The 71,538-nt window shown below is 47.7% G+C and overlaps 1 protein-coding gene across 2 annotated transcripts; it reads left to right on the top strand.

Annotated features, from left to right (window-relative positions):
• The first annotated feature begins 28,646 nt into the window (after window positions 1-28,646).
• On the top strand, window positions 28,647-49,741 carry BOD1 (biorientation of chromosomes in cell division 1). 2 transcript variants are annotated; one of them, XM_004473454.5, is made up of 4 exons: window positions 28,647-29,104; window positions 32,876-33,000; window positions 36,961-37,157; window positions 38,138-38,919. In XM_004473454.5, the coding sequence occupies exons 1-3, from the start codon at window positions 28,871-28,873 to the stop codon at window positions 37,154-37,156; spliced, it is 555 nt and encodes a 184-aa protein (XP_004473511.1). In that variant the 5' UTR covers window positions 28,647-28,870; the 3' UTR covers window position 37,157; window positions 38,138-38,919. The 2 variants fall into 2 exon arrangements, with proteins under 2 accessions (XP_004473511.1, XP_058138326.1); XM_058282343.2 differs by lacking the exons at window positions 36,961-37,157; window positions 38,138-38,919 and adding an exon at window positions 46,389-49,741.
• The last annotated feature ends 21,797 nt before the right edge of the window (window positions 49,742-71,538 follow it).

Below are 71,538 nucleotides of genomic sequence, written 5' to 3'. Positions count from 1 at the left end.
AGTTTGATGCTGAAGCCTTAAGTTAGAGCCCCAGGAAGTAAGCACACAGAGGAAAGAGAAGCAAGCCTCATGAAGAGAGGAATCGTGAACCCAAAAGAAGCAAGCCGTGGAAAGAGAGGAACCCTGAACCCAGAGAGAAGCAAGCCCCAGGAAGGGAGGAACCCAGGAAGCCTGAGCCCTCGCAGATATCAGCAGCCGTCTTGCTCCAACACGTGAAAATAGACTTTGGTGAGGGAAGTCACTTATGCTTTATGGCCTGGTGTCTGTAAGCTCCTACCCCAAATAAATACCCTTTATAAAAACCAACCAATTTCTGGTATTTTGCGTTAGCACCCCTTTGGCTGACTAATACAAGAGCTATCATGATTGGCCACCAACATAAGGATCAAAATAAGTGGTCCTGTGTCTACTTGCAGTTGTAGAACTCACCGTATTTGACGCCACCCACTCAACCAGGGGAGTCCACCGCTCATGTACTGGGTGTCATGGCCAGGTCAAATTGCCATAGAAGCTTCAGAAGTCTTCCTCTCCATTTCTTTGCTTATCTCATCATGTCCCAATAGCAAATTGTTCATAGTACAGCACTGGTCAGTGGTCCATGCTTGGAGGAACACTGGCTTAAACAGCTCAGGACCTCCCCCTGGAGCTGTGGACGGGCTCAGCTTTCCCTGACCCATGTGGAGGTGGGGTGGAGGGATATAATGACAAGGCACAAAGGCAGAATGCAAGTTAGGTATGCAACCCATGGTGTTCATTTCACTACACTTCCCCAGTTGCTGCTGCTGAGTGTGGACAGCTGAAAGCAGATCACATAGCACACCCTGAGCACAGCTTCATATGCTGAGGTGGTGTCCTTGCTGCATGCCTTCTCCTTCTCTGGGAAAGAATCAGATTAGAATTGCCATTTCCAAGGGTATCCAAGACTAGAAGCAATGAGGGTGGCAACAGGTAGATTGGGAGGGAAGAGAAGTTTGCTTGGGGTATCTGACATCTGACCTACATCAGTTAGGACAGGCTAGATTATGCTGCAACAACAAACAACTCCAAATCTCAGTGGCGTACAACAATAATAATTAATTTCTCACTCATGCTGTATTCCCTTTGTGGGTCAGTGATGACTCTCCTCCACATCTGCCTTACTGAGGGACCTAGGATGACAGAGCAGCCTTTCTGGAACATAGCTAATTTTGTGGTAAAGGGGGAAAAAAAGAATATGAGGGAACCACAAGATGTCCCTTAAAGCTTCCCCCCAGAATAGTACGCTTCACTTCTTTCACACTGCATTAGCCATAACAAGCTGAAGTCTGTTGAGGCTCAGACTTGCCCTAATTCTTAAACCTAGTGAAGAAAATGCTAATAATGAAGACTTGTGTTATCAGTATTAGTATAACCACTACCTTTTATCGAGTTACTCCATGACTGTGTTTTGCTTAGATTATCCCACTGATGTTGTTGCATAACAATCCTATGGTATAAATACTATCACCTTACTCAAGAGGAAGCTGAGGCCTACAGAGGTCAAGAAAACTGCCCAACTTGCAGAAAGGAGGTAAATCTGCCCAAGGCCAAAGCCTGTGCATTTACCCCCAGAGTGCATCACCTCTCAAGGATAAAAACCACACCAGGGAATCAGAGACTTCCCCAGCCCGTCTAGGAAGTCTCCCCTGCAAGACACAGAAGAGAGGAAAGGGAATTCCCCGCAGAGGAACTGCAGTGCCAGGAGAGCCAAGGTCCATTCGCACCCCAGCTCGGACCAGAGAAGACAGGCGTCCGCTGAGACACCTCGGTGTCTTCTCTGACGCGTTATTTTTACTTCTAATCTGTTGCCACAGGATTTCCCAGCTGTGTTGAACACATGTTGTTTTCCCTCCCTTTTTTTTGGGAAAGTGCACCCTGAGCTGCCTTTGGGGAACAAGTGCTCCCACTTTGGTCTGTGTGGTCTGTGTGGCCATCTGAGAGCAGGATTCTTTATTCTGTCCGGAGTCACTCGGGGTTTCTCGCAGCTGTGTAAATGTCAGGTGTCACTCGCACACCCGTCGCCCTGATGTGAGGTACTGCGATGATATTCATGCTCTTGAGTCCCCAAAACCCATTGTAAACACACTGGCCGCAAATAGAACGTAAACAGGTGGAGAAAACATATTTTTACAAGAAGCGATCGCCAGACATTTGTGCAAAGAAATGATACAGAGTGGCGCGACGCCTGCCGGGTGGCCGCTTCCAATACCCCAGTGTAGAGGCCGCTCCGTTGAGCGTCAGGTTGAGGCAGATTGAACCGGGTCACTCTCACTCCCTGCTTCAAGGCCTCCACGCTGTGCTGTCAAGAGACTCGCCGCTGCCCTTGCTCCGTGACCAGCGCTTCACTGGCTCCGGCTCTGAATGCATCTGACCTGGCTCCAGAGCCCACTTGCAAAAGGCACCCACCTGCAGGCTCTCAGGCCAATAGACTCTAGAGATTCTGGTGTCCTCCACCTTTATATGTGTTGTGTGCCTCCTGGTTATTGTGCATGGGTCATATGAACAGCTGGCGTTGAAGAAAATAAACTGCATTGAGCATTCAATCTAAAGTCCACATGGGATCAGCTTTCAGGTGCTAAATTTACATTGTGTTTTGATCAGCTTTACAACAACTAGCTACACCTGGGGGAAGGGGAGAGTAGGATTTATTCGGGGACTAATGTCCTCCCTCTTTTGATCCCATGGTATGCAGAGGTCAGACATTACCAGGGAGGAGGGAGGCAAATTTGCCTGGATGCTGTAGTAACCATTGCTGGCCATTTTGGGGAAATTTCCCCACCTCTTGAGTCTGCCTGGTGAGCAGAGGCAACATCCCACTAAAAAAGCTGAAATTGACTTCCAGCCTCCCTTGCAGCTAGGAAGCAGGAACTAGAGCTCCAATCAGACACACCCTGTCAAGACGTTGACTTGGATGCTAGTGACTCAGAGAGGCAGGGGCTGCATGGAATCCACCCTGGCAAGAGGCAGTCCTGAGCTGAATCAGCCTTCTAGAGGCTCCTTCAGCCCCAGGGTCCGGGGTCTAGTCTTGACAGTATTGGTGGATCTGGTGGCAGAGTCCATGCCCAGTGGAGGGACAGCTGTATCTTCATGGGGACAGCTTCGATGGGTGATGGGAATTGTTCCTGCCTACACCGCCATCTCCAAGCCTGGATCTCTGGCCCCCAAAGGCCTTGGGAGCCACCCAGTAAATAACCTTTAAGAACCTCTTTCCTGCTTCAACTAGTCAGGTTTGATTTCCATCACTTATACCTGTGAATCCTGACTTAGGACGGAGAAAGCAGAGCTGGCCATGAGCAAAAGGATCAGAGAACTAAAGAGGTTTTCCAGAGCTTGCTTCACCAGCCTTTGCGTGCAGACCTGACCTGGAGAGACTGATTAAGAACTTGAGTTTCTTTGCACAAGTCTATGGAAGGGAAGCATGGAGCCAGGAGATACGGAACATTCTGCCAACCTTGGCAGCTCGGGGCTTCAGTTAGCACGTTACAAAGACCCGTGACCTCCTTTTCCATAAGACTGGGGAGAAGGTTATACCCGTTACACTCCAATATTTTAATAAATACATCTTCAGAGGTGAAATCCAGGTGCTTGTGAAAAGTGGAAGGATGTGAACATTTGGGACAATGGCACCTCCCCTGACACTAAGAAAATCATAAGCTGATCTCCCTGCATTGGGCCTGGGGCTAAGTGGTTATCTCAACCGGACACGGGCCCTTCAGGAACAGGAGAGCCATGCGATCCCGGGGTTCAAGGACCCCCCAGTGTCCCCGGGCGACAGCTCATTCTCTGCCAGCAGGGACCACAAAGCCAGATTTCCACAAGGCCTGGGGCTTTAAACACACAGGGGCAGATGAATTCCAGACATTCTGAGCAGCCACGTGGGCGAGCACGCCCAGTGTTACAGAGAGCAGAGCCCTCCGAAGGCTCTCCCGGAATTCTACTTATTCGCCCGTAGGTTGTTCTGAGATTTGCAGTGGAGAACTGGGATCTTAATTCAGAGAAACCAGAAACAGACGTTTAAAATGCCAATAAGCAAAAGCTCGAGAGGAAGGCAGCCACGCTGCTCGGAGATCCCCCAATTCCAGAGTCACCAACTGCTGCTGACTTCTGGACGCCAAGCCCTCCTCCAAAGCTGAGGCCTGGGGCCCTGGCTGGAAGCCTTGGGTGGTGTTTTTGTTTTGTCATTAAAATGTTCTAAACTGGATTGTGCAGATGGTGGCTCAACTCCATGAATAAAGTAACAGCCAGTGACTTGTACGCATTCAACGAGTGAGGTGTAGGGGATGTGAATTATTTCTCAACACAGCTATCACCATGCTACCTAAAGCAAGCGTGGAGTTCAGAGAGTAGGGCCTGGGTCCCAGCTCTGCCACACGCCCGCTGTGGGACTTGGAGCTGGTTCCTTAACCCAGCTAAGCCCTGGCTCCTCAAGTTATAAGACGATCAAATGTTGGGGAGTGGATGTAGCCCAGTGGTTGAGCACCTGCTCCCCCTGTATGAGGCCCTTGGGTTCAAGCATTGGTACCTCCTAAAAAAAAAAAGACATCAAATGTGATCAAATCCTATTTATGCCCTGGAATCAAGACATGAGACCCTATCCATGGCCTTGCCTGACCCCTGCCACACACTCAGCAAGCACGTGGGCCTTGCCATACCCACCATGTGCCAGTCATTGGGGACGATGCAGCGGTGACTCGGACTTGACTCCTGCCTTCAAGGCGGCAGCAGCGTAGGGGGGAGTCAGGCAGTGGCGTTATAGTGTCGTGGGTGCTGTGATGTAGGGAAGCAAAGGATGCGGCGGAACCATGGAAAAGAAAGAGAACAGCTGGCCCTGCCAGAATGTGGCCATGAGGAGGGGAGGAGGGCTGTGGGGGACAGATGTCCCTCTGAAGGATCACCCCCGACCGCCCATCACTGTCCACTCGTTCACCCTCCTTTGCCTCCTCTGTGGCACGCTGGCAGTCTCCGCACTTCTTAACTTGGGTGCTTCCCTAACAAATGTGTCCTTCCAGCCTAGACTGGAGGAGGGCCCTTGTCTTGCTTGCCCGCTGCTGGCCCCAGTGGCCAGAATGGGGTCCTGCAGGGAGGAGACACTCAATAGTCTTTGCTGAATGAAAGGAAGCATCCAGATGAGGCTTGGAGGACATGTAGGGGTTCGTCAAGGAAAGAAACCAGAAGGGACTTTCCAGGCTGAGAGAGCTCAGCCACCAAAGGGGCTTGGAGGTAGAAATGGCAGCTGGAGAGGGAGACACAGGTATGGGCAGCCCCAAGACGAGACCCAGCTCTCTGTCTAACCACGACAGAGTTCCGCTCCCTGTTGACTCCAGTCTATAAGCCGCCCCCCCACCTCCATTGCAGTGGGTGCCCTGAGTGCAGCCAGTATGTTTCTATAGTTTCTATAGTAACCATCACCATGGCACCAGAGGACTTGATCCAACTTCCTGCTCTACTGAGGCCCTAAGCTCACGGCCCCCTCCCCCAGCACCCGTTCCCCCACCGTCGAAAGGAGACTTCACTGGTCATTAGCACAAGGGGCCATGGAAAGCTGTAGTCAGGCTTTGGGCGCAGGTCACAGGATTAAAAATCAGATTTGTCACAACAGACGCACCTGCCAAATGTGGACAAAGACTGGGCAAGCAGGTGTCATCAGTGTTAAAGCGATCTCAGTTGCACAGCTTTGACCAGATAAGGGAGGGGCGGTTGGTTTGAATTTGCAGCAGGCACTGGAGCAGACAGGGCCTCCTGTGGAACTGAGAACACTTTGGTTGCAAGAGCCAGAACCCCAACTAGCTAGCTTAAGCTCAAGGGAGTAGGATTAGAGTTGTCAGCTTTAGCAAATAAACATACAGCGTGTCCAATTAAAATTTAACTTCAGATAGACAATTAAGAATTTTTTTTGTATAGGTATGTTCCACATACCACACAGGGCATGCTTACAATATAAAAAGCAGTCCCTGTTTCTCTGAAATTCAATTTTAGCTGAGCATCCTGGATTTTATCTGGCAGCTCTAGCAGGTGGGGTGGATACTTATGCACTCAGGATTCTACAAAGTTCAGGCAAGCTGGATCTGAAGCTTTAGCAACAGCACGAAGTCTCTCTCTCCCCCCTTCACTGTCATCTTTGGGTTTTGCTTTCTGCAGCATCAGGAAGGCTCACTGAAATGGGGGCTCCATCCACTCCCCAGCCCCCATGCTCCCCCAGATCGAATTTAGCTTGAGTTATAGGTTATATAATTGCAGAAGGCTCCTGAAACTGGCAGCCAGGGGGTCCCACAATACTTGGCATCCATTTCCATCTCTCTGGCTACTCTTATCTGGATCAATCCACCTGCATATCATCTGGCCAAGTTTAAGTGAGATTCAGAGTGAGCACTTATTGAGTGCCTACTGACTGCTCTGCACCAATTAGGCTCCAATGACTGGAATTTGGCGTGCACTGCTCTAGTAGAGCAGAAAAGGGTTACAGCCCCCCAGGTGTTATGAGATAGAGTGGCAAGAGGCATGACTTCCACCAGGGTGGATCAGGGAAACTTTGTGAAGGAGGTAGCCCTGGAGCTGGGGCCTGAAGCTGGGTCTGAGCCATGCAGGCCTGAGCCGGAAGTGGCATCCTCTGTGGCATAAACGCTGTGGGCCCAGAAATGGAGGCGGCGGCCAGTCCTGCCAGCTCTGTCTCCCTAACCCTTCCCATCTGTTCCCTTGTGCCCAGCGCTCTCCAAATTCCTGTCCAGTCATTTCACACAAACTCCTGGGGATTTTTGCCCCATCCATGTCCAAACTGCCCTCTTATTTATTTCACGTCTTGCCTGAAATCAATGCACCAATTTTTATTTCAAAAAAACTTATGTTAACGTGACTCTCTCACAACAATAATTGGACAATTCATTTTGCTTGCCAGAAAAGTAAGAGCAATAAAAGCAAAATAATGCTGCTGAAATCTAGCCAGGTCGCGTTGCCCGGGTTGATGCTGAGGCTGCACTGCAGCCTGCTCTCTTCGTGATTAATAAGGAAGCGTGGCTAGTGTGTAGAGATGTGTTCGGGATGCCCCACCACCAGCCTGAGACTGTCTCCTAGGTATGCTCAGAAACAAGAGAAACACTTTCTCTAATGCTTTACCTGGCTCCCCTCTAAGGAAACTGGGGATACTGGCGGCCCCCTCACTTTGGAAAACTCTGCCCCAGCCACCACCTAAGGCCCCAGTTGTGGGTATGCATCCACTGTTAGTTTGTCACTGCGCTTGTTGGAGACCTTCAGCTCCATGGCTGTAGCCAGGGGCCGCCACGCAGGAGAATGCGTCACAGAATTGTCACCACCGCCACCATAATAGCTGACACTTTTATAGCTCTTACTAATGCCAGACCTTGTTCCAAGCATTTACCTATAACGAATTATTCAGTCCTCACACAACATAGCTATGAGGATGACACCATTATCATCCCTATTTTATAGATGCAAAAACAAAAGCACAGAGAGGTTAAGTACTTGCCTGAGAGCAATTCTATCTTTTTATATATCTCATATGTTTATTCGTTCTTTCATCCAAACATCCAGTCCATAGATATTCATTGCGTATCTTCTGTGTTTCCTTTGATTTCTTTTGAAACATTACTCATGCCATTTTAGAATGAAATCCGGAAATGCCTCGCTATGCACAACCACAATCCCAGCTCCCTGCGTGCTTTCGCTTGCTCCTCTCCACTCCCTGCATCCTCAGATAACTTCCAGTTGCCGTCTGTGGTCCTTGCCACGATGTACCGCCCGCATCACCAGGTCGGGACCCAGCACTCATCCCTCCGGCTTCCTGGCACGCTGGCGGCTACTGGCTCTCGCTGTATCCTTCTCTGGGAACTGCATTCAGCTGATGACAACTGCCTCGTCCTAGGTTCTGGCCCCCTCCCCAGCAACTAGAGACTGATGGTTGTGCATTGTGGGAGAACAAAATTGAGATCCCTCGCCTCAATTCAAGACAGCGCTAGGGAGCCATCCCAGCTCCCCATGGGATGGGCGAGGCCCCTGTTGTGCCTGCGTCACAGCCCAACTTCTCCCTCTGCCCAGTCCCACGACCCTCACTTCCTGCTGGGAGTGGTTCTTAAGCCCACTCCACAATGAACCATCTGACTCTGGGTCTGTTTTCTGGGAAACAAAACCTAAGATACCTTTCAAATTCATTGCCACCATCCAGGGTACAACCCTCTCAGTCTCCCCAGCGGCCCCTTCCTAACTGAGACAAAGTATCTAGTGGACCTTCAAGATATGCCTGGTAGAACAAAAACCCAGGGCCACCTCAACCTCCACAAGCTCAGAAAGCTTTGAAGGTTGTTGAGTGTCTTTATTCCTATGTTTTACTACATCAGTTAATTATTTGGGGTTTTTTTCCCCAGGCCCCATTAGTGTTTCCGTGAGTGCACCATGGCTTTGGCTCTAATGACTGGCAGCCACTCAGCCCAGCAGGGGAGATGGAGTTCTCTTTAAGGGGACCAGACCCACCGGGATGGGTGGGGGAAGGAGAGACGAAGGAGAGGAGAGATTGGATTACGGGATGTCAGGGAAGGGTCACTGCTCCCCCCACCTCTTTCTGCCTTTGAGCTGGGAGAGTGAAATCAGCATTTCCTCTCCTTCTGGAGGCATCTTCCCCCAGCCAGGCAGCAGAAAGCCAGAGTGGTAAGTGAGCCACCTTTGCTCTATTCCTAAATGGCACATTTTAAAAAATAACCTTCGCCTGCCCCAGGTTTGACCTCTAACATGCCTTGAATTTAATTGCAGATTACTGTCTCTGCAATTCCCTCTGCTTTCCAATCTGGCCTCAACCCAGCGATAAAGGCAGAAGACAAATGGAAGAAGAACGTGCAGCCTGCGGAAGCAGTTGGGGATGTGGCAGGAAGGACTCCTGGAGCATGAACCAGGCTGCAGAACTCTGCTTCCAGGAAGTCCGAGGTCACCACACCAGCCCCCACTCACTGCCGCAGGAGAGGAGGATCAGACACCAGGCACTGGACTTCAGGGAATGGGGAAACAAGCAACATGGACATCGGGACCGGGCAGCCAAAGGCCCGGATGCTGCACCTATTTTTTGTGAGGACCCACCACAGACCAGGCCCTGAATTGGGCCAGCAGCTCTCAAACATTTTGGCCTCAGGACCTCCTACACTCTTAAAAATTATTGAGGACCCCAAAGAACTTTTGCATTTATGTACCATACTAAAATGGAAGAATTTAGACAAATATTTATTCATTCATTTTAAAATAGCAATACTGAGTCTGTTACATGTGAACACATAATAAATTTTTATGAAACAAACTATATTTTATACAATAAAGACATTTAATGAGAAAAGTGGCACTGTTTTACTTATTTGCAAATCTCTTTAATGTTGGACTTAAAGGAATCTAGCTGGATCCTCAGATCTGCATTCATTCTGTTGTAGTATCTTGTTTTGGTTAAAGCATATAAAGATTATCTGGCTTCACAGTGATATGTTGTTGGAAAAAGGAGAGGTTTTCAGAGAACTATGGAGATTCTTCTTTGATACTGCACCAAAACTTGACAAGAGGTTAAGGCCTGTCTCAGTGCAGGATCTGAAACCATCGTAATGAACTTTTTCTACTCTGTCACATTAAAATCCACCGGAGAGTCTTCCACCTTGAACAAATCTTTACCCAGGCATGATTTAATAGCACCATTCATTGTTCATTTGGAAACTATTGCTTTACTGACTCAAGAAGATCTTCCAAATATTGATACATTCCATTACGCAATATGAAAAAATCATATTCCTCACTATTGACGCTGATCTCATTAGAAAACTTTAAAGGCAAGACACCAAGCTCACGACTTTCACTTAGCTTGAATTTTATCATTGGCAACAAATACTCTAAGTTGTAAGTTGTTTTCTTTGAACTGAGAGCCTCACATTATTCATTCCTGAGAAAGAATCTGACAATATCCAAACCTGAATAAGCAAGTGTATTTGTTTTCTCCAGAGAAACAGAACTGACAGGCTGTAAATACCAAGAGATTTCATATAGGAATTGGTTCATACAACCATAGGAATTGGCAATTCCAAATTCTTTAGGGTATGCCACAAGGTGGAAACTTGATGAAGATGAATTTGAATTTCCCGGGAAAAAAACACAATTTAAAAACTCCAATGAGTGATGGTACGTTTTCCAGGAGGAGCTCCATTGAGCGTGATGTTGAATTCCACAGGAGGAAGTGGTGGGCTGAAGTAGAGAGAAATTCTGACTGCTGGAATCCTTAGTTATCACTCAAATGCCTCCAATTGATTGGATGAGATGTCTCTCATTGCTGAAGGCTTTCTCCTTTGTTGTAATCAGCCATAGGTTCCATCAACTGACTAATGATTTAAATCCATCTATGACGGGAAGCGGACTTGGCCCAGTGGTTAGGGCATCCATCTACCACATTGGAGGTCCACAGTTCAAACCCCGGGCCTCCTTGACCCGTGTGCAGCTGGCCCATGTGCAGTGCTCATGCATGCAAGGAGTGCCATGCAGGGGTGTCCCTGCATAGGGGAGCCCCACGCGCAAGGAGTGCGCCCCGTAAGGAGAGCCGCCCAGCGCGAAAGAAAGTGCAGCCTGCCCAGGAACGGAGCCGCACACATGGGGAGCTGATGCAACAAGATGATGCAACAAAAAGAAACACAGATTCCCATGCTGCTGACAACAACAGAAGTGGACAAAGAAGAACATGCATCAAATAGACACAGAGAACAGACAACTAGGGTGGGGAAGGGGGAAGATAAATAAAATTAAAAATAAATAAATCTTAAAAAATAAAATAAAATAAATCCATCTATGAAATATCCTCACAGCAACAGCCAGGCCAATGCTTGAGTTTCAGTTTCCTCAGGTGCTTAAAGCAAATACCATGAAATGATTTGGCATGAACAATGGGAATTTATTAGCTTACAGTTTTGAGGCCAAGAAAATGCCCAAATCAAGGCATCATCAAGGCAATGTTTTCTTCCTGAAGACTGGCTACTGGCAATCCTGGGCTCCTCTGCCACATGGCCAGGCACATGGCAGTGTCCGCTGGGGTCTACCTTCTCTTCTGGGTTTCTGCTTATTGTTTCCAGGGTGCTCTCTCTCTCTCTCTCGCGCTCTCTCTCTCTCTGTCTCTCTCTCTCTCTCTCTCTCTCTCTCTCTCTCTCTCTTATTTGATTTATAAAGGATTCCAGTAATAGGATTAAGTCCCATCCTGAATGAGGTGGGTCACACTTTAATGCAAGCAGCCTCATCAAAAGTATTTCCTACTAACAATGGGTTCACACTTACAGGAATGGAACAGATTTAAGAACATGTTTTTCTGGGGTACATAGAGTTTCAAACCACCAGAGCTTGTCTGACCAAAGAGCTGGACACCATAACCCAGCCGAGAGTTGACACATGAAATTAACCATCACACCATGGTTTGTCAGGGAAAATGGGTTTCCATGAAAAAAAGCAGCCAATTGGGCTGGCAACTCAAACAACCACGCACGGGCTTTTCCTTGATATTACCTTCCGTCATCATACTTCGGTATATGCAGGAGACGTGCTTTATCCTCACTTACCATCTCTTCACACGGATTATTAAAAGACATGTACTCAAGGGTCAACATTTAATGAAAATAATAATTTTTACTACTTCATCAAGAACATTCTTAAGCGAAATAGTCCTGTGTTATAACGCAAGTACACGGTGCTGACAAATGCAGGGACTTCTGTACCCTTCCATGCCGCTCCCTTGATTTGTACGAAGGTGCCAACGGTTTTACTCACCACCAACGCAACTGTTAACACAAAGAAAAAGGCAAATAACACCCTAGAGTTATTATGGAAGTATTTCGACCTGATGGACCCCGTTACGGATTGAACTGTGTCCCCCACAAAGAAATGTTCAAGTCCTAATCCCCAGTCCTGGGGATATGAACTCATTTGTAAACAGAGTCATCAAAGATCCTATTAGTTAAGCTGAGGCCAGGCTGAACCAGGGGGGCCTCAATCCAGTATGACTGGAGAACTTAGGAGCAGAGGCAATTTGGACAGGGGAGACGGACTGGGAGAGAGACAGCCATGAGACGGAGGCGGAGTTGGATGGCTGGCGAGCCACCACCAGAAGGCTACGGATTTCAGAGCAAGCACCATCCTGCCGGCGACGACTTGGTTTCGGCCTCCTCGCCTCCAAACCTGAGAGGCAATCAAGCTCTGTTGTTTGAGCCAGCCGGTCTGTGGTGCTTTGTTACAGCAGCGCTGGCAAACTAAGACAGACCCCTGGAAAGCATCTGCAGGACCGGAAGGTGTCTATAGACTGTTACCGATGGCTCTGGATTCCAGGCATTCAGGTTCTCGGCTTATGTCACATGAAAGAATTTAAGGACAGGCCATAGGGTAGGCAAGAGAGCAAAGAGTTCATTAAGAAACAAGAAAACTGAAAATGTGCACGGTCTGAGGACCTCCTGCAGGGTGAGTTGTGTGGGTGGGGCCCCAGGTCAGGGTTTTTCAAACTCTGTTGCTGTTCTGATTGGTTGTCCCACCTGTCATTTCTCAAGGGCCCAAGGGTGAGGCCTTTTGAGGATATCCGGGCTTTCCCTCTCATTCCAAATGAGATCCTCATGGCCGGGATCTCGCGGTGTCTTTCAGGCGGGCTTCTTCTCAAGAGGTTTCCAGGTGGAGTCTCACGGCCACGGGGGCTGTCGACCATGTTGTCTGTCAGCCATGTTGTCTGCTGGGCCAGCCGCCTTCCCCCCTTTCACTAGACTAACCTGCCTCGAGGCACACTTTGAAAACTGCCCAGCCAGGGGAGTATAGTAGTTTCTGTGCCTCCAGAAACTCTCAATCTGGCCAAGAAGATAGACTATAAACAGACACAATGACCATATGATGTGATGAGGGCCAGGAAGGAGGGAGGGCACAGAGTGATTCCCTTCTCACTAGGGAAATTGTCAAAGGTTTCAAAGTATAGGAAACTTTTGAAATGGGTTTTGAGGATTGAGTAGGGGTTCATCCAGAAGGAGAAGATGAATCTTCGTTTTCCCAGGTTCAGAAGGACAAGTCCTGAGAAGGAGGGGCTGTTAGAAACAGTTCATATTTTTAATAAATAATAATATTGGCCACTATCATCAAGCATCTACTGTGTGCCACACACTTTACACTCATTAGTCTATTTAATCCTCTCCCAAAACCTATGAAATGGGTGTAATTGTTCTCTTTGTTCAGAGAGGTCAGGTAACCTCCTCAAGGACACAGACCAAATACATAGAAAGTATCAAGATTTGAACTAGAACGACCTGTCTCCAAAGACCACTTCCGTTCTCTCTGTTGCCTTCCTGGAGCCAGGAGGAGAGCAGTGAGCTGGGTCACCCTGGCCGCCTTGCTCCAAACTTCTTGAGCCTACTGTTGACCAGAGTCCACCTGGCATTACGGCTTCCCAGCCCAACTCCGCCTTCCCTTGCCTGACTCCCCAGGCTAGCCACAGTAGAATCTTTCCTTGACTCCCGACTTGCGCCTGTGCCTTTGCTTGTGCAGCGACGCCACCTGGAGTCCCTGACCCCCCTCCGTCCATCCTGATCCCCGGGAATCCCACCAACCTTTGCAGGCTCAGGCACACCCTCCTTTACTGCTCTCCCACCATGACTTCTCTCTTCTCTGTGCCTCTTGATTGTGTTGCTCTCATGTGTCACCCCTGTCTTCTACTCTAGCTGGTGATAAACTCATCCACTCTCCAAACCCAATGACTTTTTCACTAGACCGTGGGCTCTTTGACAACTGGAAACACATTGATCTGCAACTATAACCTCTTGGTCCTTGCTCTCGGAGCCTCAGTTTTCCCCTCTGTCAAATGGGGATATACTAGCAATATCTACCTTACAAGGCAGTGGTAAGGATTAAATGCATTCGGGTGGGCCAAGTACTTAGAAAAGTGCTGGCACATAGTAAGTGCTCAGTCAGTGTGCGTGGCTTTTGCTGTTGTTGTTCTCATGACTATCATTATAGCCAGGAAATAAATATCATGGGGGGGATTTCTGGTGAGCATCTTCCTGCCCCATACAAATCTCACAGCCCCCTTTCTCATACCAAGGACGAGGTCTGTGATCACCATGCATTTTAAGGCTGGAAGCATAAAAATAGGTCCAGATACTGATTTCTCTGCTTTCCCTGCCCTCAGTTCTATTCCTGGGGGCTTATTCCAGTTGGGGTTCCCCTGCTCTGTTCCTCGTGCTGCCAAACTTCCAAGGACCTGAGAAATCTGAAAATTAACTCACCAGACCCTACAGCTGAGTCCCAGGGAAGGCTCAGGGGACTTGGAGCCCTGATTAAAAATGTAGTAGCGTCAGCATTGTATCAGCCCGGCCGCTTTCCTTGTTCAATTCTACACAACCACCCTCTGTGGACTGCTTGAATGAGAAGGCCCATTCAGCCCCACTGGGCACCTGAAAACAGAAAGATAATCCATGCATTAAACTTTTATCTCGGCTGCTGTCATGCTAATAAGCAGGCAAGGAGTGCTCTCCATTCCCTGGGCTCTGACCTGCCTGAAGCAGGCTGACCGGTTGTTGTCAATTTGTGGGGCTTGTTTTTAAGGTTAGTGAATAAAGTGCCCCCAGAATGCCAGCTGTCCTGGGTTCGGTTACTCCGGGTTTGATACATGAGGAGTTCTTGGCATCGTGTGAAATCTGGGGGGGACAGGATGCTGGTGTGAGCTCCTGAGGGCAACCCGGGAAAATCAGACGAGCCAGGACTCCCAGTCTGGCTTTCCAAACACCCTGCCAGCCTGCAGACACCTTTATTAGCCAGCCCTGTGTGAAGAACTTGACAGGGCTCGGTCATTTCCAACTTTTTTCATCCCCTCTCTAAGTTGGTACAAAACTTTTGCCTGATGTCACTGAGTGGCCCAACTTAAGGGCCCTTGGTCAGCCGTGGTCACGCGGGTGGCAATGCTAGATGGGGCGATGCTAGCACCTTCTCCATGAGCGGGGACTCTGAGTATAACCCCTCTGTTTTCTGGATGAGGAAACGGTAGCCCAGAGATGATAAATCACTCATCCAAAGCACCCTTCCCCTGGAACAAGGAGCCAAGTCCAGGGTGCTCAGATTCCATCGTGTGAATGATTTCCCTCTTCTGCCCCCTGCCCCCATCCCCACCCAGCCCGTTTTCTTTGCCATCGAGCTCAGCTGAAATGAACTGGGGAAAAGGTTGGAACTAATATTTCCTGGAGACCTCTGCTCTGTGCCAGACCTTCTCCCCGTGCATGATTTTAGTTCATCCTGAAGATGGCCCGTGAGGCAGGGGTTATCTGCTCCATCTTCTGGAGAGGATGTGGGGGCTCGGGTTGCTGATTGACTTGGCCCAATCCACGAAGGCTTAGGCGGAATTTACTGGGTGAGGAGTGGGAGCAAGGGGAGGGGAGGTGCAGAGGAGGGGGAGATGAGGAGGAGGAGGAGTGGGAGGCCAGAGAAGGGGTTGAGAAGTAGGGAAGAGGAGAAGGAGAAAGGAAGGAGATGGAGGCAGGGAGGATTTTGCTCTGGAACAGGCCAGAGCACTTAAGACTGAAATGGGTACAAAATGAGGCTGGTGATAGAAATAACACTCCTTCCTCAAGCACGAATTCTGTGTTCCCTACTCTAAAAGAGATTTTTTTCTGCCATGCAAATTGCCTTTTCTGTGACTGCTTTCCCAAGACGTAGATATAATTGACTTTGCCGAGTGTGAAAACCTAACATTCTAGCTGTAAAATTAACTACATTCAGAACTCTGTCAGGTTAATCTCGACAGCCATCTGGCTGCAAGGTCAAATCATGAACAAAACAAAATAGACAACCCAGGAGTTTGCAGCGCCGCTGGAAGGGAGCTCCCAGCGTGGGGGTGGGAAGGCTTGCCTTCCAGTTAACAGGTAACATCCAGGGCACTCATCTGGACCCCAGTGCACCCCAGGACCTTGACTCAGGAGATGTTTCACAAACCTGTCACCTGTTCAAATGTTTGTGTGACAAACACAGTCAGCAAATCGTTAAACCTCATTAATGATTAGCACCAGGATTCGCCAGCTCATCTCAATATAGCCAGATTTCAGACTTTCTATGCAACACGCTTTTCATATTTCTATATTTGGGCATGCATGACTAATAATGAAACTCGTATTCAACACAGACATTCTGGGTTTTTGTCAGTCTCCTTCAAGATGGTGTTTGGGGACGATGGCATTATCTGAGCCATTTAGACCTGTACTTTGAGGTCAGGATTGGCCAAAATGTGGAACTGTAACATATGCTGCCTATTTTGTTCCTAACTCTCTTCTCACGTATCCTGGCTCAGAATTATGCATTTGTGGGTCAATTTGTCTTGTGCCTGTTCACCTCTCTGGAAAATACTGCTGTCCCTGAGGACGAGAATCATGCCTGTTTTGTCCGTCATCTGTAGTATATAACCTGGCATTAAGAGAGTGCATGGCACGTGGTAGGTGTTCAATAGACATCTACTGAATGAATGAATAGGCTGGACTCAATGCCTCGTCACTCCAGAGCTCCAGGCACCCTGTTACAGAGGGCCCTTTGGCTGCCTGACCCCAAGTGGGCAGCGCTTTGCCAACTGGCTGCTCTTGGTGGCCCAGATGCTGCCCTTGGGGTGACCGCAGGGCCTCTGCTTGCCCAGCTCGGACCAGGGGAGGCTTGGCCGTGGTGGGTGAGCTCAGGCTGGGGCCCTGGTGGACGGGCCACCGTGCAACTCGCGGCCCATCAAAGACCAGCATGACAAGGGCTTCTCAGACTCCGCCGGGACCTGGGCAGCCGGCACCAGCCTGTGCCCCGCACACTGAGGCCAGTAGGAGAGGAGAGCCCGGTCCCCAGCAGGGAAGCACATTCCCCACGCAGGGATGAGCCCAGGTGCAGCGCAGGAAGGGACACACGCCCTTTGGAGAAGGCGGGGCATAGGAATAACGCTGATGCCCAGGGCCCTAAAGTTACAGCCCTCTCCTAAAGGCAAGTCTGAGCAGGTGCTGAGCACACGGTCTGCCCTCGAGATGCAGACCCCAATCCTCGGGGCCAAATTCCTGCCTTTCCCCCTCGCTACCCTGTGGAGTGACGTCTCTAGGGTGACATCTCCGCTGAGTCTCCAAAGCCCTTAGAATACAACCCAGACTCCCGAAAGGTCCTCGGGCCTCATCTCCGGCTCTTCTCCTGTCCCTTGCCCCTTTCTGGACACACTGGCCAGAACTCGTCTTCGGTTGGCCCAGGCTCGTTCCCAGCCCCAAAGCTTTGCACTGACAGGGTCTTCTCCTGGGACCCTCTCCCTGCAGATCTGAGCGTGCCCAGTTTCTTCTTGTTATGTAGACCTCAGCTCAAATGTCACCTCCTCTGAGAAGTCCTCCTTGACCACCTCCTCATCTGTACCCAAAATGATTTTGATCTTGGCATTGCCTGCTTGTTCTATTTTCTCATTTGCCTCTTTCCAGGATGTTGTAAGTTCCAGGAGCTGGGACTGTGCCACCTCTTACTCAAAGCCCTAGCACAGGGCCACACATAGAAGATGCTCAATAAATACTTGCATGATTGAATGACTGAATGAGTGAATGAATGAATGGGTGAATGAATGTATGCGCTCACCTGAACAGCAAGGGCCAACGCAGTGTCCCAGGACCCATTCAATACCAGACCACTGGGCAGAGAGGAGGTGGAATTCCAGGCCCTGGGGCTGGTGAGATTCAGCTGGTGAGAAGCATCTTCCTGCCGTGTCAGGATGGGTCCTGGCCCTGGGCAGTCTTGCTGAACCTCTGTTTTTATGGCACACTGACGATATGGCAGGTGCTTTACCTGCGATCCCCCAGCCACGTGCTGAGTGGTCCCATTCTACAGCTCGGGAAACCGACTCTGCCAGGGAAGTTGAGCAACTTGCTCCGGGTCTCCCTGCCAAGAAGTCATGGAGCTGGGACTCCAGCTGCCTCCTGCCCAGATGCCTTGCTCGCCTGCTCCCCCTGCAAATCGCGAGGAGGCGTGAAAGAATCTGGGGAGGGGGAAGGCTGGAAAAACAGCGCTCTGAATGCAGTTGTTGCTCTTTCGCCATCCAACAAGCAGGAACCTGCCCCTAGCCCTGTGTGGGTCCCCGGGCCTAGGATGCAGAGAGCCACGAGGCCTTGCCCCACCGCCCTGCAGCTCAGGGACACTGATGTCACATGTCATGGTGAGCCATGCCACGGTGGCCTTCCAGAAAATGTTTTCTTAATTAAGGGTAATTAAAATGCCTCGGTTTTTGAGCTGTTCTTAAAAACTCTTGGTGGTTGGGGGGATGTGGAATTACTATTAACATTGAATTCTGGGGAGATTCTTGAAGTGGAAAAGAGGGGCGGTTTGGCCAAATAGTCAGTTGGCAAGGTGAGCCGGCTTCCCAGGGCTTGCCCCAGTTTGGAGCTATTTCCTCCCCCAAATTCTGACTCTCCAGCCCTCCAGTATTCAGCTCTGGACCCAGGCCGAGGCTGGGAGGGCACGGGTGTGTTAAATGTGCCCCACTCAGCATTTTGGATTAGGTTTTGGAGGAAAAGCTTCCAGGCCTCTGGTGAGACACTGTCAGTGTTCGATTTGAAGCCCTACATCCCATTTCTTTTTCCTTTCGTCTTTTCTCTTTCTCCTTCATTCATTCGTTCCTGGTACATTGCATTTTGCTTCCTCTCCCCTCTGCAAATCCATTGTCATTCTGTGAGCATTTCAGCCCACTGCAGGCCTAGCAGAGGCTCCCTCTTCCAGATTTCTCTGTCGAATCGCTGGCAAGGACAAAGCCTCAGGAGCAAGATTCGGTAACTAGCTTTTTAATTCCATGGCCGGAGGTTGTCAGGGCAGTGCAGAGAAAATTGCCAACGATTCAGAGAGCAGCCCATGAATCTGGGGCAGAGCCGGCGAGAACAAGGGAGCGCTTTAGCTGGGGGTGGGGTGTTGGCAGCGGCTAGGATGAGAAAGTTCTCCTCTTCCCAGTTTCTTTGATTTGGATCCCATGTTAATTAAAAAAGATCGATTCAGCAATTTTTCACCGTTCCTCAATAAAGTGTTTTAGACAGCCGAGAAAGAAAGGCCAGAGGGTACCTCTGGGGATCCTTCTCTAGGGGGAATGAGGATCAGTGAGTTGGGCATGGATGGCTACGAAATGGGGGTCATTAATTTGAGGGAAGTCATACTATTTGCAAATCCTTTTTTTTTTTTAATTTTGCAAATTTGGACGATAGCCAACTCTACTTGCAGATTGAAGAAAATGATTAGGGTCCAAGATCTGCATTCCAGTCCCAAGCTTAGCCACTGACTTGCTGTGTGGCTAGGGATTATTGACTTTCCCTCTCTGAACTTACTCTCCCTTAGCAGATTGAGAGAGTTGAATAAATGATCCTTCATAGCCCCTCCTACCTCTGCTTCTCTGCTTTACCCAAACCCACTAAGAATTTCATTAGTTCAAGTCTGGGGTCTCCGGTCCCTTGAAGAGAATTTCCGATGCATCTCAATCAAGACGACTGATCTGTCACCTCCAAGGAAGTGAGTGGTCGAATTGGGATTAGGAGGGGTCTCCAGATGCTTGCCAGCTTCCCTTCCCCCCGTCACACCAACTGGATGCCTTCATTTACGTTTACACACTTCTCACGTCTACTAAAATGCAGTAAACAAGCACGGGGGTTTTGTTTCATGGTTCCTCCAACTCTCTAAAATACATTCTCTCATTTAGTCCTCAAAACCACCCTGTAATTGAGGACCTATCATTCGCCTCATTTTATATATGAAGGAAGTGAGCGTCACCTGCCCAAAGGTCGACCAGCTGGATTAGAACACATATTTTGTGGGCTAAGATACACAAGGGCTGTTCCTGGAGAAACGAGCTTGCGAAGGGGAAAGGAAGTCAAGCGGATCTTGCTAGTTCCCTGTCTCCCATTCCGGCCCCTGTTACATCCCCACTTTGCCCTCTGATTGGTTATATCTGCCCACGGCTCTTGGTCACAAGCAACACAAATGGCCTTGGGATTATTTAAGCTAAAAGGGAATTTATAGAAAGGGTAACTCCTGGAATAGACATGAAGCCTCAACCACCAGGCTTAGGAAATAGGTAGGGAAAAAGAGAGGTTGCGCAGCCAGAATCACAGACAAAAATCCTGTTACAGATTCAACCTGGCAAGGACCTTGATGCAGCTTCTACAAGCACAGAGCACCTGCTATCATCTCTGCTGGCCTTGATCATGTGCCTGCAGCTGGGGTGCCAGGAAGGCTGGGAAAGTGGGTATCTCTCAACGAGTCTCAGAGGACAAGGGTTGAGATGACAAGCAACCAGAACGATGGCAGATGTGCAAGCATCAGTCAAGTCAGGCAAGGTAAGGCTGCTATAACAAAAATTCCTAATTCTGAGTGGCTAAAAAACAGCACAGGTTTATTTCTTGTTCAGTCTACATGTCATCAAAGGCCACCTGGGGGATTTCCTCCAGGTCATCCTTATACCAGACCTCAGGCTGATGGAGCAGCCACCTGTTCAAATATTACCCATTATCACCATAGCAGAGGGAAAGAGAAATCCAGAGCAGCAAGTTCTCATTTCCAGTTGTACCTCATTGGCCAGAACCAGTCACATGACCCTGTCCTAAGGGCCAGCAAGTGCAGTTCTGCTTTAGGTCTAGGAGGCAGAAAGCTGGGAAGATCTACTGCTTAGCATTAATGATGATGGCAGTCCACTACGTGGGGCCCTTCCAACCAAAGCCCACCTAGGCAGGGAGGAGAAGGAAACAGCACTGAAATGAAGTCAGGAGACTTGAGTTTCAATCTCAGTTGAGTCACTGGGGTCTGTACATCCTCCCAGCAGCTCCCTGGGGTCTGGAGGAATCTCCCCTCTCTGGGGTGTGGTCACAGAAGCCGCTCCAACCAGACCGCATGGTCTCGGCCTCAAAGATGCAGACCTCAGCTGCCCAAGGAAGCACCGGAGAGGCTGGGAATAACCATGAGAGCAGGTGCTGAGCCCAGCTCCCGCAGCCAGGGCAGGTGTGGGCAGGCAGCCTCTTTCCTGCCCATAAGCTCTTTAGCCACTGACTGTGTCCCAGAGTGACATGCACTTCTCAGCAGAAGTGAGCCCTCTGCCTGCAACGGGCTGTTGGGCAGCAGGAGCCGGAATATCTAGCATGTCCCTGGGGCCTCTTGGGCAACACTCCACTTCACCTGCAGAGAGATGACAGGCCAGAGGGAACTCCAGGAAGACGGAGGGAAGCAAGGCCCTGGGAGGGAAGGACCTCAACCCGTGAGCCTGGCTGGCCCCACAAGCCTTCCTAAAAGTTTTAGCATTGACACTTCTGAAAGGAGAGAGTGCCGCTATTGGCACTGTCTTGACCGATGACCAACAGACGGCACGTCTGAGCCTCCACCGACACCTAGTTCAGGGAAGGAGGCAGGTGAGACGTCCAGGATCCGAGGGTTTCATCATTCCAGCAAAGGCCTCTTGTCTCCTCCTAGCTGCTATCTGTCGCTTCTTCCTTCATAACATTTAAGGGAAATTTGTTTTTATCGAGGTGAAATTCATAGAAGGTAAAATTAATCTAGCAAAATTCCAGGAGCTCTTTTGTTGCAGAAATGGAAAAACTGTTCCTCAAACTCATATGGAACTGCAAGGAATCCTGAAGAGCCGAAAGAATTTGAAAAAGAAGAAGCGAGTTGGAGGACTCACATTTCCTGATTTCAAAGTGTACTATAAAGCTACAGTAATAAGAATAGTGTGGTACCAGCATAAAGATAGGCAAGTAGACCAATGGAACAGAATCGAAAGTCCGGAAATAGACCCACACATCTATGGCCAATTTACTTTCAACAAAAGGAGCTAAGTACATGCAGTGGGGGAAACAATAGTCTTTTCAATAAATGGTGTTAGGAAAACTGGATAGCCACATGCAAAAAAAAAAAAAATCAAGTTAGACCCCTACCTCACACAATGTATAAAACTTAATTCAAAATGGATTTAGGACCTAAATATAAGAGCTAAACCATAAAATAATAAAATAAAATCTCTTAGAAAATAACATAGGGGCAAAACTTCATGACCTGGGATTCAGTAATGGATTCTTAGATACGGCACCAAAAGCACGAACAACAGAAGAAACAATAGATAAATTTGACTTCATCAAAATTAAAAGCATTTGTACTTTGGAGTACTTTATCAAAAAAGTGAAAAAACAACCAACAGGATGGGAGAAAATAGTTGCAAACCATATATATCAGATAAGGACTCAATATCCAGAATATATAAAGAGATTTTACAACACAACAACAAAAAGACAAACAACCCAATTTAAAATTGGGCAAAGGACTCAAACAGACATATGAAAAGAAGCTCAACATCATTAGCCATTAGGGGAACTCAAATCAAACCCACAATGAGATACTACTACAGACCCACAGGGAGGGCTATTATTTTAAAAATGGAAAATGACAAGGGCTGGAGAAGATGAGAAGGAATTTGGAACTTTAGTGCACTGTTGGTGGGAATGTAAAATGCTGTGGCCACTATGAAAAGCAATATAGTGGGTTCTCAATAAGTTGCCTATAGAATCACCATATGACCCAGAAATTCCACTGCTAGGTACACAGCCCAAATAAGTGAACACAGGATCTCAGACAGATACTTGCACACTAATATTTACAACAGCATTATTCACAGTTGTCAAAAAGTAGAAACAACCCAAGTATCTATTGACAGATGAAAGGGTAAACAAACTATGGTATATACACACAATGGAATGTTATTTGGCCATAAGAAAGAATGAAATTCTGAGATGTGCTGCAAACTGGAAGAACCTTGAAAACATGCTCGGTGCAATAACCAAGACACATAAGGATAAATATTGTATGATGGCACTTATGAAAGCTGTTTAAAATTAGTAAATCCTAAGAGACAGAAAGTAGATTAGAGGTTACCAGGGCACGGGATGGTGTAAGAAGGAGCATATATTTGATGGATACAGAGTATATGTAATAAAATTAATTTGTAAAAGTTAGCCATCTTAAAGTATACAATTCAGTGGCATTTAGTACACTCACAATGTTGTACAAACACCACCTATCTTTAGTTCCAAAAACATTTTATCCCATACCCATTAAGCAGTCATCCCCCAATCCAGCTTCCCCCAAGACTTCACCAATCAACAATTTGTGTTCTATCTCTATGGATTCACCTACTCTGAACATTTCACATGAATGCAAATGCTCAATCTGTGACCTTTTGTGCCTGGCTTCCGTCACTTAGCATGTTTTCTAGGTTCATCCAAAGTTTAGCATGTGTCAGTACTTCATTCCTTTCTATGGCTGAGTCATAGCCTATTGTATGGCTGTACCACAATTTGTTTATACATTTACAAGGTGGTGGACATTTGGGTTGTTTCAACCTTTTGACTATTGCAAATATTGCTACTGTGAACATTTATGTATATGCATTGATTTGAGTCCTGATTTCAGTTCTTCCAGGTATTTATCTAGGAGTGGAATTACTAGCTCATATGGTAAATCTGTGTTTAACTTTTTGAGGCATTGCCAAATTGTCTTCCACAGCAGCTGAGCCATTTTATATTCTTACCAACAATGTACGATGGTTCTTACTTCTCCACATCCTCACCAACACTTAGGATTATTTTTTCATTCTTATTATTATAGCCATCCTGGTGGGCGTGGGAGCTCACAGTGGTTTTGATCTGCATATCCCCAATGATTAATGATGTAGAGCACCTTTTCATTTTAAACCCACTTTTCACCGGATGCTCTACCAAAAAGCTCCAAGACTGTATTTCCCAGCCTGGCTTGCAGCCCCATGCAGCCAGGAGACTGAGTGGCAGATCAGGAGGCAGCACATTTAAGACCTCAGAAAGGCAGGAAAGAAGGAGCCAGGGACTCTGGAGGTCACCGAGCTGCCTCACCTACCAGGACTGCCTTCCTCCAGATGTTTTCATGAGAGAGACAAACTTGTGTCTTGTATAAGCCATTTTTTTATGTTGGGGTTTACAGTTCCTAGCAGCAGAATGCAACTGTTAGCCGTAATAGAGACAGAAAAATAATTGTTACCCACTACTGTCTTCCTAAGAGCATGAAACTGGTTAAAGGCATGGCCTTGAGTTTGGATGGCTTCTTTGATGGGCCTACAGATGCAAGAGTGGGCCTGGAGATGAATTAGGAAGAAGGAGCACGAGAGCGCTAACTTGCTATGCATCCTATAATGAGAACTTGTCGTTCCACAGCAAACCATGAGGGTGGGAGCTAAGAGGAGACCAAAAAGGGGGAATCGAGGACACGGTGAGTTGTATGAGGCTGGAGCACTCATGAGAAGGAGATCTGGAGTCGGCATTTAAATTTAAACATGGCACTTTGGCTCACAACTTATTTGTCCCAAGCAATCACAAGAGGTCCAGGAAGTACAGTTCTTCCATATGCCTGGAAGATGGAGAACCAAACACATCTGGCACGCAGCACTAATGGCTAACGGGAAGGAGTCAGGCTCCTCCTTCCTGTGGACTCCTTTTCCCTCTTGACACCGCATGGTTGCAAGATGGCTGCCACACCTCCATGCAGGAAGAAGGGAAGGGAGAGCCGCTGGAAGGGTGGCACTCCTTTCAGGGAGACAAAGCTTTCCCAGAAGTCCTCAGCTTATATCTCTGTGGTCAGAAACTGGGACCCATGGTCATGCCTGGCTGCAAGGGGAATCTGGGCAAGTATATACTCTAACAGGAAATACTACAGCCCTTTTCTTGATAAAGAAGAAAATGGCTATTGGATGGACAACTGGAAGAAACTGGGAGGATAGAGAATGTCTCTGAGCATGAGAGACAGGGTTGGAAAAGTGAACACAGAGGTAGGGGATGGGCCCAGACCCTAGTAGCAAAGGCATGTTGACTTGCACTTGACTTTACTGAGTCCCCCAATTTAGATATTAGCTGAGCAGTTTCCGATTTCATCGAAAGACTGAAATTCTCAAAATAATATATTTGCTAGCGTTAACTCTAGATACATGTTAGTTGAGATTTCTGCCCAATAACAGACCACAAGTGAGTATATTAGAATCTTGTGTCAAGGCCATATCATTAGCTATGAAGCTATTGAGGGCCTGCAATGAGCCAGATTCCACTTACATAGTATCTCTGGCCTTCATGAACAACAGTGAGGTAGGTACTATTATCCCCACTTCACAGATGAAAAACCCAAGGCTCAGACTGGCTAATGAATTGCCCCGGGTCACATAGCTTCAGCAGAGGTGCAGGATCCAAATCCAAATCAGTTCCAATGTTCTCATTGCATTCTTTTCCCTGTATTATACAAGATGGACTCTTTCTCTGGCCATCCTTTAGAAATAATAATTAAAATTACAATATGTGAAATATCCTGCAGCCTGACATGTTGGCACATATTCGGTGGACGAGGTTGTGATGGTATTGAGTGGTATTAGGACGCCTGCTCACGAAAGTCCTGTTTTCTTAGTGTATGCTGGGATCCATTGTCTCATTAGAGATGCTGGAAAATATCAGCGTGAACAAAAAAAAAAAAAAGAAGAAGAAGAAGAAAGAGAGGGGGAGAAAAGAAGGAAGGAAAGAGAGAAAAGCAGAGCTCCGATGGTACAGATGTAGCCAACAAGGTGCAGACGAATAATCAGTCTCAAAGCCTGGACACTGTTCTTTAAGAAATGAACAGCTATCCAGTCTAAGAATTGGCAAGTCTCCTCGGATGAATACACGGAGACAAGGAGGGGAAAGAAAGGGCCATGGCCATGCCCCAAGTGGGGACGGTGCCTAAATGCAGCCCCGAATTCAGCCTTAGGGCACCAGGATGCTGTAGGACCCCAGCTTGATTAGAAGGATGCAGTTACCAAGGTTGACTTTTGCCCTTTGGACTCACTCCCACCCCCGTTCCTGGTCCAGTTGAGTCATGCATTCTAGACGGTTCTATACCTAGAAGAGATAATTTCATTCATTTTTCTCATCCATTCATCAGACATTTACCAAGAGCCTGTATATGCCAGGCATTGTTCTAGGTCCTGGGGACGTGTGATGAATGCAGCAGACAATCCCTGCCTTCCATGAAATTAGAGGCTAGCAGGGCAAGACAGGTGAATCACATGATCTCCCAAACCAAGCGCAAATGTGGGGCTGTACGACGTTATTAAACACCGCTAAGGACCAGGAATTATGACACAGGGACTGCCAAGACTGCACTTCCTCCTCTCCACAGTTGTGAGGAAACTGAGGCTTGGAAAGGTGGCACCCACATTCTCAAGGTCATAGTCACACCACCTACAGAGTGAAGGAGCCGGGATTCCATTCCAGCACCATTTGAGGCACTTTGTTACTTTTTCATATCTCCCCTTGGAAACCTATGGATCTCATTTTTTTCCAGTTTCTTCCCTTTCTTCTTTGGTATCTGGATTTGGGCTTGTGGAGGTTCCACTTTCATGCAGGCTTTAATACAAAATATTCTAGTACCTAATATGTGCAGTTCATTGAGATCCAGAAACTCATTTCAGACAAGTTTTATAACACCAAGAATGATTTGTTATCTGAAGGATAACAGCAAACGAGATTACCACCTGATCCAAAATTTTAAAAAAATACTGTGCAGCGATTGCTAAATGTTTTGGATGATTACTACAGCAATGGCGTCTCCTGGTGACCACTATTGTGCATTACACTTTCCTTCACCTTAAGGAGGAGTGCATTTTGAATATAGTAGCAGCCTCCCACTGCAAGGTTTGGTTGAATAATAAGCCTCCGTTAGCCTTGACCTACTTTGCTCCTCCTCATCATTTCCCCTTCCTCCACCCCATTTATTATATCAATTCCAGAGGCAAGGTCATGCGGACAGAGGGCAGCAATTTTCCACATTTTAAAGTTCCAGCAGCCAGGATACAGGGTCCCCTTTGAACCATCTGCTGCCAATCTCCAGGATCACTTGAGATCACCTACACATTAGGTTATGACAGATTAATTCATCTTCTACTAGAACGCTTCTTTTTTTCCCTGAAGACTGTGGTTGCAAAGCACCCCACTCACACATCCTCTGACCCTATCTCATAGCTATAGGAAACAAGAGCATTCACTTAGTTATTCAGCCACTATTTCTTGAGCCCCTTCTCTGAGCTAGTCTTGCTAAAGTTTGAGGACCCTGGGGTGAAAATATACACTCTAGGCAGCCAATGAATCTAAAAATTATTCACTTTCAAATGCAATAAGTGCTGCAAGAATGAAATTCTGAGATTCTATGTGAGGGAGACAAGACCAGATTAGGTCTGAGGTCAGAAAAGTTTTCCCTGAGGAGAGATATTAAGGTGTTATGTGCCCCAAGAGGAGAAAAAGCAGGTCAAGGTGATCAGGGAGCATGGAACACAGCGAACCTAGGGCATGGGTGGCCCAAACCAGGCTTCTCCTGGGACAAAAGATGAGTGATAAGATTGTGGGTTCAATTAGTAGGAGTAGACCTCAGATAATTTCAAGGATGGTGAAGAGAGAATGCTTGTCATTAACTTAGTCATTGAGTAAGGTTGAGTGATGTTAAAAGATGAGTTGAAACTGATATCAGAATATTTATTTTAAGGATTCATTTAAACTCTCATGAATAGTAAATGTTGGAGTGGAGACTATCTTAGATCTCTGCCTATTCTGCATCTTCCCAGGAGCCAAGGATATTGCAGAATTTGTTATTTACATCCCCTCCATTGCTTATGTTTCATGAGGAAAACAAAATAGCAGATATAATTGCCAGGGATGTGGGCAGGTTGAGCTCATATTGGTCAAAAAGGGAAGGAAGACAGGATAGTGGTGGCAGTCATGGACTTCCCGTGGTGAACTGTGGCTATAAAAAATCAGGATACAAAGCCTCAGCTATTGTATTGATATCAGCTAGCTCTCAAGATGTAGTATACCTTAGGTTAAAAATGAAAGATATGGGTTAAGGAAACCTGGATTCAAATGCTATTCTTTTTGCCTGGCTGTATGATTAAGGTAACAAAGTTGCTTGTGCCTCCATTTCTTTATCTGTAAAACAGGCATAATAACAGAACCCAATTCTTAACAATTACTCAATATTGGTCTGTTATTATTATTAATATTGTTAATAATAGTATTATTAACCCACATGTAAGAGAAAGTGATTTAGGGGAATTTTTTTTGTCATACTTTTCTAAAGTGATCTCTAAAATGAGTATATATTGCTACCAAAATCAGAAAGGGTAAAATAATTTATTTAATAACAGAAACTTAACTAGTACACTGAGTCTCTGGATCACATTGTTCAAGGAGGGGGTGGGAGTGCATGCCAAAAACACAAATTCCTAGGCCCCGACCCAGAAATACTGAATCAGAATCTCGAAGGGATAATCCTGCTAATCTATACGTTCAGCAAGCTCCGCAGATGATTCCTATAATCAGGTAACAGCAGGAGACAGAGGATTAGTGGGGGAGCAGCAGTGATTTAGCAAAGAGGACCAACTCAGGTTGCAGCAATCACGAGGGCCTGAGCCTACAATTCCCAGATCGCCACGCAAACCCTCGACGGGCGCGCCCGAGCCTGCCGGGAGTTGTAGTTCCCGCAGGCCAGCGTCTGCCTATAAGGAAGCCTGAGATGGGCGCCGAAAACCTCCTGTCCCAGAATGCAAAGGTCAGCGGTGACGCAATTTGGGGCGCGCCAGGTAGCAGGCGGCGAGTTTCTACCTCCCGCACAGCTACCTGCGTTGTCTAGCGTCCCTCCTCCGCCGTTTCCTTTTCCTGGTTGGGGCCCGTTTCCTTCTCTGGCTCCCCCGCCACCGCCGCAGCCACCGCCGGCCGCCTCGGGCCCTTCGGCCCTGAGAAGCAGCAGCCTTATTCGGTATCCTTCGCGGGCCGGGGGCGCAGCCATGGCGGACGGCGGCGGCGGGGGAAGCGGAGCGGTGGGCGGCTGCGGAGCGGGCCAGGCCTCGGCGGGGACGGCGACTGGCGCTACTGGGAGCGGCGGGAGCGGCGGCCCCATCAACCCGGCCTCGCTGCCCCCCGGCGACCCGCAGCTCATCGCCCTCATCGTGGAGCAGCTTAAGAGCCGGGGCCTGTTTGACAGCTTTCGCCGGGACTGCCTGGCCGACGTGGATACCAAGGTAGCACCCGGGTCGAGGGAAGACCGGCCGGGCGTGAGGGCGCCCAGGTTGCCGCTTTGCTTTTTCAAGGCCGAGAAGAAGACAAAAGATACCTTTAAAGTCCCAGCAGTGAGGTATTAGGCCACTAGGGGCAGTACAGAGAGTTTTCCGAGTCGCACACACTTGGTCTCCCTGGCTTGTCGCTTACTAGCTGTGTGCTTTTAGCTCAGTCTCTTCTCTCATAGCTTTAGGGGAATTCAGTACTGATTTTAGAGCCCAGACTCTAAAATCAAGGTGGGATTTCTTTTAGGCCCTCAATAACAAACCTCAATCCGTTAAGAGTGGAGAAAGTCAGAATGCTTTAGAATGTCTACTCATTCTATATTCATGGTTTGAATGCATAGTCATCTGCATATTTTAACTGTCCATTTGTTACTTCCTTTTCTCTAGCTTAGTGACTTGCAAACGTTAGTGTAGGAACTACGTTGTAGAACCAGCGCCCTTAATGTGTACTCTATTATTGATTAAAGGTGATTTGGTACTTGTTGTAGAACTTAATATGCCGCAGGCCGAGCCCCAGTAAAATGCTATTTCACTTTATTTGCCAGGATTTGTTCGGATTCAGTGAAGTAAGATGTATTAAGTGCCAGACATAGTAGTTGCTGGGATGTTCGTTTTCTCCTTTCTCAGAAGCTTCTCTAGCAAGATGAAGGATTCTTAGGTTGTAGGCATAGGAGGCTCTGTTACTGGCTGGTCTCCTCTAGAGAAGTGATTTCTCCTCTCTGAGTCTTTTATGGAAATCTTGTCCACCTCTCAGCAAGATTTAACTGAGCATTTATTGGCCTATAACATGCCAGTCTACGTGGATACAGGAACAGTGAAATCACTGACCCCATCTCCAAAGCTCATATTCCACAATAGAAACCTGACATGTAAACCAGAGTTTATATATACTAAATGCTATATATTCCTTCAAAATTAAAAATCCAAGTTAGAAGTGCTACCCTGGAAACAAGGTTCTTAATTTTCTTTAAGATTACCGAATACTGTATTGACTGCCGGAGCTTTCTCCTTCCTCAGATGAGCTGTGGGTGTTTTCAGCTTCCCATCACAAGTCTTCCACTGGTAATCCTATGCTTCACTGCGTTCTGTGTGGCTTAATCGATGTAGTCCAGGCACATGATCCACGGAGTCATTGAGAAGCTGTTGGTGGGAAGGAGAGTGGTTAGAACACAACCACTTATACCTGCTTAGATGGTGCTTGTGTTAGTTACCAGGTGGTTTTAATTCTTGAAGAAAGTGTTTTCAGGCATATCTTACCTGAGACCTTTGTTGCTTTAACTCGGTGGTCCTCAAAGTATGGTCCCTGGATTATCAACATCACCTGGGAACTTGTTGGAAATGCACGTTTTCAAGCCCTGTCTGTGGCTCTTGAAGTATTTAGGGGAAAGTATATTGATGTCTTTAGTTTACTTTGCCATGCACCCCAAATACAAGTAAATAAGTTGAATAAACTGACGGGTGGATAAGGAAGGATTGGATGGATCAGTATACAATAAAACAGTTTTAGTAAAATGTTAAGTTGGCATGTAAGATCCTCTTCTTGCATTCACTAAAGAGTTTGTACTATATTGTCAGTATGTTAGGGTTTATTAGTGACATTTGCTCTTTGTCCTTTTTCAGTAATCAGTTTCTGTCATCTCAAACCGGATGACTTATTTTGAGTTATTAGAAAGTAAAGTGTCGGGATTCATGGTTGCAAGTGACAGAACTCTTAATTCTAACTCCTTTAAGCAAAAGAGGAATCTGAACTCAATGGAATTCAAGAAAGGATTGGGTGAATGAACTGCAGCAAAAGGTTAGGGATGCAGTTGAAATCAGGGAGTCTCCGCTGGGGCTCTTTCTCTTCTTTTTTCCTCTTGCTGCAGAGAAAATTCATTCATTTGGTTACTGATCTCTCTGGGTTATATCCTACAGCTTCTTTCTCTGGAAAGAGATTCTCCAGCTTCAGTTCTAAAGATCCTAGAAATGTTCGCACAGTCTCAGTGAGAGTTCACTGCCGTCCCAGTGGTCAGGAGATCAGGGACACAAGGAGCCACTACCCATACTGTCATGAAAAGGAGAAGACGTTCCTAGGAAAAAGAGTTGCTAGACAGATAGTACAGGCCTACCTTGGGAATATCTTGGGTTGGGTTCCAGACCATTGCAATAAAGCAAATATTGCAATAAAGTGAGTCACAAGAATTTCTTGGTTTCCTGGTGTATGTAAGAGTAATGTTTACACATAGTCTATTGAATGTGCAATAGCATTATGTCTGCAAAAAAGTACATACCTTAAAATGTGACACAGACACAAAGTGAGCACATGCTGTTGAGAAAATGGCACAGATAAACTGCTCGATGCAGGGCTGCCATAACCCTTCAATTTGGGGGAAAAAAGTATGTGCAAAGTGCAGTAAAAAGAACGTGGATATGTACATGAATTTTACTCACTGTACTCCCAGCCTCTCTTTCTAGTGGAGACTCTTTAAGATCATGAGTCAGCTCTTTTGGCCTTTTGGAAGGGTCCACTCATGGAATTGAGGCCCACTGATTGCTTTGATTTCATTTACCAGACTGTAAACAAACCTCTGCCAGGGTAATGCTGCATAACAGATCAGACCTCCTGGCTTAGAACAGTATGCATTTGTTCTCCTGCTGTAGGGCTGCGGGTCAACTAAAGTTTGGCTGATCTAGGCAGCTTTCAGCTGGTGGCTTGCTGCAGGCTGCCTGGACTTGGGGGGGCTTCAGGTCAGCTGCACATATGCATATTCTAGATCCCAGGCTGAAGGGGTGATGATTCCCAGGACATGGCCTTCATGGAGGATCGCCAGAGCCAAGCCAGACAGCACAACCACATTGAAGGCCTTTGTCACTAACATTCCATTGGCCAGAGGAGGTCCCATTGCTAGGCATATTATCCTGGAAGTTGGGGGCTCCCCTGCCCACGGTGGGAGGGAGAGAGGAGTAAAGCCTGAACAGCAGTCCACACCCTTACACCCTGCTTTGGAGAGGAGCTACCAGTGGCGCCAGAAGGTCTTGGAGCCCAGAACAGGCATTCCTGTGTTCACTGAGTTACTGTATAATTCTTTTCTTCTGCTACTAGTTGGGTCTACAACATGTGAGATGGATAAGAGAAGGCTCCTGGACTTCAGTGTTGCTTCCCCATAGCCTTCACAGTGCGCAGGCTGTGACTTGTCTTTTTTCCTGAGTCATGCTGAAATTTGGGTAGCCCTTCATTTTATGCAGAGGGCCTTCCTAAGATCTTCATTGCTCAGAACACCCCTGTCCTGTAGGTAGGGGAGATAATATTTTAGCTTTGCATTTGGAAATAACTGAGACTCGGAGATTAAGTGAAAAAATCAGACAGCTAATAAGTGATGGAATGAGGGCTAGAACCTAGTTGATTTAATCTGGAGAACAGCCTTGGTCTTACTTTCGCTTTGCCACATCTTAGCCATGTAGGCACATTATTTTCTCAAGCATAGGTTTTTAATTTCTAAAAGGGAGGGGCAGGGCAGAGAAGATAAGACCTCCCTCATAAAGGTGTTTGAAAAGCAAATGAGTAAAGCACTTGGCACTGTGTCTACCACAGAGCAGGCACTCGTGTTAGCTGGAAGCATTCTCACCCCGCGGTGCTGCACAGTCACTGGGAAGTACACATTTCTATAAAAAGCAGCAGCCTGCATGACTAATTTCTGACACTTCAGTACATTTCACTTCTGACTTTGCTCCTCCTTTTTATTATTTTAGCCAGCTTACCAAAACCTGAGGCAGAAGGTGGATAATTTTGTGTCAACACATCTGGACAAGCAGGAATGGAATCCTACGATGAACAAAAACCAGTTGCGAAATGGGCTGAGGCAGAGTGTGGTCCAGTAAGTAAGCAGAATTTGGAAAGGCAGTGGTCACACGTCTGATGCATAGGAAGGCCCAGCCGAGCCCCTGTATTGTGAGGGTCATTGAGGGTCATTTGTGTCAAAGATCACATAGGAGTTGCAGAACCCTGTTCCTTTGTTAGAACTAAGAGTAAAGGTAGCCAAGCAGTCAAATGAAATTCTTGTTTATCCAGCCTACCTAGGCTCTACCGGTGCATCTAAAGATAGTCCAAATTGCACCACAGGTTCCCTGCCCTTTGAAGTTTTCAATCTAGTCAGAACGTACATATGTGTGTTACACTGACATTTCAGTATTTGGATCTTGGGCAAGAGAAGCCCTATCTCCTCACAAGTGAATGAGAGGCACATAAACTCTTGGCGTCTACCATGGCGGCCTCTAAAGTGAAATGGCAGTTTTCAGGAAAGCATAGGGTCTTATTCCATTATCCTCCTACGCAATGATGAACTGAACCTAGTTTGTCATTGTGATGAATGCATGGATTTTTTCCCTGCCAAATGGATCCCTGGGCATGAGAGTGGATAGGGGTCATAGGATCTTGTGATCCCCTAACTTTGCTGGAACATGAAAAAGCTTTTGAAGCCTGTCTCTTTAAAAATAGAAAAGTCGGAAATTATCATGCTAAGTGACAAAAAGCCAATATCAAAAGTATACATGGTACACGATTCCATTTATCTGACATTCATGAGAAAACCGTTTTGGAGGTGGATTGCAGAGTAGTGGTTACTAGTGGTTAGGGATGGGGAGAAGTCGGCATGACTAAAGGGGTGGCACAGTTCAGTATCTTGGAGTGGAGGTTACTTCACTTGATAAAATTGCGTAGCACCGTCCACGCACACACGGAGTGTTTTGTATACGCCTGTGCATTGTACCAGTATTATTTTTCCTGGTTTTGATATTATGCTGTCTGGGTGAAGGGTGCATGGACCTCCCTGTCCATTTGTTTGGAACTTCTGTGGCTCTCTAATTTCAAAATAAAAAGTTTTGTTTTTTTTTTTAAAAAAAGGACATTTGCTAAGTAGTTAGCAAGTTTATTGTGGCTTACAGCTGCTGACATGAATCCTTTTAAACAACGCTAAAATTTGCAAGATGTCTCTGAGCATTAAGAAAGAAACTTGATATCAAAAGATACCAGGTGCCTTGTCATTTTGGAGGCAGGACCTGCGCCTTCCTGTTCCCCTGGGGAGCAGATCAGTGCTGTTGGGATCTTTCCGAAAGAAAGGGACAGCGGCTGCCACTTAGGGAGCAACTCTTTACATGCCCAGCACTGGTCCTTTACATGGGTTATTGCCAGTCCTCATGCCAAACCTGTTTCACAACTGAGGTCACAGTTAAACATGGGTTGAACTGCCTTCTCAAGGGCTGGCCAGCACATCAGGAGGGTAAATCAAAGCACTGAGTATTTGGAAATATTTGGAAAGGTGCTATCAGTGCTGATTCCTGTCAGCATTGCAGTTAACTTCCTTGAGCATTGTTGGCCTCAGTTCTGGGGGTATGGGCATGGTGCTGCTTTTTACATATCTTTAGTACGAAATGTAACATTCAGAAGAGTTCACAAAACTGAAGTACAGAGTAACATATGATTCGGGAACAGTCCCTGTAATCACCACCCAGGTCGAGAAATAGAACATTACCTGCCCGCCTACTTTCCACAAAGACCTTCCCCCTCTCAGAGGTGTGACTTACCCCCGGACTCGGATGGACTCACTTTCTTGCCTTTCTTCATAGTTTTACTCTCCATGTAAATTATTTTTCCTGCTTTTTTATTTGATCTGGAATGCATTTTATAACCCAAGAGCATGAGTTTGGATTTAATATTAGGATATTTCTCTCTGATTCTTGTTACTATTCTGAGTTTGAGGAAAGGAACGTTTGCTACTGCTCCCCAAAGTGCTCCCACCACGAGACGCTGCGGGCGTCCAGAGCTGTGGCTCGCAGCCCCGGCCATTCCGGCCCAGCTGCTGTAGTCCAGTTCCACAGTGTGCAGGGCCTAACTTCAGCTGCACTCTTACGCAGGATTACGACGAAGTCTTTCCACTACATGCTATTTGTTTATTTCACATCGAGGTTTAGGCTCCTGACAAGATTCCATGTTTCCCCCAAACACTTTTAAGGTCTCTAAGAAAGTACACTACATTCTTACCGGGCTTTTAACCCTGATAGAGACCCTGTGAGTCTGATGCAGGATGTGGTGCAGTATCATGGGCTTCCCAACTGACCCAAGGCCCAGCGCTGGCCTCGTGCTGCTTCCCGTTTGTAACGCAGGCAGGCCCTGGCCTGCCCACTACGCCAATTGTAACGCAGGCGGTCAAGCCCCACCAACTGATTGGATATTCCAGAGAAACCACACGGGAGCCCAGCATCGGTCATGCCTGTATTACTTAATCACACACACAACCCAGCGGCGGCAGGCCCGGGATGGGGTGGGGGGTGCCCCACACTGACTGACAGTGGGACACAAGGGTTGCTAGTTAGCAATTCCCAGACCCCCTAATTATTATCCCAGTTGTTCCTTTGATGCTTACATCCAAACCCCCTGATTATGAGGGTCAGGTGGCTGGCCAGGCCTACCCAGCCTTATTCAAGGGCCTCGGATTCATGGAAAGGGCATTCCGTCTTCATTTACCCTACGCTGTTCCTCCTCCCATTCTGTGGACCACGTCTACTGCATGCCCTACCTGAAGCTGGACCCCCTAAATGTTCTCGTGGCTTGTGTGCTTACATTTCAGCTTCCTGTCGATAGGCTGTTAGTCACCATGGAATCCAGCAGGCACCCTCCCAGTTCAGGGCCTCTTGCTCATCTTGTCACTTGTTACCTGTTAACTGCTGGACCTGTTTTCACCCAAGCAACAGCTTAGATGGCCTGAGAACCCTCAAGTCTAAAGGAAGACAAGTAAAAAACCTATCCATATGCTAGTGGTGATATTTAAATATTTAAGTTCTTTGAGAAGAATGCTTCTGAGAGCAGTTTGAGCTTACATAGGTCATTTTCCAAATTCTTCATAAGGGATTTGTTTCCTGTCACCACAGTCGTCTTCACTACCCTGCCCCAAGGGTTTGCATACGGAACATGGATAAATTGTGACTAATTTTTGCTGTATTCCTAAAAGCGTGGGGAAGTAGAAGAGCTTGCTTTCGTTCCTTTAAGACAGGGGTTCTTAGCTTTTTAGTTCCACAGACCCCTTTGCCAATCAGGTGAAAACCACAGACCCCTTACTAATGCCACACTACACTGTGTATTATTTAATAAATATATCACGCTCATACGTCCCCACAAGAATTTTTCTTTTAATTTCAGCTCATGCTCATTGACCCCTTGTTAAGAACCCCTGCTTTAGAAACTTAGCACCAGTTTGTTCCTTGTCTGTGCTTCCAAGCGGGCTGTAGTGTGTTACAGGCTGCCCCGCACAGCTGCGGGCACGTTGACTCGCTGGTGATCTTAAACACTCCCCCTGCGACTGGTTTGCGTCATAGCAGGTTTGAGTTTAGTAGCCAGGTTGCTGCTGGAGGCTGCTGCTCCTGCTGTAGCTAGTCAGAGAATAAATATTGACGGAAATGGAGTTGCATTTCAGGCTCTCTGGCTTTAATGGTATAGTTAAGATTTTCATCTCTACATGTGTCACCAGTTTCTTTCCTGCCACGTTGTCACTTGTTCTTTGTCTGGGGCAAGCCACTTAGTTTTGTTTTGTTTTTTCGTACAAAGTTGAGATGGCAGTGGACCAGATTGTGAATTAGGAAATAGGTTGTGAATTGCCCCTGGAAAGTAAAAATAAAATGCCTTGAACTGTGTGTGGTAAGTCAGTTGTGCTTTGGAAGAACTCTTCAGGAAGGCTGTAGTTTTGACCAAGTGAACATTTATTAGGCTTTGATATGATATGGTTGGGACTAAAAATGCATTTCAAAGGAACAAAGTAATTGAATGATCTGTTTGTCTCTGCAAGGTCAGGGATGTTGGAAGCTGGAGTAGACAGAATTATTTCTCAGGTGGTGGATCCAAAACTAAACCACATCTTCAGACCACAGATAGAACGAGCGATTCATGAGTTCCTGGCTGCCCAGAAGAAAGAAGCTGCGCCAGCACCCCCGCCAGAGCCTGCAAGCCAGGACCCCCCTGCTCCTTCCCAGGATGCAGCCTAAGGTTCAGTATCTCGTCTTTTATCCAGGGGCACTCGTCTCTGGCTTTTGGGGATAACACATGGATAGAAAAGGGATAAGCCATTATTAGGGTCCATAATTCTTACCTGTTCAAGAAAGCATTTACTGCAGATGGCCTTCTCCACTATTGTAAGAATCTCTTTTGCTGAGAACTAATTAGTAGCACTTTCCCATGTCAGTGAGTGTGTGATTTTCTGTGCCTCCAGAGCTAAACATTTAAGCTATGAATAGATGCTTCATTAGAAACCAGCTGGGAGGACTGGTGTGCTCAAGGGAAATTCACATTTACTGAAATTGCCTGAGTGAGTCTCTCCCCTGGACATGAGCTAAGTTGGGTTTGCAATTTTAATATAAAAGCAGGCAGTGCATTCTAAAGGGGCATCTTGCTGGGATTCCAGATCTGCTTTAGGCCATGCTGGATCTCCTTGTATTTATTAATACATTATTATTAATAGTAGGAGTCAATTAGCATTGGATAATTATCATGTCAGTTATAGCATCCTTCTGTTATGAGCATTCCCTTTTTTTTATTACACTTAGAATTAAGTTTAATTTTAAAAATAAGCTGTATGTGCCCAAAAAGAGGCTTTTTGCAGGGTCTGTGAGATATTAGTAAATACGAGCGATAGCAGCAAGTAAGCAGTTGACTCTTGCTTGGCCATCCCTGGAAAACTTTGGAGTGTGTCTTGTCCCTTCATTTCTGCCATCGGTGTTCTCTTTTTAAGATTCTTTAAGATGAGTGTTAATCTAGCGTATAAATGAAGTGAGTTGCCTAGGGCCATTTCGAGCATCGGCAGGTAAACAGGGCTCTCAAGTCTGAGAGGCAGTGCCTTTGTGTGCCTGTGCTAGAAGACCTGAGTCCATCGCGGAGTGTAAACCATTCATTTCAGATATAAGACTAAGTGAGTATGGACTCTTACTCCCAAAAAAAGGCACTTAGATATGATTATCTTTTCTTTTTAGAATCTGCTTGACGGCTGTTGAAAACTCCATTTAATTAATGGTGAACAATGGATTCAGTTTACATACGAGTGCAACTGCAAATGAAGGTAGCCAAAGTCTGCACTGATTTCAAGATTTCAGCCTTGACTGCGGGACGGTGTCCACATTGACCAGGGAACAAGCGTGGCAGTGGGAGAGTTGACTGTGCCCCCTGCATTGTGCTGCCATCTGGCCCGCCTGTCACAGGAGGTGACACCCAGCAGACACTACAGAGACATTACAAAAAAACACTGCGGCAGTTTGAGGTTTACCTGAAACAAGCCTTGATACTTGAACTTGGAGACTGCATATTGAATTTAGGATCTGTTGTTCAGGGATAAACAAAAGCTTTGTCAAGAAACATAAGCAGCTTGGACTCAGACGCCATTTCAAAGAATGACTGTAAAAGTTAGCTGGGAGTGTGTATTTGGCAGAGCTTATTTTCTGCTGTCTCTCAAAGTTGCAAGCTAGAATGTACAAACCATTGGCCTTGAGTAGCTGTAAAACCTTTGGGACCTTGAACATGAATCTTTTTGCCAGTTTCCTTTCCCCTGTAAGAGAAAGAAAACCAGGGACCCTAGAATGAGTGAGGAAACTCAGGCAAAGTATAGGAAAAACATTGCAGGCTCTCTATCCAGGGCTTTTTTCCTGCAAGGGCTAGTGAGGGTTGGGTGTTTATTTTATTCTTGTTTCTGTGGGGTTTTTTAGAAAAGTTATCATTAAATGACTTAATTTTTAAAAAATAAAACCATTTGATACTCTTACTCTGCAGCTTTAACTGAATCTTAGGCCCCAGGGCTGTGAACCTTTTTCAGCTCTGCCCCCATGCAAGTTTAGCTAGAAGTGGGTCGGATGTTCTCCTCCCCTACACTACAGTTGGACCCGTTTGAGGCTCAGTGTCTCTCAGACTTCAGTGTATACAAGCTTCAACCTAGGGAGCATGGACAAATGCAGATTCTGTTCAGAAGTCTGGGAGCCTCAGATTCTGTGTTGCTCACAAGTTCCCAGGGCATGCTGAGGCTGCCAGTCTTGGGAACACAATGTGTGTAGCGAGCCTTGGATAATATCATAGAGTACTTCGGACTCCAAGCTTTTAGTTCTTAGTTGGGTATACTCTGGACATAGCTAATCTTATAAATTTTAAATTGGCTTCCTGTTAAAATACATGGTCTACTCCCACTTTATTACATTAATTGCCGCATTCAGTGAGGTATTTTGGTAGCATGTGCCCTCATTTTAACACAGGTTGGCCACATGTTTAAGTTGACTGTATCTGCTCTACCTCCTGAATGGCGACATTCCCTTTCCAGGTAAAACAGGTTGCTGTACTTTTCAGTGACAAGGGACTCGACAACCAAGTTCTCAGTGCCCAGAGAAGGGGATTCTATCCTGTCCCCTCTGCAGATATGTAAACATGGAGCCACAGTCTTCCCGGTCCTACTCTTTGCAACGTAGTTTCTCAGACTGGCTGTAACCTCCTCTCTTTAAGAACAGTCTGCTAGATGAGCCTTCAGTGGAGAACTCCTTCCCTAGGAGGCATCTCCTCCCGGGGAGAGAGCCATTTTCAGGTGATTCTCCCAACATCCTATCCATCCAAGACTGACCTCAACTCAGTGACAGGTGGGGAAAAAATAGAGCAGCACAAAGAAAGCCGTATCTTTTCTACCTGGGTACCAAATGTTCAGTTGACCACATTTTGCATATTTTTGGTAGGCAGATTTTGGACAATTTCAGTTCTCTGCCTTTTCTGTTCTCAGAGGAAAGGCATACCAGTGGATGAGAAATACCCTCATTTCCACAAGAAGGCGAATATGCCAAAATAACCAAGTATTTGTTTTTAATCATTTTATACCTAGCAGTCAGCTAGACTAGAGAAGACTTTATCTGGAGAACATTATCAGATTACAGAAGTAACTGTAGGTCCCTCACCACTGTTGTGACACAGGACTGCCGTCCTGAGCCATTTTGAAAGGGAAAAAGGGCTGCATTCTCTTGGGTACACAAATGTGTTCAGTTGGCAGGCCCAGGAAGGGCAGTCGACGGCACAGGCAGCAGGCCAGGGAAGACGAACGCCAGCCTCTCTGCTCCCTCCTTAGGAACCTGTCACCAGCTAAACCTATCAGCATCCCCAACAGAGTCCTGATGTTACAGATATTAGGTTTCTTGTGCAGAGCCTAAAAGTCACGTGTGTTCTGATAAAAAGTAGGAAAATGCCTCCTGAGGGAGGGCTAAGCCACCAGAAATCCTACACCCTCTCTTAACTCCCCTGCCCTCTTCATTCCTGAACGAAAACTGAGTAGTCACCACCCTCGAACAGGTCAGTTGTCTCTACCTATAGCTGGAAAATCCGCTGCTGTTTGCCGGAGCCCCATGAGGCAGAGAACTCACCTCTTTGGAAAACAATTAAATACTAGTAACATTTAAAATCTTCTCAAAGCCTTGGCATTATAGTCACAGAAGATCTTGCTTTAAGAATTCCAGCATTAAAGATGTAGTGGGCTGGGGAGGGGAAGATGATACCTGCCTTAGAAGCCGAGTTCTTACGCCCTGGGCTGGCAGTCGCTACCTGGGCCCACCACGAACCAGCCATGGGTCCAGTGTGGTCTTGTCCCACCTGCCAGGCATGGCAGTTTCAGCTTCAGGGAAGTTTGTAGCTTCTGTATCAGATTTTCAGCGGTGGTTCTATTCTGTTTTTGTCATTGGCCTTCACCTCTATCAGGGTAGGGGGTGGAGGATGGGGAGGGGCAGAACGCAGTTTTCTCATGCATTCTTTGTTACCAACTAGCAGAATAAATACAGACCCATTGGTTCTCAGAGTAGAATCTGATCAGCAGCATCCGGATATTTTGAGCTCTACCCCCAGACCTGCCTAATCAACAACTTGGGGTGGGGGCCCAGCAAACCCTCCAAGTGATGCCAAAGCACACTAAACCTTTTTCACTCTAGAAACCTCTTTTGAAAGTTGGTCATGGGTATAGTAATGATGGCTTAATTAGAGTTAGTGGATACATCTGTGTCTTAACTCCTACGGGGCAAGTTCATGTCATTTTGCTTTCCCCCGTAGTCCCTTGCAAGGACTGCACTTAGACGCTTTGACTTAGATATGTCTGTGTGGAATTTACACGTAAGCTTTAAAGCCGCATGCCATCTTCAGAAGGCAGGCTTGCTAAAGCCGTTCAGAATATCACCCGGAGCTCAGCAGAAGGCTTTCCTTGGCTGGTAAAGATAGCGGAGAGATGCCTGTGGGAACCCAGCAGAGATCAGGACTTGGAATGTGCCTGAGGCTGGCACTGAGGTTTGGTTTTGGAAATTGTGTCTGGAGCAGCGCAGCAGGAGGGCCTGGCCTTGCCTCCCTTGGCTGCCCAAAAGGTGCCGAGGCCAGGAGTGGGAGGCAGACAGGAAAGCTGGCACAGCCAAGCTTTTGTTGGCAGTGCACGCTGCCCCTGCCCATCCCATTAGCCGTGGAGGAGCCAGGAGGTCAGTTTGTATGCTCTTGTCACTGAGGATGGGCTTGGCCCCACGGCCTCACAGTAATAATCCCCTGTCCTATTAAACCAGTCCCACGGCCTCAGACCTCGCCAGCCTGACTCCAGTCTTAGCAAACTGCCATTTGGTTGTCCCTTCTGAGGCCTTGCTTTCATCAAGTATCTTCCTCAGGGAAGAGCCTTTTAAAGGACTAAGTAAATGAACTGGGAGCCTACTAGTGGCAGACAGTTTCTTCTGCATAAGTTCATTTAATTCTCATGATGCTGTTAAGTAGGATTTACTCTCCCATTCTTTGTCTGAGGAAGCCATGGCTCAGAGAGTTAAAGCCTCGTTACTCATTAGACAACTTTTAAGTAGGGGATCAAGGATTTGAACTCAAGCCTCCCTGAATTCAAAGCCCGTGATTTTTAACCCCCTTTGCTACTCTGCCTCCCCAATACCTAACAAAATATGCTCAAACTTGTTAGTGGGCCGCACATCATTCCAAATCTAGACCTAAATCAAGTCCTCCTGACCTACTATATCTTAGCACACACCTTTTACTTCTAGCTGGCCTTCATTCCCTTCACTCAAATGACTGTCGGAGAACAGGGTTTGCACACTGGATAGGCTTGCCTGCTCTGCCCTGTAGCCATGTTCATTTGACCAAGCATGGAGGTGTCACAGTTATTGTCTGTTGTTTTGTTTTAAATTAATTACCTGTATTTAGAAATGGGGCTATTTCCTTCAGATCTGTAGTTGCAGCTCCTAAAGGAACATGCACCACGGTCTGGCAATACTTGCCTTGTATTCCCACTTGGTAACAGGTAGAGCTGAGTAGCAGTTCACCATCTTAGACAATATGTGAGATGTGCAAATGCCTTGGCCCTGTGGACATTTGAAATGGACTTACTTGCTCTAGAGTGTCATTGCCCCATGGTTACTTAGGATGATTCAAAAGCACCTCTTTATCTAGAAGGCCAGAGCTTCTAGACTTTGATTTCCACAGTCAGAGACGAGGCTTTCAGCTACATGAGTTGTATTTCTAGAATCTTCAAGATTGGACTAGATCCAGAAGTTCCCTCTGTAACATCCCCTTCTGCGTGTCCACATGAACCAACCCCAATGAGTGAAGTGGCAGGACACAGATGACACATAGAGGTGGATACAGCTAGGATGCAAACTGATAAAAACAACACATGCTATACTCAGAAGCCTCTCAACTCAGCCCGAGTGGCAGAATATCTCCCAGGGCCAAAGCCAGAAGAGAGCGTGTCTGTGTAGCCTAATCAGTATATGTGGCTTAAAATTGTTTAAACAATAGCAACAGATTGGGAGTGGAGGAAGGAAAACAAGGGTCAGAGAGGCTGAATGTCACAAAGGATCCAGCACACTTGGGGGACCATGTTCAGGTCACTAGGGGTGATTACAAAGAGGGGCATGAGCATTCTGTCAGACTCAACATAGCCTGGGTGATCTTTACAAAGCCCTACAGGTTCAGATAGCATGCTGGTTAAAGGCTCAGGACTGGAATCCTGTGCCATTGTATTATGGGGCTGCGTTAGTAAGGATAGGTTAAGATTTTGCTGCAGTAATAAGCACCAAAATCTCAGCAACCTAACACAACAAACGTTTCTCACACAGAATGGCCATGATCCAGGCAACTTGCCTGGGCAACTGTTGGTCATGCAGCAATTTAGCTTCCTGGCTGCTTCAGGCTCTGAGCCACATCATCTTAACCCAAGACCTCTTCCACAAGAACCACAGCAGGGGGAGAGAACCTCACAAGGTCTCCCATGGCCTGCAAGCAGTACATGGCACTTTTCACTCACTGCACATTGGCCTGACCTAGGAACATGACTTCACCTGATGCAAGGGCACAGGGAGGTGTAATTGCTCATGTGCCCAGAAGAAGAAGAGAATCAGATGAGCGTGAGTGCTGCTAGTCTACCTCAGTGTGCCCTTCTGACCACCAAATATAAGGTCGTTCCTTCCCACAAAGACACTAATCCTGCTTCATGGAAGAGGACCCGAAAGTACTGTAAAGATGCTACATCCCAAGTTCAGGAGGTCTCTACAGTGGGGGTTGGCAGCTCCTCTGTTAGACTTAAGAACTACAAAGACAAGTTGCATAATATCCCACCTAATATACAACAGAGGACTAATTTGAGGGGCAGAATGGAAAACACATTGTAGCCCTCGGCCCACAGCAATTCTAAAATCCTGCTGGGCAACTGTTGAAGGCCCCGTAACCTAGGCCTGGCAGAAGGTCCTCGTTTAGGCTGGGATTTCCGTTCTTCGTTCAGGAGGAGTCCTCTTTTCCATTGTTCCTGTGGCCTCTGGCTTCATTCTGAGAGACTCTTCCATTTCCATTATCTTACTTTTCCATCTTTCAAAAGCTGCACCCCCTGGCCACACCGGAAGGAGACAGGAGACTACTCCAGGGGCTGCCCAGCTTTCTCAGTCTACCTCCTGCCTTAGGAGACTAGAGACCCAGGGGTCTTTTATGTTTTGAACAGAGAGATTTGGAGTCTAGACTTATTGGTTTTCGTTGTTTTTATTTTGTTTTTTGTGTTTTTTAAGGTGGTACCAGGGATTGAACCCAGGATCTCATATGTGGAAGCAGGCACTCAAACCACTGAGCTACACCTGTTCCTCATTTTTGTTTTTGCTTTTGCTTTTTGTCAGAATGACAGTGTCAGGAATGTAGTAGGAGTTTTACCAAATTGATTCCAATCAGCAACATGGGCCAGAAACCACACTTGAGTTTTTGAGGCTTATTTCTCAAATCCACTTTATTTCTTCATTTTCTTGCTGTCATGCCTCTCTCAATTTAAACCTTGAGTCTCTGGAGCTTACAAAAGGTAAGCCTTGCACTCAGATCTCCCTGAACCATTTTATCCAACTGAAAAGTTTTTCTGAGCACCAGTCCTTAAACTGACCTTTGCCTCAAGGCCTTTGTCACATAAGCGTTCTCGACATTTTATGTCTTACTGTTTAGAGTCCAAGGTCAATTTGCTTTTCTTACATTACAAGTCCTCAAATATCTTCCCTTTAATTTCTGTTTGTAAACCAGAACACTTTTTTTCTGAGTTCTTCTTTTCTTATAAGATCTTGCCAAATAGTCAATAGTAACTGCAGCATACCATGAATATTCTGTTTTCCAAACTTCCTTCATAGCCACAAGCCCATTAGGGACCTAACCTGCTGGCCAAAACATCTCCCTTTTAATTATGCTAGTTAATCTTTGTGGCTTACAATGAAAAATGCCCTAGCCTTCTGTGGACATCTGACCCATTTGTCCATGAATGATCTTCCAATCAGGAGATTTTTCTTCGACTGGCAGATCAGGTTTTTACTTACTGCTTTATTTAAATTAAACTTCTTATTTTGGAATAATTGTAGATTCAAATACAGTTATAAGAAATAGTGCAGAAATATCTCATAGACCCCTTACCTGGTTTCCTCCAATGGTAGCATTTTGCAAAACTATTTGTACAACATCACAACCAGAACTGTTGGCCTCTGCCTTTATTTCTAGCTATTTGCACATCAAAATGTGGTCTGCACATTTGTCAGTGTCATTGTACTTGAGCTTACTATTGTTTTTCAGGCTGATCATGAGGTTTTATTTTGATTTCATTCATTTAATGGTTTGTGAAAAGAAAAAAAAGTTTCCTGAGCACTTACCAGTTTGTCAGGCAGCATGCTTTTCCTTAGGGCTCCAGCAGTGATGGGGGCAGACATGGCCCTTGTCCTAATCGTGGCTACATTTCACTGGTTTCCCAGAGGCAGAGGGAAGCAGCGTTTCAAATGTCAGATGCCACAGAGTGGACAGGGAGATAAGAACAGAGAGATTATGCTGAATTTATCAACCAGGGTGGGAACAGTTTGGATGGAAAGCTGGAGGCAAATGCAAGAGAGCTGAAGAATGAGCTAGAGAGGGGGAAATGGAGGGCCCCTCTTGGGTAATTTGAACTGTTTACTTACTTATTTAACTAGATAATGCTTGTGTGGGGGAGAGAAATTCCAAGGGTGCAAATGGGTTTAACAGAATTTTCCCACCAGCATCCCTCCAGTTCCCCCAGACACCCTCCCCAGAAGCAACCACTGCGCATGGGAAAGCATGGATGCTTTTCTCTCTGCCTTTAACTGGGGCTCCACATCCCCAGTGGAGGAGAAAACAAATAAAAGGAAGTTCCTAGGTAGGAGCTGAGGGGCTTTGAGTGGGTAGCAGCCTTAGGAGTGGGAGGGGGCGGGCGATGGGGACGCGGGTAGTGCGGTGAAGCGAGTGGTGCGCGCCTGGTTTAGACATGTTCTTAATCTGTGTCCCTGTGGGAACAAACACGTTATAAACAGGACCTCTTGAAGATATGGTTTTAGTTAAAGCGTGGCCCATCTGAGTGAGAGTGGGTCTTCAGCGGGATTACTATAGGTTTTTTGTATTTTTTTTGAGGTGCCGGGGATTGGACCCAGGACCTTGTACTTGGGAAACTGGCGCCCAACCACTGAGCCACATCGGCTCCCCTGAGTTGGCTCTTTTCATTTGCTTGCTTGGTGTCCGCTTTCTTGTTTCTGGGAGGCACTGGGGACTGAACCCGGGACCTCCCGTGTGGGAAGCAGGTGCTCAAACGCTTGAGCCACATCTGTTCCCCACTATAGGCCCTTTAAAAAGAACCGGAAAGTCACAGAAGTAGGAAAGCAGAGGACATCTCCCTGTGATAGGAGGCAAAGATAAAAGCCAAGGGGACACCCCTGTCTCCCCCAGATGTTCGCCGGCAGCTGGCACGAAAGCGCTACCTGCCCTGGGAGAGAACACCTTGACTTGGACCTCTGGCCTCGGGAACCGTGAGCCAATGAATGTCTGTTGTCTAAGCCAACCCTCCTATGGTGTTTGTGACCGCAGCGCCAGCAAACTAAGACAGGTGGCAGGCTTACGGAGTTACCTGTGCCGACAGTTCTGAATGGTAAGAATAAAAAGAGTAAACCCATTGTGAGTGTTTGCCGTGGCTGTCCCCTGTAGTCACTGCTCTGCAGGACCTGCCCTGTGGGATCTCTAGCTCTGCCCTGCAGTGTCCTCACTGACAAAGAAACAAGCACTCACCTGAAATCACTCAGCAACAAATGGCAGGCCTTTATTATTTTGAGAATTCCAGGTCTGTTCAGCTCCAAAGCCTAGCCTTTATTTATTTTTAAACAAATCAATTTTTGGGTACATATTTACAAAGCGTACAGTTCATCCAAAGTGTACAATCACTGGTGCTTGGTATAATCACATAGTTGTGCATTCATCACAAAGCCTAGCTTTTAATCACAACTGAAATAAGGGGCTCAACTCTTAATAGATGTTTAGTGACTTTTTTTTTTTTACTTTTTCCTTTTCCTCTGGAAATAATTTCAAGCTTACAGAAAAGTTGCAAGCACAGTAAAGTGACTCTCTTTTCCTGAACCATTTGAGAGCAGTTGCTGACCCGCTACCCTCTTACCCCCTATTTTATTGTGTAATTCCTTCAAATAAGTACAGTCTCCTGCATGGCCACAATGAAAGCGTCAAGAAATTAACACCAAGACACTGCCACCCTCTAACCCTCACACTTAGGTTTCTTCTGTTGACCTGATTATATCCTTGATAGCAAAAAGTTCCAGTTCACAATCACATTGCATTTAGTCATTGCATTTCTCTTGTCTCCTAAATTCTGGAACAGTTTGTGGGGGATTTCTGAAGACTACAGGCTAGATTTTCTATTGAATATCCCTCAAATTGGGATTATCCAGTGATTCCGTATGAGTGGATTTGGATTCTGCAAACTATCAGGCAGTTCATGATTTAGATTTGTTTGTCCACTAGTGATATCGACTTTGGTCCCTTGATTAAAGTGGTGTCTGCCGGATTACTCTTTTGTCCCTTTATAATTAATTAGTATTTTGTGGGGAGGTACTTCAAGACTTTGTAAATATCCTGTTTATCATCAAACGAACGGTTCACCTACTAACTTTAGCACTCATTGATATTTCTTTGTTGCATTAAGTATCCCAAGACAGTGACCAGAAGGTAATTTTCTTATTCCAATATTCCTTCTGCATTTTTCAGTTGGCATCCTACTATAAGAAAAAGCTTTCTCTTGGCCCCACTTATGATTTCTATCAGTTTGGACTCATGGTTTCCTGTATTATTCAATGGTTTCTATAACCTGGTAGTATTACTATTTCCTTCGATGTTCAGACTGCCCCCATCTGGCCAGTGGAAGGCCCTTCAGGCTGACTCTGGTGTCTTTTTTTTTTACATTTCTCCGTCTTCTTTGAGCACTTCCTTGCTTCCTGGCACAAGGTGTTCCAGGCTCATCTAGTACTTTCCCTGCCCCGGCCCTGCAGTTAGCCATTTCTTCAAAGAGCCTTGGTTCCTTTGACTCCTATTTAACCATCAAACATGGACCCTAGATGTGTCGCCGCACCAGGCCCTGTTGGGGCTCATTCTCGTTTTCCTCCTTCCCTTGATCACCCCTGTCTTTCTAACCCGTCCATCATCCTCAAGGCCTTTTCTTTGGATCGATCACCCCTATGTGGAACCAATCTCCCGTCACCGCTGCCATCACCCCAACCTCCCACAGATCCCTCCCTCACCCCGTTCTGGCTCCAAGGTGCCATGCTGACCCACCCCCCTCCCCACAGACACCCCGTGTAGCACCGACCTCGGAGCTCAGCCCACCTAAGGGCTCAGGGACCATCTGTAAGCCTTTGAGTGGATCCCTGCTTTAAGGTCATTCCTGAGAAGGTCCTGGCGGGGGGTGGGGGCGACATGGAGACGCAGCGCAGACTGACGCATGCCCCCGCAGCGAGCCACCACCGTGGGGCAGCCGCCTGCAGGGGGAGCAGGTGGCCCCGCTGCCTCAGGACTTGGCTGCAGGAGGAAACAGAAGGTTCATCTCCTAGATGGCGTAGCAGGAAGAGCCCGGCCTTTGGAGCCAGCCTAGTTTTTTTTTTTTCCCCTCTGTTCATAAGACCTCATTGTCTCCCTCCCACCATCTGCTTTTCGCATCTTCTGCTGTTCCTCAATGTCAACCACTCAGGTCGATGCCCTGCCCAGGATGAGTTCCACGTACACTTAAGTTAGACCATCCCAAACATACCCTCCAAATTTGGTGGAAGTCATGCAGCAGTTTTCACGAGCTGTGGAAACTGACAAAAACATATTTCTAGCCCATACTTATGAATAAGCTGGGATTTTACTAGTTTCCATCCTGAGCACAGATCTCTCCATACACGCCCGGATGAGGATGGGTGAACGTTATTAGCTGAAAGCTCCATAAAAGGAGTAACACACCACGCCCACTCTTCCTCGTTAACTCTGTGCTGGGAACACCTTGTGGTTTAGAGCTGTACAACGGGGCCCATCTGACCTGTACGACCAGGGCCACCTGTGCCCTGCCCCGGCCCAGCCTCCCACCTCCCCGCAAGGTCACCGAGGAGGATGTGTGCACAGCGGTCGCAGGTCATGTGGCCCTTTATTATCAGCTGGGCTTTGGCCCCAAATCCTAACACACAACTCCAGGGAGATACGCTGGACCGGGCCAGGGCCGTGCCCAAGCTCGCGGACGACATGGCCTTGAACCAGAGCCAGTTTAAGAAGGTCCGCGCTGCCCGTTTGCCCTGTGCCTAAAGCCACGTTTTGGAACTTACTGCTCCAGTGAAAGGCAAAACCTCTCCCATCCGAGGCAAAAGTTGGAAAGAGGGACAGCAAGAGAGCCACCCGCCCCTCCAGAGAGGAGCAGATCTGAGCCCCGGAACATGCCAGGCCAAAGAGAGAGCCACGCTGGGGAGCCGAGAGGGAGCAGGGGACAAAACGAGAAGTGGAGAGCGCTTTCCCAGCCAACAGATGGAGACTTTGTTCCCTTCACTTGCTTCCTAAGTGGACAAGAAAGAGAAGACGCCAGGGCCTGCCCCGAGGGAGCAGAGCCAGCTCTCGTGCACCCCCTAACCTTCTGAGATGGGCAGGGGACGGGGGTGACCCGGGGCACCGGGCCTGAGGAGGGAGGCCGCGGGCCCCCCGCAGCGCTGCAGTCCAGTGGGGTCCTGGAGTTCGCCCGGTTCCAGGAGGGCTCGTCTGCCCAGGGAGTGGGAGGCCCCCGGGATGGGATTCGCCCCCGGGAGGCATGAAGGGGAGGTGGAGGGGACGGGGCCAGGCAGGGCCGGGCAGCCCCCGAGCCCGGCGCGGGCTGGGGGGAGGAGCGGGCAGCGGCAGCTGGGCCCGCAGCGCTTGCCGTGGGAGCGGGTTTAGGGGCCCTCTTGTGGGGACTGACCACATCCCTGCGGCCCCTGCACCTGCGGGAACCCCCAGCTTACGCCCGTGGCCCAGGCCGCCGCCCCCAGCCTCCGCCGCCTCTGTCCTTCCTGCAGCGGCTCACGTGGGGCCTGCGGCGGGCCGCTCCTCCCGTGGCCCGACTCCTGGGCTTTTTTGTTTTTTAAGTTTTTAAAATTTATTTTTTTGTTTGTTTATTTTCCCCCTTTCCTTCCTCTCACCCAGCTTTTTTTGCTGTCTGCGTTCTCATTTTCTCTCCTCTAGGATTCACCAGGATTCAACCCTGGAGACCTCTGATATGGAAAGAGGTTTCCTGTTCCTTGCGACAGCTAGTTCTGGTCTCTGCTGCGCTTCACCTTGACTCTCCCCTTGTCTCTCTTTAGACGTGTCATCATCATCTTGCTGCGTGACGCATTTGCGCGGGCACTGGCTCGCCACTCGGGCGCTCGGCTCACCACACGGGCACTTGCGCTCACCACGTGGGCACTGGCTCGCCACACGGGCACTGGCTTGCTGTGCGGGCACGCTTTCTCTTCTTTTTCACCAGGAGGCCCCGGGAACTGAACCCGGGTCCTCCCATGTGGTAGGCGGAGGCCCCATCACTTGAGCCACATCCGCTTCCCTCCACGGGCTTTTACCTCCTCGGCCCTGGTGTGGGCCCCAGAGGACCAGGCTGCAGATGACAGGACCCTCAGAAACAGCGGCCTGACCTCGCTTACTTCTGTCCACCTTCTGTCACATGAGGCCGTGCCTCGGGCTACCTGCCTGCCCAGGGCACAAAGTGCCCCTTAAGTATTCTGACTACTCCAAGTAGCAGCAGGAGTGGTAGGAAATGTTGTTGACTCATTTGACCTTCATAATACCCCAGAACGCAGAGCCGCCGTCATCACCCCAGTTTACAGATGGAGATACTGACGCTCAGAGCCAGCGCTGCCCAGCCAGCCCAGCGCTGCCCAGCCAGCCCGAGGGGAGCTAGGACCGTCCCTCGTTGCCTGCTCTGGCTCCACTGTCCTGCAGGAGGTCCCAGAACCAGCCCAGGACGTGGACTTTATCTTCTAAGCAAACTAGGGCAGAATCCAAAAGATGTGGGCAAAGGGAAAAAGAGAGCTGGAAATTGCAGAGCATGGATGTGCCAGGGGCATGGGAGAGGGACAGAAGGGATGAGGGAATATGAGGCCAAAGGGCAGGATTTTGTGTCGGGAAGAGTATCACCTGGGCTTAGAACACGGGGAAAGGGCCCTCAGCAGTTCGGATGGAAGGCGGGCAGCAGCGGCTACAGGTGTGAGCTCTAGGGTGAAATCCTGGGTCCCTAGCCCAGATGGACCCCTTGGTGGCCAAGGGACCTTGAGCAAGTCTTTGTAACCCTCTGAGCCTCTGCTCCTCATCTGTCCAACGTTGGGCATGGTGGCACCCGGTCCCGGGGCTGCTGTGGGAATTCAGGGCATCGTGACCAGTGCCTGGACCGTCCTCATCTGGTGGGGACCACTGAGCCACAGAGAGTCAGCCGAGCCCAGGGCAGGGGCGCTTGGACCGTCTTCCCCTCTCCTGGACTGCGTCTTCCACCTGACCGAGGCCTGACCCCGCCCTCCTCACACTCCCTTCCCCTAACACCCTGGAAGCATGCTGAGTGCAGCCCACCCCGGGCACGGCTTGTTTTGAGAAAAGGGCACATACTGCAGTTTTTCCCAATCCCTGAACACAAGTCCCCGAAGCTTAGCCGCCTTCATGCCCCTCCACCGTGTATAATCTGTAGAGCGGTTGCCACAGGCATGGACGTCTTCGCGTGAACGTCTGGCTGGCTGGCTGCCCATGGCGAGGTAGTTATGGCTCTCTGTATGTAAGTTCCCCTAATAAATGCTTTTGGGTTGCTCACCATGGCGTTCAGTGTTTCTCTTTCCTTCAGAATCTCAACTGGCCCCATTGTGGGGTGGTTTGGAGCAGTCCTGGCTGAGTTTTCCCCTATTTTTCTTCTTTCAGGGCAAGGCCACGGCTGGTTCAGCAGGACACAATAGTGACTGTGAACAAACTACTGGTCCCCTCTGAACCTCAGTCTCTTCTTCTACAAAATGGGTTGCCTTGAGAATTATAGATACTGTTCAGACAGAAACAATTGGTATTACTTCTACCTGGGGAGGCAAAATGCCAAAGTGGAGATAGCATAGATATTGACACCAGAGAAATCAGGGCTCGAGTACCAGCTCCCAAGAATAGTAGCTGAGTAGCCCTGGGCACGTTTCTCAGCCTCTCTTTATGTCCTCATCCACGCAGAGTAAATAACTGGGGTGATGCATGTGTAACCCTTAGTACAGTCTGGAACACAGCGAGGACCGAAAAATGGGAGCGGTTATTACTGCCCGTCTGTTTCCCTCTCAGCCCGAGCCAGCCCCTGGCCCGACCCCACTTTCTATCTCACCACACCGTGTCCCCAGCTTTTCCAGCGGCGTGTGGCCTGAAAGCTGTCTTTGTGGGGCAGCCACCCAGGCTCGACCACAGCGTTGGTGTCCTCAGGGCCACTGCTGTAAACAGGACCGAGACGTGTAAGTAAACACCCTCCCTGGTGGCCCAGGGGGCGCCGCCCTCCCAGAAGCCCGGCTGGAGGGTGGCAGCCCGGTTTGATGGAAATAACAGCAGAGCCCAGGGAGCGGGCAGGCCGGGGACCCTTGGCCAGGCAGAGCAGCCGGGGAAGCTGGAGGGCCAAGGCAGCCGCCCGGCCAGCCTGCCTTCTGTCCGCCCCCCGGCCCCTGCTGCGCCCCGACATCCCCTTCTCTGACTGGCCACGGTCCCCCCATCGGGCCTCGCCCCCATCGTGGTCCCAACGGTGCTGGCATCGCAGGCCCCACGCCCTCGCCTCCTGCACCCCTGCGTTTACCACTCCCCGCCGTGATGGGGCGCCGTGTCTCCCCTAGGAAAGGCCAGCAGCCCCGCGACACAGGGTGGTGCGAGCCAGGGCCCTAGGGCCGGGACGCCCAGGTCGGCTGCCAGCCCCGGCCGCCCCCTGCACTCCAGCCTGGGGGGCCGCCGCCTCCGGCCTCTGCCGCCCTCGTGGCTTCGCAGGACCCGCCTCCCCCGTCCTTTGCTGCTGCCAACCCCCGCCCCCGTGGCCAGGCGCTGCCTTTGCAAACGCCTCCAACCGGATGACTTAAAACGAGGGCAATTTCTTGGCCGGCGGTCCTAGGGCCCGGGAGCCTGAAAGCAAGGTGCGGGCAGGGCCCCGCGCCCCTCGAAGGCCCCGGGAAGGAGGTGCTCGGCTGGCTTTGGGCTCCTGCCGCCCTGGGCCTGCCTCCCCTGGCGGCAGGGCAGCGCCCTCTCCGCCCGCACCCTGAGGCCGGCATCTGCATCGCCTGCGGCCAGGTGGCCAGACAAGGACACCAATCAGGTGGGATGAGGGCCCGCCCCCTCCCAGCTTGGCCTCCTCTCAGCTCATCCCATCCTCCAAGGCCCTATTTCCTGATGGGATCACAGTCATAAAAGACAGCCATAACCTACCTTTTGGGGGGGGCATATCTTTTTTGGGAGGGCCGCGGTATAATCCACAGAATGCTCCAAATGACCTAGAGGCGAGTTGTGAAGGACTCCACCAAGAATTAGAGGGGAACACTTCTCTCTAAAGAGAGAAGGGGGGGGGTGTCGAGCCTCCGCTAAGTACCAGCACTCTGCACCCCACTTTGCCAGGACTGACTTACTGCCCTCGGAAGCCCCCCATTAGGCCCGCCTTCCGATTCCCATTTCACAGGTGGAGAAACAGCCGGAGAAGCGACATCACGTGCCCAAGCGCCACACAGCTCCTGGGAGCAGGCGGACGTGAGGCCCCGGGGGCTGATCAGCCCCTCTGCCGAGGCGGGGACCACAGACCCGGGCTGCCCTCCCCTGCGGCGGCACCCGCGGAGACCCCGCCGGCGTCAGCAGGTGCCGTGAAGTCGTCAATGAACGACACACGGACACACGCCTGGATTTCCTCTGGGGCTCCGGGACCTCCTAGCAGCGTCACGTGGGGTGAGAAGCTGGACCCCGGGGCCAGACCGCCGAGGTTCAGAGCCCTGGCGGCCAAGAGCAGCGAGCGCGCCGAGGGAGGGCTTCATCGTTTGTCCCTCGGTTTTCTCACCTATAAAGTGGGGATCTAATAGCGCCCACCTCACAGGGATGCTACCAGGATCGTAAGAGTATTTTTAATACTCGGAATACTTCCTGGCACAAGGTAAGTGCCAAATAGGTTTTTGTTAAATTGAAATATATACATGAATTTATCACTCTAAGCTGCCTCAATTTTGTTTCTGGAACAGGTCATAGGACTTTTAACATTCTGCATTTATCTAATTTAGTATCTGACCCAACTGATATAAAAGTCACCTCTTGGGAAGCAGATTTGGCTCAACGGATAGAGTGTCTGCCTACCACATGGGAGGTCCGCGGTTCAAACCCCGGGCCTCCTGACCCGTGTGGAGCTGGCCATGCGCAGTGCTGATGGATGCAAGGAGTGCCCTGCCAAGCAGGGGTGTCCCCGCCTAGGGGAGCCCCGTGCGCAAGGAGTGCGCCCCGTAAGGAGAACTGACCTGCACGAAAAATGTGTAGCCTGCCCAGGAGTTGTGCCACACACACGGAGGGCTGACACAACAAGATGACATAACAAAAAGAAACACAGATTCCCGGTGCCGTTGACAAGAATACAAGCAACACTGAAGAACACAGCAAATGGACACAGAGAGCAGACAACTGCCGGGGGGTGGGGTGCGGGGTGGAGGCAGGGAAGGGGAGAGAAATAAATAATAAATCTTAAAAAAAAAATTTGTCACCTCTTGGTTGCTCCTGGACTTGCCAATAGTTGCACAAACTCCGAGTTTGTATTTTGTTTTCCATGCAAGACTGACATCAGGGCTCCATCCCTGAACATTTCAGAGAGGGTCTCTGGATTGGTCTTAGCACTTGCGTTGCTTTGCTTTCTTTATGTTTAAGAAGAAACAGCATGAAGAGGCTAATTTTAAATGCCAACGCTCTGATTGTTTTGTGTTGCCAGGGAAAAGCAAAGGGGAGTTTTTCGGAAGCTCTGAAAATAACTAAATGGAAGTAACTCGTGGGTGCTAGAAAAGTACAGTCGCAGGGAGGGGCTCCGAGCATGGTCAGGTGTGGAGGGGCCCAGAGAGCTGTCCCGGCTGAGAGCGATGGAAAGACCCACAGGCCTTGCCAGGGATGTGGCAGAGACCGGAGGCAGCGTCCTCTCATTCGTTCCATGCCCACGTCATTCGTGCTTCTGGGAGACGGGCGTCCTGATAAGGGTCCCTCCCCCTGTCTTTAGTCACGCCTGCACTCTCTGCAACTGTGAGAGCTAGATCCAGAGATGAAATATTGTAGCAAAGCCTCACAAGCACACTGTGGCGCCGCTTGGAGTTCTACACATAAAAGGATGGAGAAAATGTTCTCAACCAGGATCCTCTGAGGGAGAACATTTTATTTCTGTGAGTTATTTTGATAAGGTGATTAGGATGGAGGGAGAGGCCACAAGTATGTGTGAAAATAACAGAGGGAAGTGACTAACTGGTAGGGAGACAAGGAGACAAGAAAAGGAATGTGTCTTGCGCAAGGAGAAGGAGAGGAAAGAGAGGGTATGAGATGGGAGCCAGGGAAATATGGAAATGCTAGGGGTCAGAGAGACAGCCTCGTAGCGGGGTGGCCAAAGAAAATCTGGAGGCACAGGAATGCCTGCAAGGACACCTCCAGTTGGTTTGGGGGGTACCACAGTGGGGTTCTAGGAATAAAGTCTTGAGTAAAGTTTACATTGCTCCCGACGCCTGCTTCTGGATGTGTAGGCTATTTTGAGGGCACTCAAAGAGGGGGTGAGTTTTATTTAAAAAAAGAAAGCTGCCGTGTGCCTGGCATTATTATATGCGCGTTACATGAATGGACTCGTTTGATCCTCACGATAATCCCATAAGGCAAGTCCTATCTTTACCCTCATTTTCCAGGTGAAGAAAGTGAGGCACAAAGAATTAATCAACCTGCCCAAATTAGTGGGTGGCTGAGCCATGATTTGAGCTGGGAAGCCTGGCTTTAGACCTGGACATATGTGGCCCCCACCCCAGGCAACACAGAGCAGAGGTTCCTGCTCTGACCCGCCTCCGGTCATACCCCCTCCCCCCATGGCGAGGGTCAAGGGATTGGCCCACCAAACCCTAGGAACCTGGGACCACAGAATCCCCGACCCAAATGGCTCAGTGTGGTAGGACAAGGGTGCTCTCGATCAAAGCATGTTGGAAGGAACGGATGCTGAAGTTCCCAAAGAGGAACCCACCGAGAAAGGGGGGATGGGGTGGGGCTCTAGTCTAGATGGTAAATGATTCAGGCTCAACTCAAGCTCCTAAGAGGTAGTGGAGGCTGCAGCTCGGTACCATCATAACTGGGGCTGAAAGCTAATCTGGTTTGAGAGAATAATGTCTGAACATGAACCAAGGGAGCCAACTTTGGAGCCCAAGTGTGGGAAACCGCTAGAGAGACAGCAGAGGTGTATAAGAGCAAGGAGCTCTATACAAGAGCAGTCCCTTGGGCTGCGCCAGACCCGTGTTTAACAGCGACATCTGGTGGTGCAGAGAAGCAAGCGCCACAGAGAGCTGCTCTGATGCTCAAGTTTTCTTTGCATCTGGCATTTCAGAAGCAGAATTAAAGAAAGACCCCGCGATTTTTGGACAATTCAAAAGGAAGAAGATATTAAACTTTATACAAATAGAGTTTGAGAGGAAGGGAGGATTCAGTGATTAATTAGAAAAGAAAGTGATGTGACCAGATTCCTACCCTAAGCTATCGGTATAGGTCATGATCTGTTCCACTGGAAAGGAATGTATCTGCATTGCTGTTGGGCTCCTTGATGATAAGGGTTTTTCAGCTCTTCAGATCAATATATTCCCAGATATGGTAAGAGGAGAGGCACGCCCATAAAACATGGGCCAAGACATTAGTGGTTCCTCACAAAACAAAAATAAAATGCTTTGGATACTTTTTTTAGAAAGAAGTTACCAAGGATTGAACCCCGGACTTCATAGATGCAGAGCAAGCACTCAACCACAGAGCTGTACCCACTCTGCTTCAGATACTTTTGAGAAAGTAAAACTCTAAAGGAGAACCACTGTTTAAGTCCTGAATTACCATGTTTGGATTTGTGGAGGAATCGGGATCTTTTGAAAACCATATTGAAAACCTGTTGGAATGTATGCTTTTAAAAAAACTGTGGAAACATGGAACAGCTTCCTCTTTTTAAGAAGCAAGAACTGCAGCCCAGGTTTGGAAGAGAAAACATATTTGTATTAGTCAGGCAAAGGAGTGCTGATGTAAAATACCAGAAATCTGTTGGTTTTTATAAAAGGTATTTGGGGTCAAAGCTTACAGTTACCAGGCCATAAAGCATAAGTTGCTTCCCTCACCAAAGTCTGTTGTCACGTGTTGGAGCAAGATGGCTGCTCACATCTGCCAAGGCTTCAGGCTTCCTAGGTTCCTCTCTTCCAGGGGCTTGTTTTCTCTCTGGGCTTGGTTGCCCTGCTCTCTCCACAAGGCCAGCTGTGGACTATCAGGTGGCCAGCTCTGTCTCTTTCCCTGGGGCTTGATTCTCTCCAGGCTCAGCTTTTCTGCTCCTCTGTGTGCTTAATTCCCAGGCTCCAGCTCAAAACTCCAACCTCCCTTCTTTGCCGTGTGGTTTCTCTGTGAGTCCCTACCCACCAGGGGGACATGGCCCAATCAAAGTCTTAATCATTATTTAATCAAGTGAAAGTGAAATCTCTGAATCCATTATAATCTAATATGCCTGGAGGAACAGATTAGATTACAAACATAATCCAATAAATATCTTTCTTTTTTCTTCTTTTTTTTTTGAAAATTAAACTTTTTATTGTCTTTTTTTTAAAGATATATGGATCACACAAAATGTTACATTAAAAAATACAAGAGTTTCCCCTATACCCCACTCCCCACCTCCCCACTCCTCCCACATCAACAACCTATTTAATGAATGTGGCACATTCATTGCATTTGATGAACACATTTTGGGGCACTGCTATACAGCATGGATTATAGTTTACATTGTAGTTTACACTCTCCCCCAGTCCTTTCAGTGGGTCATGGTAGGATATATAATGTCCTGCATCTGTCCCTGCAATGTCACTCAGGACAACTCCAAGTGCCAAAAATGCCCCCATATCATACTTCTTCCCTCTCCCTGCCCTCAGCAACTCCCATGGTTACTGTCTTCACATCAATAATACAATTTCTTCCATTGCCAGAGTCACAATAGTTCTATAGCAGAATACCTGTAAGTCCACTCTAATCCATATTTTATTCCTCCATCCTGCAGACCCTCAGATGGCTATGTCCACTCTACCTCTAGATTGAGAGGGGCTTAGATCCCATATGGCTGATGAATGCGATTCTCCTGCTTGCAGTGGTAGACTCTCTCAGTTCCCTGGTGTGGTGGTTGATCATCCTCACCTCCCTGTTATCTGACCTGGGTAAGTCCAATGAACCGGAGAGTAGGTGTTGCAACTCTGCTGAGGCTCAGGGCCCAGCTGGCACATTGGCACATGGACAGTCCAGAGATTCAAGTCTCCTGAGCATACACCAACCCCAGCGCCAACCACAGGTTCAGTAAAAGTAACAGAAGAGGCATGTATAGAGAGGTCGGCCACAGTTTAGTCCAACTCTATCACACTCAGGAGCACAAAGTCCAAAGTAGGACTGACTGCAAGGCACTGAACTCCAGAGCTATCTGCCATGACCGTAGGACCTCGGTGTCTCCATAGTCCTCAGGAGCACCACTACCAGGAGTTGTATCTACTTTGGCTGTCTCTGAGATCCTGCTGAGATGTGTATAAGCACGACCCCTCTGATGACCTCTCAACTCATTTTGAAGTCTCTTAGCCATGTAAACTCATTTGTCGTTACCATTTTCCCCTTTTATTCAAGGTCTTTTTCAAGTTGCATCACCAACCAGGGATTGGTAGTAATCCATTGGTGCCAGGGAGGCTCATCCCCAAGAGTCATGTCCCATGCTGGGGGTAAGGTCATGCATTTACACGCTGGGTTTGGCTTGGAGAGTGGCCACATTAGAGCAACATGGAGGCTCTCAGGAGGTAACTCTTAGGCACCCTGCAGCTCTAGGCCTAGTTGAAATTTCAAGCACCCAGGCTCATAAGCATAGTCATCAGAATCAAGGGCCCATCCTTCTTCACTTGTCTTTGCCCTTGCACTTGGGGGATTGTTGCTGTTCCATTGGGGAATGCAACAGAGCTCCTCCAGCTGGGAACTCAGCACTTCCTCAGTTGTCTTGTGTAACCTACCTAATATGACAATACCCAGTGAATACCCTATATGCATGCCCTGGAGAATTCCCTCCCACCTATGCATCCTTCATCAATGATACCCCATAGCAGTGCTCTTCCCCTGCCATGCTGATCCCCTCTGTATACCAAAACTTCTTCAAAAATGAAGCTTAATATATTGCCAAATTCAATTAGTAGAAAAATGAAATAGTAATGATAGGTTTAAAGATTAGAAATAGAATGCATAATAATTTAGAAAAAATAAAATAAAAAATAAATTGGGGTATTGAAAATGAAAAATATCATAAAACTTTGTTTTTGACGTTTTGACTTTCATTACGTAATAGGTGTTGCCCTGTATGTACAGTGGCAAGGCAATCTCTTCCATTCCTTTCTCCATGTTTACATCCTTTTCTTTAAAAAAAATTTTTTTTATTATAAAAGTTTTAGATCACAGTAAAGCCACATATACAATATAGGGGACTCCCATATACCCAACATCAAACCCTTTTCCCCCTTCTCCTCTCTAGCAATGATCTTTTTACATGTGGATGCTATATTTGCTACAACTGATGTACAGATATTGAAACATAGCTACTAACCATGGTTCTATTATGGTTTATATTTTAGACTGTATACATTTATAAATTTTAGGTTACATTATGGTTTACATTTTAGACTATACACTTTTTAAGATTTTTGGTGAAATTTAACATGCCCTATATCCATCATTGCACCATCTTGTGGAACGCTTCCATTGCTCCCCAGTTATCTCCTCTTCCATCTATTCTATTCTTCTCTCCCCCTCCCCTTGGGACCCACAGTGACAACTAGGCTTTACTGCGTAAAGGACAAGATTCACAGATTCTTGCAACCATGCTGAGGGCTTGACACACTAGTCTGTCCTCCCCCACTGGAGGCACCCGTGCTCTCAAGAGACACCCTCCCCTCCATTTGAGAACATCAGGCCTCCCCAGGATGGGGGAAAAACACCTTCCCGCCCATGGTGTGCGTCTCCACCACTGATATAACATAATATGACAAAATGAGCACTCACACACTCCCTAGAAGTCTACCCCAGGTGAACCCTGTGCCAAATGCCCCCTGTCAAAAACCTTAAAACAGTAATCCTTCCTTATTATATTTTCTAAAGAGTTTTCTCAGCAATATAACTTTCAACCATGTACCTGACAATCTCCCGTGTTCACCTGCTCCCTCCAAACCCTCCCCCCAATTCCATGGACCATCTGACCCATCCTTCCAACCCTAGCCTCCTAAATCCTGCAAAGCCCCACCCAGTAGTATCACTATGCCCCCGTCTTATCCCTTAGCTGCACAACTACTTACTTCCATTTCATAGATTTCGCCCATGTGGGCGTCAGCTCACAACCTTCTTCTCCCTCCCTATTTCCTGTTATTCACAAAGAATATCAAACTGCCACAGTACTCCTCACAATTCTGTCTTTATCTTTTGCCATCGGCTCTTTTTGCGTACATCAGTTCATGTCATCCCTGTCTGCTAAAAATTAGAGAAACTAAGGGTCAGATGCAGTAGAGTGAATTGTCCAAGGTCAAATAGCAAATAAGTGGTCGAGCTAGGATTCCGACCCAGGTTGGTCTGACTCCAAAGCCCGCAGTTGCCTTAGCATCATTGCCTTTCTCTCTGGAAAACAGCAGGAAGCCTGCAGCAAGCTTGGGGAGTTGCCCTCGGAAAGCTATTTTCAACTACCCGATAGAGAGGGCAATGGCTTTCAAGTCTACTTATTTAGAGATACCTCTTCTCAAGTCAGGATTCAGGAACACAGCGATCTCAGCCCTAAGCCTGCCCACTGACAGCCATCGGAGTGCATTTTGTGTCCAGCTGAAATGAATTTGTGCACAGAGCACAGGACCTCAGGGAGAAACCTCTCAGGGATCCAGGTCTCCAGACAGCTCAGGGGCAGAATAACCCTAAATGGAAAAAAATTTTTTTAAATATAGTCTGCATGCTTGAGTGTGGGCATAATCTCAGCACCAAGGAGGGATGGAGATGTGACTCTTAACAAACGGAAACCTCAGCCTCTCCTTCTGGAGACAAACCTTGGCCCTTAGGCGACACCAGATGCCACTGGCAGGGACTGCGTGACCTTGGCAATGGCTCACTGGACTCCTTGAAACATTAACAACAAGTTATCTCCATAATCAAAAGGACAGACACTTAAGTGCCCATAAAGTTTCCTGGGGGCCGGACAAGCTTTGGCAATCGCAGCGTTTTATTAGATGGCTGGCCCACGGCAGTAAAAAATAACCTTGGTGTTTCGTAGCCAGACTTTGTGTTTTTCCACATGGCTTTTGCCTGCCATTAAATGGTCAGACCCAGAATAGTCTTTTCCTTCCATCACGAGGTGGAAAAATTCTTGGTGGCATAACCCAAGAGCTGGGACCTGTTCACGAGTCCCCGGGGCCCTCTTTCTCTGGACCGGGGGATTCCCGGCTGTTCGTGGAGGACATGTTCTTGGGACCTTCAGTTCAGGAGGTCCAGGGATACAGCTCTGCCCTGTGCTCCTCCCAGAGGGGAAGAAGAAGAGACACTCTTGGGACAAGGTTCTTTTGCTGTGGTTTTGTGGTGGTTCAACTTTATTTTTAATGCTCAGAGCAAAAGCATTAAAACTTTTCCACTACAGTTTGGGAAACTCACGAGTCCGTTATTTCAAGCTTCTGGGGCATGTTGGTCGGGAGACATGATGCAGCCAGGGGTGCTGGAGTCAGTGGGTGCTGCCCACGTCTCACAGCGTGAGGACAGGGAAGGAAGCCACCGCAGAGCCCGGGGGCAGTGTTGGCATGTCTGCGCTCTCTTTCTGCTTTCCTTTCTTCTTGATTAGTACTGATGCCACCTTTCCTCCCCCAAGGGTTGACAGAGCAAATTCCAGATCTGGCGATATTTCTTACCTCTTCCGTGGATTAATTTAAAATGAATGGTTGAGTCCATGTGACAGCCAGACCCTGAGCCTCAGCAGACTTGCAACTCCTACCCTCTGGTTTATTGGACTTACCCTGGCCAGCTAACAGGGAGGTGAAGAAGATCAACCACCACACCAGGGAGCCAAGAGTGCCCACAACTGCAAACAGAATTGCATCCATTGTCTGAGTGGAATCAAAGCATCCATTGATGTAGAGGGGCACTGGACATCACCATCCCAGGGTCCACAGGCTGGAGGAATAGAGTATGGATTAGAGTGGACTTACTGGTGTTCTGCTGGGGAACTATTGTGATTAGTAATGGAAGAAATTGTAGCATTGATATGGAGGTAGTGGCCACGGTAGCTGCTGATGGTCAGGAGAAGGAAGAAGAGATACAATGTGGGGGCATTTTCAGGATTTGGAGTTGTCCTGGGTGGAGCTGCAGGGACAGATGCTGGACATTGTGTGTCCTGCCATAGCCCACTGGGTGGACTGGGGGAGCGTGTAGACTACAATGTGGACCACTGTCCATGTGGTGCAGCGGTGCTCCAGAATGTATTCACCAGGTGCAGTGGGTGTGCCATGATGATGGAAGAGGTTGTTGACGTGGGAGGAGTGGGGTGAGGGGGGTGGGGTTATATGGGGACCTCATATTTTTTTTAATGTAACATTTAAAAGAAAATGAAGAAGAAAAAATAAAATGAATGGTTGAAATCTCTCATGCAGAAGAAATCAAATAATTGACGTAGATACTAAACTCTCAAGGAGGAGGAACATAACTCCCCATTCCTTTAAACGTGAGCTGCGCGGTGACCTCTTTCCAAAGACGGGAGTGTGGAGAGGGAGAAGAAGGTACCCTTACAGTGGAGAAGGCTGAGAAACCCTCCCGAGGCAGGCTGTCGAGGCTGGCATCCACAGAGAGAAGCCCTGTGGATGGCAGTGTCCTTGGCGTGACGGCAGGCGAAAGGCACCTTGCCTCTGTGCTCGTCGTCCATAAAACCCACAGCCGCCGTCTAACCATGAGGGGAAAATCAGAAAAATCCCAACAGAGGACATTCTACAAAATACCTGACCAGCGCTCCTCAAAACCGTCAAGGTCATCAGAAACAAGGGAAGTCGGAGCCACTGCCAAGAGGAACCTAAGGAGACAGACAGGGCAGCTAAATGTGATGTAGGCTAGGGAAAGGGACATGAAGAGCAAACTATTAATAGTTAGTAATAGGAAGCGGACTTAGCTCAATGGATAGAGCGTCTGCCTGCCACATGGGAGGTTCAGGGTTCAAACCCCAGGCCTCCCGTGTGCAGTGCTGATGCGCACAAGGAGTGCCCTGCCACGCAGGGGTGTCCCCCGCATAGGGGAGCCCCACACTCCAGGAGTGTGCCCCAGAAGAAGAGCCACCCAACCCGAAAAAAAATATGCAGCCTGCCCAGGAATGGTGCTGGGCACACAGGGAGCTGACGCAGCAAGATGACACAACAAAAAGAGACACAGATTCCCGGTGCCACTGACAAGAATAGAAGCAGACACAGAAGATCACACAGCGAGTGGACACAGAGAACAGACAACTGAAGAGGGCGGGGTGGGGGAAGGGGAGAGAAATAAATAAAAATAAATCTTAAAAAAAAAAAGTTAATAATGTGACCAACTTTGTTGTATCATACGTAAGATGTTAACAATAGGGAACACTGGGTATGGGGTATAAGGGAACTCTCTGTGCTATCTTCATAATGTTTCAATAAACCCAAACATGTTCTAAAGTAAAGTTTATTTTAAAAATTAATGATTCCAAACCTATAACTTTTCCAGTAAAGGGAAAAAAATGTAATGGTCTGTCTCATCTTTTGCCTTGCTTGCATCTGCTTCTTACCAGCCTTTGGCATCTTAGCTGGTCTTAACATCATTCATTCATGTATATATTTGTTTACTTATTGCTTCCTGTTTGGGGATATTTATAGAAGTCTATTCTGTCAAGCCTGTAATTGATCTAAAGATGAATATACCAGTATCCTTCAACCCTCCCCAGACATTTTTGAGGGAGCACCCACGGGTTTGGAACCAACATCCTCTTGAATGTTTATTGCCTTGCTAGACTTGGGTATAACAGACATTTCACAGGCAGTTGAGATTTTCCATTGATTCTTATTGGAAGCTATGATGTGGCATTTAAATAATGAATAAGAGAATGTTTATGACTTGCATACTGCTAATATCCTGTGAACTCTTGATTTGCAAAGATTTTCTTCTATGCTGTGAGCTGTATTTTCACTTTGTTGGTGTTCTTTGAAGCACAAAACTTTAAAATTTTGATGATACTCAGTTTATTTTTTCTTTTGTTGCTTGTGTCTAGGAAACTGTTGACTAATTCAAGGTCACAAAATTTAGTCCTATATTTTCTTCTAAAGGTTCTACGCTTTGGCTCTCACGTTTAGGTATTTGATACATTCTGTGTTAATATTTTATATGGTGTAAAAGGGATCCAAATTAATGCTTTTGCATGTGGATATCCAGTTGTTCCAGCATCATTTGTCGAAAAGACTATTCTTTTCTCCCATTTAATTGTCTTGGCACCCTTGTCAAAATCAACTGACCATAAATGTGGGAGTTTATTTCTGGACCCTAAATTCTAACCCATCCTTCTATTGGTCTAGCCATCTACCACCACAGATTTGATTACTGTAGCTTTGTAGTAAGTTTTGCAATGGTAAAGTATGAGTCCTCCCATTTTGTTCTTCTTTTTCAAGATTGCTTTAACTATTCTGTGTCCCTTGATTTTCCACATGAATTTTTTTTTAAAGATTTATTTATTTATTTCTCTCCCCTCCCCCCACTGCCCACCCCCCACCCCAGTTGTCTGCTCTCTGTATCCATTTGCTGCATGTTCTTTTTTTGTCCGCTTCTGTTTTTTGTCCTCTTCTGTTGTTGTTAGCGGCTCGGGAATCTGTTTCTTTTTGTTGCGTCATCTTGCTGTGTCAGCTCTCTGTGTGTGCGGCACCATTCCTGGGCAGGCTGCACTTTCTTTTGTGCTGGGCGGCTCTCCTTACGGGTCGCACTCCTTGCGCGTGGGGCTCCCCTACGCAGGGACACCTCTGCGTGGCAGGGCGCTCTTTGCATGCATCAGCACTGCACATGGGCCAGCTCCACACGGGTCAAGGAGGCCTGGGGTCTGAACTGCGGACCTCCCATGTGGTAGGCGGACACCCTAACCACTGGGCCAAGTCCACTTCCCGTTTCCACATGAATTTTAGGATCAGTCTGTTCATTTCTGCAAAGAAGTCTGTGGGAATTTCGACAGAGATTGCACTGAATCTGTAGATAAATTTGGGGACTATTGCCATCTTAATAAGATTAGGTCTTCTGATTGGATTCTTTCCATTAATTTAAGTCTTCTTTAATGTATTTCAACAATGTTTTGTAGCTTTCAGACTACACATTTTTCACATCTTTTGTTAAACATATTCCTAAGTGTTTTATTCTTCTTTATGCTATGGCAGATGAATTTTTTTTATTTCATTTTTGGTTTGCTCATTGCTAGCAATATAAATACAATCAATTTTTGTATATATTAATCTTGCTTCTTACAATATTGCTGTTTATTTGTTTATTAGTTCTAATAGCTTGTAGTAGATTCCTTAGGTTTTTCTATATGCAAGGTCATGTAATCTGCAAGTAGAAAAGTTTACTTCTTCTATTCCAGTATGGATGCTTTTATTTCATTTCTTGCCTATCAGTTTTTCTTGGACTGATTTTCATATCAATTTTTCTTTTCTCCAATGGTATATATATATATATATACATGTAAATCATCCCAAATAATTTTTCCAACAAGGTGGAATCTGAATTAATACATTTAAAAATAAAGGGAAGCAGATGTGGCTCAAGCAGTTAGGCTCCCATCTGCCATATAGGAGGTCCAGGGTCCAATGCCCAGAGCCTCCTGGTGAGAGCAAGCTGGCGCATGTGGTGAGCTGGCCCATATGGAGTGCTGGCCTGTGCAGAGTGCTGGTGTGCGTGGAGTAGACGCAGGAGTGCTGCCCTACGCAGGGGTGCTGGCCCACATGGAGAGCTGGAGCAGCACGATGATGGGGAAAAAAAAAAAAAGACGCAGAAGAGAAATAATGGGCGATAGCAGACCAGGGTGCAAGAGAGTAATCACCTCTGTCCCACTCTGGAAGGTCCCAGGATCGGTTCCCGGAACCGCCTAATGAGAATACAAGCAGACACAGAAGAACACACAGTGAATGGACACAGAGCAGACAACAGGGGGAAGGGGGTGGAAGGAGAAATAAATAAATAAATTAATTAATTAATTAATCTTAAAAAAATAAAGGCCACACTCTATTCATTCAGTCTTGTTTCTTCTAATAAGGTCAGAAGTCCTGAATTCTACACAATGAATTCTCCTTGTGTGGAAATTTTAGGGGGAAAAATTCCTGATGATCAAGTAATTTAGTTATCTACTAAAATATTGATAGCAATCATTTTCCTTCAACATGCTATTTTAGAAGAAGGGTAATATATAAACAGATTCCATCCTGGAAAACCCCATTAATTTTTTGTTAAAAGATTGTAGTTCTATGAATTACTGAGCTGTCATGAACAATGCTATAGGAGGCCCAGGTTCATGAAGTACTCCTTCAGACACCGTGAGCGGGAATTTATTGTTTGGCTTTGGTATCTGACTTTCCCCTGGGGCAGGGCTGTGTCCTCTTCATTCCTACTCCTGGTGCCTTTTAATGGGTATTCAATGAATGTCGGTCGATTTTAATCCAATCGATCTGTTTTTGCTATCTCCTGACTAAAGAGTTGTATTTTAATGTATTTCCAATTTACAGTGATTTTAACCCTAAGATATTAATATCTTTACTTAATTTTAATGGTAGCTTAGTTGACCATATCACAAGGTAAGGGGAACTTCTAGGCTTGTGGAACTAGTAAATAGGAGAATCAATTCCTGTTGCTTGTCCCCTCCACAGGATCTGCTCTGATATTCTCAAGGGACAGACTGGCCTCTCCCCCAGGGGACTGGCACTGTATGGTAGATCCAGAGCTATCTTTCTTGCCCAAAAAAGTGGCAGGAGGACTCCGTTTGTAGGAGCCCTGTCATTTCCATGCTGTTCAAGCCCCATCGCTGCTTAGCCTGAGGCCTCATGTTGTTCAGTGCCTTTTATTCCTGCCCAAGTTATCGATTGCTAGACAACAAAGTACTTAGTGACTTAAAACAACAGCCGCTCGATCACACCACGACTTTGTGGATCAGGAATTCAGAGAGACACCAGCTGGCTGGGTCTTCTGCTCGATGTGGCATCCACTGAGGTCACTCCGTGGCAATGAGGTTGCCGTGGGCTGGGCTGGTCCAGAGCCTCCAAGGCGGTGGCCTTGGACATTGGGCAGTGGTTGGAAGTTTGGGCTCAGTGGGGCTACAGACCAGAGTGTCTCTCCAGTGCAGTGACATCAGGGAGGTTGGATGTATTACATGGTCATCCCAGCGCTTCCAGAGAGACTGCTCCAGAAGAGAGAATGTGGAAGATGCCAGCCCTGTAAAGCCCATGCCTAGAAACGGACACCGCGTCACTCCTGCCATGTTCTGTTGGTCAAAGCAGCCAAGGCCCCCCCAGGGGCAGAGGCCTGGGTTTATAGGAAGAGTGTCAAAGAACTGGAGGGCCCCTTCACTCCACCACAGTCCCCTTTACCCACGACCCCATGACCCCTTCCCCTACGGGCAGCCTTTCTCTGTGTCCGATGTGCTTCCTTGAATTTGAACGTAATCTGTTAAATATTAGAGGACGCTTGTATTTTTAATTTTCATCAATGGTGTGCTATAGTCCCCTATGTAGTAAAGAATTTGTTCTTGCCCAAAGAGAAGGGCTGGCCTTTGCCGTCAGCTCCTGGGAGGTTGGTTCTGCGCTCTCGGAAGGCTGTGACTGATTGGAGCGTCTTTGTTTGCCTGGGAGCCTTGGGGCACACTGGACAGTCAAGGTGGTTTAGGGTGGGGGCTGGACACCCCAGAAGGACCAGGGAGGTGACTCAGGTGGGATTTGGGTCACACATTGTCAGTCAACCCGGAGACCGGATCAGCCACACGGGCAATCCACGGAACATGCCTACACGCGGAGCCCCAGTAAGGACGCTGAACGCCCCCAGTGGATGAGCCTCCCTCGCTGACAGCACTCTGCACGTGTTGCCACACAGGGGAACTCAGAGGTGACACGCCCTGACTCCAGGGGGAGGACGACAGAAGCTCCACGTCGGGAGCTGCCTCACTCTGCCCTATGCACATCTTCTCTTGGCTGATTTAAATACACATCTGTTCCCGTAATGAGCAATGATCATGAATATAACGGCTTTCAGTGAGTCCTTCTAGTGAGCTATCAAACCCGCGGATGGCTTTGGGAACCCCCCAGACTTACATGGGGTGTCAGAAATGAGGGCAGTCTTGGGACTATGCCCTGTAATTTTGTAGTTGACTAACCTCTCACAGTTGGACCTAAACCTCCATGTGACCTCAGCCTGTGGCTGTACTTTTTCCGTGGCATCATGGGTACGCCAGTCGTGAGCACGCCCCTTGCTCTTGACTGAGGCTGCTGTGCGTTGTGCACCCTCCCCTTCAACTCACACGTTCCCCGGAGATGGACGCCTGGGTGACCTCCAACTCCCTCTCCATCAACAATGTGGCGCGAACATCTTTTCTCAGGTTCCTTTTTGAGCTTTGAACCCACGAGAGAATATCTCTCGCCTGTATTCCAGGAAGTTGCATTGCTGGATCTTTAGCAGGTTATATGCACAGTGAGCCTAGGCTGATGCTGTCAGACTCCTCTCCAGAGTGGGCACCTTCCCACATCCCTTGGCAAAGAAGAAGGACTGCCTTTTTCCCTCTACATTGTGGCCAACAGTTGGCATTATCCTACTGTAGAGTTTTCATGAATCTGATGGGTATAAAGGAAATGTTCATGTTGAATATTTTAAAATAAAGTCTGTTATCTTTTTGGGAAACACAGGGGAGGGAGGTTGCGAGGGGACAGTTGTTTGGGTGGGAAGAATCAGGAAGGAAGTTTTGTAAACTGTGAAATCCTAGAGGTAGACAAAGAAGTCACAGGTCATCTTGTGGACAGTTAGACATTTGACTCCCAAGGCAGCTTGGCTGGAAAACATCTACTCCATATGGCCAAAGCTGGCCGCATCTGCCTGCCCTCGGAGGATCCTGGGAGCTGAGAGAAGGTGGACCGCTCAGCTCGACCCGGCCTCCTCTGCCCCAGGCCCCCAGCTCTACCTCCCCAAGGCGATGCTTCCTCCTCCTCTTGGCCTCTCAGTTCTTTTGCAAGGACCAGAGATGTCTTCTTTAGAGGAACTTGCTTTAACTTGTTTTAATGTCCAGCCTCCTTTGCTCCCTCTTCTCTTCCTTTCCTCCCCACTTCCCTCTTCCTCTGCCCCGCACCCCTTCCCCTTGGAGCAGATGTGGACAAAGCTCAGGGCTTTAGAACATCTGCTGAGACACCAGCTGCCACCCTCTGGGAACCCCTCACCCAACCGACTACTGGGTTTCATCCCAGGACCGGGCTTCTCCGGCCAGAATATTTGCACCAGCATCAGCAGTGTCCTCTATTTTTTTTTTTTCTTTTTTTAAATATATTTTTTATTTATTTTTATAAGATACATAGCTCACACAAAATGTTCCATTAAAAGTATATATAGGAGATTTCCGTATGCCCCACTCCCCATACCCCCCACTCCTCCCACATCAACAACCTCTTTCATCAGTGTTTCACAATCATTGCATTTGGCGAATACATTTTAGAGCACTGCTACACAGCAAGGGTTGTAGTTTACATTGTCGTTTACACTCTCCCCCAGTCTATTCAGTGGGTTATGGCAGTCCTTCATCTAACTCTGCAGTATCATTCAAAACAATTCCAAGTCCCAAAAATGCCCCCATATCACACCTCTTTCCCCCTCCCTGCCTTCAGCCACGCCAGTGGCCACTGTCTCCACATCAGTGATACAGTTTCTTCCATCGCTAGAATCACAGTAAGTCTATAGTAGAATACCAGTAAGTCCACTTTAGTCCATATTTTATTGCCCAATCCTGAGGACTCTGGGACAGTGATGCCCACTCCACCTCTAATTAGAGGGGGCGTCAGTCCTCTGATGGATGGGACTCTTGTGCTTGTGGTTGTCGACTCTCTCGGCTCCCTGGTGTGGTGGTTGACCATCCTCACCTCCCTGCCAGCTGACCTGGTAAGTCCAAGGAACCGGAGAGTAGGTGTTGCAAATCCACTGAGGCTCAGGGCCCAGCTGGCACACGGACAGCCCAGAGATTCAAGTCTCCTGAGCACACGCCAACCCCAGCACCAACCACAGGTTCAAAACTATTAAGGTAACTTACTGAAGCCCCTGAAACATTCACTCACGTGGAAGGAAGGGAGAAATGCCATGTAAAAAAAATATATTGGCTAACATTGGAGCTGCTTCCCTAGGAATGAGTGCAGAATCCCTCTAGTCCTCTCAAGGAGACTGTCCCTTCTGGAATTAACTGGACACACAGGAGACATACAGACCGAAAGACCCGATTGTATGCAGGGCAGGGGTAGCTCAGTGGTTGAAGGTAAGCTTTGCATGTATGAGGTCTACCTCATAAAAAGCAAAGGACTCAGTTCTTCCAATTAAGAAAGAACAGAGATATGGAACTTGGCCAGCAGCTGCATGCTGACTGCCCCAGGAGGAAGGCTTTGTTCTTGTTTATTAGATCGTTTTTTCTCTGTGTGTGTGTTTTGGAGGGGTGGGATGGTTCCTGAGAGGAAGCGAGAGGGCCTAGAAATAAAAAGGAAGCAGAGAGAGAGAGTCTGAAGAGGAAATGGGCAGTGAGGGGTAGCCAGGGGAAGCTAAGATGCAGATGGATCTTCCCTGCTACATCATTTAGGACAACTCCAAGTCCAGAAAATGCCCCCACATCACACCTCTTCTTCCCTCTCCCTGCCCTCAGTAACTACTGTGGCCACAGTTCCCACATCAATGATACAATTTCTTCCATTGCTAGAGTCACAATAGTTCTATAGTAGAATACCAGTAAGTCCACTCTAATCCATATTTTATTCCTCCATCCTGTGGACCCTGGGAGGGCGACGTCCACTCCACCTCTAAATTGAGAGGGGGGTTCCTGCTTGCAGTTGTAGATTCTCTCACATCTCACATGTAGTTCCCTGGTGTGGTGGTTGACCATCTTCTTCCTGTTACCTGATCTGGATAAATCCAATGAACCGAAGAGTAGGATTTGCAACTCTGCTGAGGCTCATATCCTGCCATAACCCACTGAATGGACTGGGGGAGATTGTAAACTACGATGTAAACTATAATCCATGCGGTGTGGGGTATATGGGAACCTCTTATATTTTTC

The sequence above is a fragment of the Dasypus novemcinctus genome, chromosome 2 (genome assembly GCF_030445035.2).
Source record: "Dasypus novemcinctus isolate mDasNov1 chromosome 2, mDasNov1.1.hap2, whole genome shotgun sequence".
Taxonomy (NCBI): Eukaryota; Metazoa; Chordata; class Mammalia; order Cingulata; family Dasypodidae; genus Dasypus; species Dasypus novemcinctus.
This window is presented reverse-complemented; position numbering and strand designations above follow the sequence as displayed.

Bases quoted from the DNA above. Each gene is read 5' to 3' on its own strand.
- BOD1 (XM_058282343.2), top strand. From the start codon at position 28,871: ATGGCGGACGGCGGCGGCGGGGGAAGCGGAGCGGTGGGCGGCTGCGGA. The intron at 29,105-32,875 runs GTAGCACCCGGG...TTATTATTTTAG, and splicing joins TGGCCGACGTGGATACCAAG to CCAGCTTACCAAAACCTGAG. The intron at 33,001-46,388 runs GTAAGTAAGCAG...TGTCTCCCCCAG, and splicing joins CTGAGGCAGAGTGTGGTCCA to ATGTTCGCCGGCAGCTGGCA.